General features: G+C 37.4%; 3 protein-coding genes across 3 annotated transcripts; 2 read left to right on the forward strand and 1 right to left on the reverse strand.

Annotated features, from left to right (window-relative positions):
• Positions 1 to 13,220: 13,220 nt before the first annotated feature.
• On the forward strand, positions 13,221 to 13,604 carry LOC107775831 (uncharacterized). Its single transcript, XM_016595616.1, has one exon. It carries the CDS (start codon positions 13,221 to 13,223, stop codon positions 13,602 to 13,604), a length of 384 nt encoding a protein of 127 aa, XP_016451102.1.
• An 8,746-nt stretch (positions 13,605 to 22,350) lies between these two features.
• LOC107775830 (putative protein phosphatase 2C 23) lies at positions 22,351 to 25,358 on the reverse strand. Its single transcript, XM_016595615.2, has 4 exons — positions 23,817 to 25,358; positions 23,453 to 23,566; positions 23,098 to 23,362; positions 22,351 to 22,999 (listed from the first exon to the last, which is right to left on the reverse strand). Exons 1-4 carry the CDS (start codon positions 25,185 to 25,187, stop codon positions 22,884 to 22,886), a joined length of 1,866 nt encoding a protein of 621 aa, XP_016451101.1. The 5' UTR covers positions 25,188 to 25,358; the 3' UTR covers positions 22,351 to 22,883.
• Positions 25,359 to 68,438: 43,080 nt separating this feature from the next.
• On the forward strand, positions 68,439 to 69,337 carry LOC107775832 (steroid 5-alpha-reductase DET2-like). The gene has a single exon (XM_075252705.1). It carries the CDS (start codon positions 68,498 to 68,500, stop codon positions 69,263 to 69,265), a length of 768 nt encoding a protein of 255 aa, XP_075108806.1. The 5' UTR covers positions 68,439 to 68,497; the 3' UTR covers positions 69,266 to 69,337.
• The last annotated feature ends 2,752 nt before the right edge of the window (positions 69,338 to 72,089 follow it).

A 72,089-nucleotide genomic window follows, 5' to 3' on the forward strand; every position in this document is an offset into this window, starting at 1 on the left:
GCTCACCACCTGCTGATAAGAAATATCCATCTCCAACTCCCTAGCCATGCTAGACCTGATGTTGGGAATGAGCCCCTCAATAAACCGGCGAACTCTCTCACGAACTGTAGCAACCAAGGTTGGTGCATGCCTAGCCAAGTCAGTAAAACAGACAACATACTCCGAAACAGTCATAGTGCCCTGGCGCAAATGCTCAAACTTTGCGTGCCATGCGTCCCTGAGGCTCTAAGGGACAAACTCTCTTAGAAACATATCTAAAAACTGAGTCCAAGTAAAGGATGATGCCTCAGCTGGACTGTCCAACTTAAAAGTACGCCACCACTGGTAAGCTGCTCCTCGAAGCTGGAAGGCAGGGAAAGAAATCTCACTCGATCCTGATATACCCATAATGTGGAGGATACGGTAACATTCCTCCAGAAATCCCAGGGCATCATCTGATGCTAAACCACTGAATACAGGAGGCTTGTACTTCTTGAACCTCTCAAGGCTCCACTGCTCGTCCTTTGAAGTCACTGCCCTGTCCTCGTGCTGAACTGGGGCCACATGCAGTACTGGTATAAACTCTAGGATCTGATCAACTTGGACCCGCTGCTCAGGAGTGTAGGCGGGGGGAGTCTGTGCTCCTCCCCCGGCCTGGGATGTGGCTGTAGCAAGGGGAATAAACCCTGCCTGAGGTAGAGTGGTGTACATGCTCACGAACTGTGCAAGGGTATCTTGAAGAGATGTAATAGTAGTAGCAGTAGGCGTATCAGGTGCGTGGACTCCGGCTGGGGCTGCTGGTGGCTCCTCTGTGGCAGCTCACGCGGGTGCTCTAGCTGCACCACGGACACGTCCTCGGCCCCGACCTTTGGCGGCTCTAGTAGGGGGCACGGGTGCCTGGTCATCTCCAATAGCATGTTTCCTCACCATCTGTGAGAGACTAGAAGACAAAAGTTTAGAATTTCGATATCAAAAATCTCGCACAACAAGGGGATCAAATGAAGTGGAAATTTTCCTAAGAGTTACATAGCCTTTCGTAGATATGTACAGACGTCTCTGTACCGATCTGCGAGACTCTAATAAATTGGCTTGTGATTCATGACTCCTATGAACCTAGAGCTATGATACCAACTTGTCACGACCCAAGTTCTCCCTCCGTGAACTGTTGTGATGGCACCTAGTCTCTACGATTAGGTAAGCCTAAAAATTTGCGGAAAGAGGAAATAAAGATACAAAACTAGCAATTTATGGGAAATATAACAAAAAAGGTTTAAAATGCCGCTCGGCATTTACCATAATAACACTCTCGACCAATAACAACACTCCCAAAACCCGAAATCTCATAAAATCGCAAGTTGTAGAATAACTACAAAGTGTTCTAACTCCAGAATGTCTAAACAAAAGTAAATACAGGAGAGCTAAAGCTAGAGGGGAGAATAGAGAGGGACTCCTCGGTCTGTGGATGTGGCAGATATACCTCGAAGTCTCTAAAGGTCACCTCGCCTCATTGATTATATGGCTGGGCCGAAGAGCCTGGATATGCACACAAAAAAAATGTGTAGGAAAGGGCATGAGTGCACCACGACGGTATCCAGTAAGTGCCAAACCTAACCTCGGTCGAGTAGTGATGAGGATGGTCAGGGCCCTACTGGTTATATACATAAAACGAGGCAAGACAGTATAAAAAGTAATAGTATAATTAAGGCACTAACATTTGATAGAGAATAAAATCACATGAAGAATGTAACTCAGTACACAGAATTAGCAACGGGGGATCTCCCTGGATATCGTCCCGTAGTCCCAATCGTAATTATGCAGGGATCTCCCGGAATACCAACCTGTATTCCCAAAGTAAATATCCAGTACAGGGGAATCTCCCGGGTGGCGTCTCGTAGTCCCAAATGTAAACGTGCAGGGGGATCTCCCGGAATACTAATCCGTAGTCCCAAAGTAAACATGTAGGGGGATCTCCCGGGATATCGTCCTGTAGTCCCAAAGTAAACAAACAATAGTAGCAAGAAGGGAATCTACAATCCTTTTCGTAAATAAATAGGAATTCTACTCTAAACATGCTGCACAGGATACAAGTAAGCAGTTAAAATAGGTAAAAGAATTAGAACACATAGACATGCTTTTCCTAAGCTAAACAAGAAGCTTCAAATACAAGAAATGCTCAATTACAAGAAAAACACAGATATTTACTTAATAAAATGGGGTTTTTCAACAATTAGCACGTGTACACACTCATCACCTCGCGTACACGCCACTCATATAACAAACAACAACAAAATCCTAAGAGGAGTTCCCCTACACAAGGTTAGACAAGCCACCTACCTGGAATCAGCTCAAAATCAATCTGAAATCACGCTCTTGCCATAAGTATCCAACTACGGGTATCCCAAATCTAATCAACTTAATATCATAACGTAAATACAACTAAAAACAACTAATTTATCTAATGAAATCGAAGCTAAGGCAAAAAAATAGAAAAACGCCCAAAAATCCTCCCCGGGCCCATGCCTCGAAATCGGGTAAAAGTTACGGATTATGAACCCTCATTCACTCACGAGTCTAACCATACCAAAATTACTCCAATACAATACCAAAATCTTGATCAAAACCCCAAAATTAGGCCTAAGAACTTTTCCAAAGTTTTCCTCAATTTCTCACCCCAAATCCGAAATTAAATAATAAATTCATGTTTAGATTAATGGGTTATAAGCAAAAAGGAGTTAAGAATCATTACCCACAAACTCCATTCGAAAATCCTTCCAAAATCCGTCTCCTACCGAACTCCCAATTCAATTTTTTTATATGAACCCAAAACCCTCGATTTTGAACTTTATGTTCTGCCCAGAGCAACCTTAATCGCGATCGCGAAAGCTCCCACGCAATTGCGAAGATAACTTCGCTGGCTCCCAGATTTACCCTACGCGAACGCGATACTCTTCATGTGAATGCGATGCTTGCACTGCTCAGGTCTACGCGATCGCGGTTGACCTCACGCGATCACGAAGAGAAACTCCAACTCCACAGTTGCCTCATTTCTTCCTTTTCGCGAACGCGGCATAGCCCACGCGTTCGCAATTTAACTTCCACCAATACTACGCGTTTGCATTACTTTTCCTGCAATCACGTAGAACAAAATTCCCTCTACCTCATCTAAGCCTTCACGATCACGAGCCTCCTCACGCGATCGCGATGAAAGAAAATCTGCAACAGAAAAACCAGAAAAATTTGATCCTTCTCCAAGTCCAAAAATGGTCCGTTGAGCATCCGAAACACACCCGAGGCCCCCGTGACCTCAACCAAATATACCAACCAATCCTAAAATATCATACGAACTTAGTCCAACCCCCAAATCACATCAAACAATGCTAAAACCACTAATCACCCTCCAATCCAAACCTAAAGAACTTGAAATTTCAAGAATCCTACAACCGATGCCGAAACCAACAAAACCAAGTCTGATTAACCCTAAATTTTGCACACAAGTCACATTTAACACTATGGAGCTATTCCAACTTTCGGAATCGGATTCCGACCCCGATATCAAAATTTCACTATTGATCCGGAAACTTCAAAAATTCAAGTTTCGGCATTTCAAGCCTAAATAATCTACAGACCTCCAAAACACAATCCGAACACGCCCCTAAGCCCAAAATCACCCAACAGAGCTAACGGAATTCCATTCCGAGGCCATGTTCACACTGCTCTGACTACGGTCCAAATTCTAAAGCTTAAGCTCTCATTGAGGGACTAAGTGTCCCAAAATACTCCGAAACTCATAACGAATCATCACCGCAAATCAAAATAGTAGAAATAAACATGGGGAAAGCAGTTAATAGGGGATTAGGATGTTAATTCTTAAAACAACTGGCCGAGTCGTTATATCGGGGATCTAAATGAGACAGTGATAATGCATTTCAATCTATCTCCTTTTTCAACTGCTTATTTTCTCCCCCTAATGTTGGGTATACTGATTCATTAAAATGGCAATCAGAAAATCTTGCCTTAAATAAATCTCCAATCATCGGCTCTAGATATTTTATAATAGAAGGAGATTCATATCCAACATATATCCTCAACATTCTTTGAGGACCCATCTTTGTACGTTGTGATGGAGCAATTGGAACATATATCGCACAATCAAAGATTCTAAGATGGGAAATATTTGGCTCATGACCAAAAGTCAAATGTAATGGGTAGACTTTATGATAACTTGTGGACCTTATCTGCACAAGTGCTACTGTATGCAAAATAGCATGACCCTATACTGAAATGGGAAGTTTTGTTCTCATAAACATTGGTCTAGCAATTAATTGGAAGTGTTTGATCAATGATTCAGCTAAACCATTTTATGTATAAACACGAGCAGTCGGATGCTCAATTGTTATCCCAATTGATATACAATAATCATTAAAGGCTTGGGATGTGAACTCACTAGCATTATCAAGACGAATTGTCTTAATTGCTTAATCTGGAAATTGTGCTCTTAGCTTTATTATTTGAGCCAACAATCTCGCAAATACCATATTGTGAGTTGATAGTAAGCACGTATGTGACCATCTTGTAGATACATCTACCAAAAACATATAATATCTTAATGATCCATATGGAGGGTGAATGGGCCCATATATATCACCTTGTATACGTTCCAGAACTGTAGGGGATTCCATCCTAACTTTAATAGTTGATGGTCTAATAATTAATTTGTCTTGAGAACATGCAGCACAAGAGAATTCCTTAAATTGCAGAATCTTTTGGTTCTTCATTGAATGTCCATGTGAATTCTCAATTAGTTTACGCATCATAATAGAACCAGGATGGCCCAACCGGTCATGCCAAATAATAAAATTATCTTGATTAGTAAACTTCTCGTTTACTATGGCATGTGTTTCCATCCTGCTAAGCCGGAGGAAAGAGCGGGTAATATTTCAAGCACATATTTCTTATCAAACATTATTGTAGTAATATAAAGATATTCAATCTTTTCTTCATTTGTAGTCTCAATATGGTAGCCATTTTGACGAATATCTTTGAAACTTAATAAGTTTCTTTGAAATTTACTACAATATAGTGCTTTATTAATAGCCAAATTTGTTCCCCCTGGTTGTAATAAATTGGCTCTTCCAGAACCTTCAATTAATCTTGTACTACCGGATATTGTATTAACATTGGCTTCTTTCATTACCAGGTAAGAGAAGTATCTCTTATCTCTTAAAATAGTGTGTGTTGTAGCACTTTTTAGAATACATATATCATCTTTATTAATCTTGAGTCCAACTGAAGACTGGAGAATTTTCATATTCTTCATAAAAAATCAAAAAGTACATCATAAGAAATATGAAAGACAAACAGTTAAGAACACTAAGAATTACATTAGAAATGTAGAAACTAGTAACACATGATGCATTAGGAAAATACACTCAAGAAAAATAAACTAATTACAAACATAAAAAATGACAACTTTTATTATAGCTTCATTCCCCAGTAAAATGATTAGTTCTTCAGCCAATATCCTCAAAGAAGTTTCCAACTTCTAAATGAGTAATATTTGCTAGGCCTCCAAAATCATCATCTTTATATGCAAGATGTGCCTCAGAATCATATTTGTTTGAGGGACCTGCTCCATCATCATTATTTTAAAAGGCCAAGTGTGTCTCCACATTATTTTCTTTCTTTCTAAGGGAGGCTTGATAAAGTTTGACAAAATGATTTGGCGTACGACTAATGCGTGCCCAATGACCTTTCATACCACATTGGTGACACATACTAATTTTACCTTTTAAAGGATTAATTTGAGAACCATTATTGTTCTCCTGTTTATTTTCACCATAATGACGATAATTGTTTCATCCCCTGCCACGTCCACGTCTGCGACCATGTCCACAACCACTGTAATTATTTTATTTTCTTTCAAACTTATCATATGCTGCTAAAGCATTCACTTCCGGGAATGGAGCTGACCCAGTGGGACGGGCTTCATAATTTTTCATTAATAGAGTATTATTCTGCTCTGCCACAAGTAGGCATATGATTAACTCAGAATATTTCTTAAAACCTTTTTCACAATATTGTTGTTGTAGCACTACATTTGAAGCGTGAAAAGTAGAAAATGTTTTTTTCAATAAGTCCTCATCTGTGATAGTGTCTACACATAATTTTAATAGAGAACTTACTTTAAAGATAGCAGAATTATACTCACTTACGGTTTTAAAATCTTGCAACCTTAAATGTATCCACTCATACCGAGCTTTCGGTAATACCGTAAGTTTTAGGTGGTCATATCGATCCTTCAAATTAATCCATATTCAAGTGGATCTTTTACGGTTAAATATTCAGTTTTTAACCCTTCATGTAGATGATGACGAAGGAAAATCATGGCCTTCGCTTTATCCTGATTTGATGCTTCATGTCCTTGTATAATAGTATTTCCAACACCTTTAGCGTTAAGGTGAATTTCAGCATCAAGGACCCATGATAAATAGTTCTTCCCGATGATGTCAAGTACCACAAATTTAAGTTTTGATAAATTTGACATAGTGAAAACTATCATAAAAGATAAATAAGTTAGAGAAATAATTATATTAATAAACAATAAATGAAACAAAACGAGTAAGAAAAAAGAGACGGAAATAGAGCTATATCATGTAAACAACCTACTATTTCATTTTATTTTGCCATAAATTAGAAACAACATACTGTTTCATTTCACTTTATATTATTGATATATATATGTGTTAATAGAATTTAACGTGACTAACATTATTTATATCTTCCAATCCAATAAATATAAATTAATTAAACTAATGTGAGATTATTACTTATCAATTCATTTCTCACAGTTCTTCAAAATGCCTTAAAGATATATTTTAATCCAGGAAGTCCATGAATATTTTAAGTATGTCATTAGTGGGTAGCTAGTTTGATGACTTTGAAGTCATCTAAGTGTTGAGCACCGAAGGAAATAGTTATTTTATTACTGGAATGTACTTAAACTATTTAAGATGCCCAAGAGAACAAGTAATCCGCAAACAGTAAGCATATGATATGTACTACCATAAATAAAATGAATATAGTGATACATACCTTAATAAAATATGACTCAACTTAGCGGAGGTTAAGAATAAAATTAGAGTTTCGTGCCTATAACGTATTATAAAATAAAAGCAATTCAGTAAAATATAAATAAGAAGAGACAGAAAGAAGGAAGAACTCTTTTGTTCTTTCACTTTGGTGTGTCTTTACCCATCAGATACAAGACTATTTATAAGCCTAAAAAGTACACTTTCTACTCATAAATAGTAAGAGGAATGGAAATACTCAACATCAAACAGTAAGGGCAATGGGTGTCCATAGCAGCATGGGCATCCACTCTTAAAACTATTCACAATAGAAACCTTTTTTTCTCTTCATTTTCTATTCTTTTTCTTGGACATTCAAAACTACCCCGCGGAATAGTAAACCAGCGTGCCTGCCTAATGCTCCATATGCATATTTGATAAATGGGTAGTAAAATAAAATTCTTGTATACGGTTAAAACTGGTCCTACCCGATTTTACTGATTAACCGAGACCAAGGGGATTGATCGAGGATCGACCCCGTAGCATATCAGACCAAGACACGAGGATAAAGTACCGAGTTCGAGATTCGAGGTATCTGTCGAGATCGAAACCAATAATGATCGAGGTTGAACGGGATAGACATCGAGCAAGACCGAAGATAGCACAATAACGAAAATGCGAGATATTTGTGACTGGTCGAGTCATGGCAGAAATCTCGAAATAGATCATATCAAGGGCGGTTGTTTAGCTAATCATGGGATTTCCTTCTGTAATTAGAATTATACTATAAATAGGATTATTCTACTATATAAAGAGGGTCTTAACCATTTGTAAGGACCTTACACTCACATATAACATAGCAATACATCATATTTTTATCTCTTGCAAGCTTTGTTGTCAAATTCATTCTTTCAATAGTTTGTTCAGTTGGTTCGAGGGTAATTAGCTCGAGGGACATAATTGCTCATCATATTGGTTTGCTTTGTTTTACTTTTAATTCCTAGCACTAATTCTTATATTTACCGTTTTGTGCCAAGTGAAATTACATATCCTTAAAACCACTTATAAGTTTAATTGTTATCCAATTTTAAGGGTAAACAGTTTGGAGCCCACTATGGGGCTAAGGATATTAGTGATTGCCTGGTAAAATTTTCGTAATACACACTACTTTACACTTGTTATTTGAAGTATCTTTGATTCCAGGATCAACATGTCAAACTCTCAAGTAACACCTACACACACATGCAATGGTCTCAGTCTTCATGGCGAGAAAGATAACATAGCCGCTCCAACCATGGACCCAGTCAACCCCGACAGTGCTCCGGCCATGGACCCAATCGACGTTAGCTCCCATATTACCATTAATGGGAATTTAGGCATCGACCCTAAAAACAACGTTAGCAGAGCTGCTCGAACGACAAATCAGAACGCCTAGGACAGTGAAGATGGTGGTATTAGCTTTCGAATGGTATTCGAAATGTTACAGACCCAACAAGTTGTAATAGCACAGTTCCAAAATCAGAATCGTGCACCAAGCAGGATTGAGATCGAGTCATCACAAGAAATTGTTCATAGTGCCGAGTTGGTGCCAAAAAGGTCGAATGGAGGAGAATCGGAGACCAATCCTGCTATCGTGAAGATGCTCAAGGAACTGATTAAGTGGATCGAGAATGGGGAAAAGAAGATCAAGGAAAACGATAAGAAAGCGGAAACTTATAATTCCAGGGTTGACCAAATCCCGAGAGCACCACCGGTATTGAAAGGACTTGATTCAAAAAAGTTTGTCCAAAAACCTTTTCCCCCGAGTGCGGCTCTGAAGCCAATCCCAAAGAAGTTCAGTATGCCCGGGATTCCGAAGTATAACGGGATGATGTATCCAAATGAATATGTCACCTCTTATACATGCGTCATCAAGGGAAATGATTTGGAAGATGACGAGATTGAATCCGTGTTGCTGAAGAAATTCGGGGAGACTCTATCGAAGGGTGCTATGATATGGTACCAAAACTTACCACCTAACTTTATTGATTCATTTGCTATTCTTGCATATGCTTTCGTCAAGGCACATGCCAGAGCCATTAAGGTCACTACCAGAAAATCGAACCTCTTTAAGGTAAGGCAGAAAGATAACGAGATGCTCAGTGAATTTGTATCTCGGTTCCAAGCGGAGAGAATGGATTTGCCTCCGGTCACCGAATGGTCTGTTCAAGCTTTCATTCAAAGTCTCAACACTCGGAGTTCCATAGCTTCACAGCAGTTGAAGCAAAATTTTATGGAGCACCCAGCTGTCACTTGGGTCAACGTACATAATCGATATCAGTCGAAGATCTGGGTTGAGAATGATCAACTAGGGACTCTTTTTGGGTCCATTTATCCTAACAAGCCCATGGATAGAATCAAGAGGGATATCGATCAAGAGCCAAGGTCGAATATAGATCGATATTAACCATACAACAAAGACCGTAAAGGCAGCGGGTCTGGGCGAAGTTTCACACAAAATAAGAGGAGAAATGATCGAGGTGAAAGTTCACAGGGACATGGTACTGAGGAAGGTCACATTAAACATCCAAAATCCTAATGAAGGTACGAACCCATTTCAATTCTTTCCATTTTTCGACTAACACTTGCAGGTTATCGGTAAAGAGCGACACGAAGCTTTGGATCATAAAGCACGCGTTGAACTCTTTTTCCCTTGAACCGTTTTATCCCAATTGGGTTTTTTGGCAAGGTTTTTAATGAGGCAACAACGGATCGTGCTAACTTAGAATTGAAGGCCGACCACGAATCGGTGTCAAAGACAACATTTAACAGTATTCAAGGTTGCCCAATAAAGCTTGAATACTGGGGGCATTGCCTTTAGATGTCGACTATATTGCGAGGGAATTACTTCATAATGACGGGGTCTCGATAGGGCCAAACGATCGAGCGAACCGTGCCTACATAGGTTTTTCGAGCCCTGGCTCAAAACATCGTTTTCTCAAGAATAGAGAAGTATTTTTTTTCCTTGCAATTATCTCATGTCTTAGAAAAGGTTTTTCTACTTTACAATTCCATGCTTTCAATCTATTATGGGAACGAGCTTAAGGGCCGATCTTAACCAGAGTTCGGATATCCACCCCTACACTCGAGGACTACCGTCCGAAAAATAAAACTCGAACATATCGAACTATTTAGCGTTAAGGGCTCAAAACCTTTTAGGAAACCCTCGAATTTTTTTAAAAATAAAATCGCGGCCATTCCCACTCGGGGACTGTTATCCTATGCATGCCTGGATAACTCGGGGAAGCAAGCTTATTGGGATACACCCGAACCAACGGCTACGGCCAATTTAACATGGCTCGGAGGTGTCCAAAACCCATAACAAAATGGCCTCGAGAAAAACACAAAGGAAAGCAAAAATACGAAGGCCTAAGAGCTATTTTTACTTCGAGCTCGAGAAATCATTCTCACTCGACTACAAAGACCAAGGGATATCTTAACCTGAGTTCGAGTAAATTCTCACTCAGGGACTACCTATCGAGCCCAAGGGCCACCTTATCTCGAGTTCGAGCAAGTCCTCACTCGATCATAAAATCCTATAGGCTACTTTTATTTCAAGTTCGAGCAAATCCTCACTCGAATATAAAACCTAAGGCCTACTTTTACTTCGAGTTCGAGCAAGTCTTCACTCGATCATAAAAGCCCAAGGGCTATCTTAACCCGACTTCGAAATCATAAGACCTTAAAGGCAACCCTCGATTTTTATAGGCCACGGCCACCTCACTCGAGAACTAAAACTTCAAACAAGTTCGAAGTATAACGGGAAAACAAGCCCAAGAGGAAAATACCAAACTAAGAAGGCTACGGCCAAATTAACACGATTCGGAGACGTCCAAATTTCGTAATAAAACATGCCTTCAAATATTTTCAAAAACCGGTTAAAAGGGCTACCCTCAAAAAAAATAAAAAGGGCTCTGATAATATCAAGCCTTAAAAACTCTAGTGAGTACAATATTATTCGAACTCTCGAACAATCCCTTATTTCATGCCAAGGCATTACAGATTTTGCAAATGCAAATGATAAAAACTTTTCAAGCCAAAAAAGGGGAAAAAAGCCATAAACATTCTTTATACAAAAGCCATGTCGGCCTAATACAAAAGCCTAAGGGATATCATTTGCTTTGAGTTCGAAAGATCGTCCTCGTTCAAATAAAACTTAAGGGTTACCTTATTTCTAGTCTGAGCAAGCACTCACTCGATAAAAACTATGCTAGTTCGGTTTCGGTCGAATTGCCTAAACCTCGAACCTATGAATAGCAATTTCATAAGGCATAAATGAGGCACAAATTTCATAAGGCATAAATGAAATGAAATTTCACAAGACAAGACAGAAAGAGAAAGATCTTCATATATGTCAAAAGTTATTTACAAGGGCAACGTGGCCCGATCAGAATTCTATGCAAAAACTCCACAAAAAATGATCCTAAATACTTAATATTCTCCAGGAGCAATATCTTCACCCTCAGGGTCCCGGATCATCATCATCAGAAGAAAGCAACGCTTTGGCTTCGGCTTTAAGCTTTTTGCATTTTTGATCTCGATAGTGAGATCGAAGCCACGAGCATGGAGCTCCTCGAGAGTCTCCCTTCAAGACTAGCACTTGGCATGCTCGGCAACCCAGTATGCTCGAGTATGAGCAGTATCGACAACTTCCTTCGCTCGAGCTTGAGCGACTTTGACGCCGGACTAGTAGACGACCATGATTGCCTCAACATCAGCCTTAGATTTGGTCGCTGCAAGTTTTGTGACCAACCGAGCTTGGAGCTCCTCAATTTTCTTGGCTTATGCCAAGTTCTTCTCTTTTATGATTTGAAGCTGACTTTCAGCCGAGGATAACTGAGCTTGAGAAGTCTCTTTCTTTGAGACAAGGTGGTCCATATTTTGCTTCCACGTTATGGTTTCTGCCTTCACCGCATCTACCTCTCCATGGAGCTGCTCGATCATCTCGTGCAGCTGCTGGACCTATGAGATTGAATTATTATCCATCACTCCCGAACAAATGCCATGAGCTTCTAAGACTTTTATTACCTACTCGGTCAGTTCGCTCTGTTCTTTCTGAGTCGTGGCCAGCTCTACTCGGAGGCCCTTGATTTCTTCTTTTTTTGCCCACCGAGAAGCTTGAGGGTGCTTCTCTCCTCAATAAGCCCTTGAATTTCGGCCTCATATCGGCTCAGTTCTCCTCGAGACCTAAAGAAAGCTTCATGATGAAGAAATGAGGCCTACACAAATAGAAGAAAAAGAATTAGGCAAGAAGAGAAAAACATAAGTAAGGAAACTGGTATTGACAAGAAAAGTTAGGGCTTACCCGATTCAAAGCCTGCTGGGACTCATTGAAGAGACACGGTGTTCCTACCTGGTTCATCAGAGCTTGGTGTTCTTCCGTGACCATACTCTGAAGGTAACTAGCCACCCCTACGGGGGCGGTAAAAACTCGTGCATCCTCCAAGATCAAAATGATGATTGTTTGTTTGCACTCGGGATTGACTCTAGGGGACGAAAACTGGCTGGTCAATTTGAAACTCGAGAAAGATTCGCCCAAGATCTTCCTCGGTACCTTCAAGTCACTCAAGCCAGCTGCATCATCGACCCCAGCGAAATGACCACGGAAAAGGTCCTCCCCTCCGAAGGCGACTTCTACATGAGAAGTATTCATGGCCCAAGCCTCTCGAACATCCTCTTCGGAGAATGAAGGAAGCAACGGGGAATCTTCGATTTGTATTACCCCAAGTGGATCTCTTGGGGCGTTCTCCCCATTTCGAGGAACCTCGGGACCGGCATCCACCGTCGTTTCTGATGCCTTGTCACTCCGAGGTGAAGTACCTTTGGCTCCAGTTGGCTCAGGAACTCTAACTGACCCTATAATCAGTTTGGATTCATGTTGGGGCGTTCGACTACGGAAGCGATTCTTCTGGTAAGGAGATTAGTGGAGCAGTACAGGGAGAGGAAGAAAGATTTGCATGTGGTATTTATTAACCAAGAGAAAGCATGCGATAAAGTCCTGAAGGAGGTCCTGTGGAGGTGTTTGGAGGTTAGTGGCGTTCCGGTAGCGTACATTAGGGGGATTAAGGATATATATGATGATGCTAAGACTCGGGTGAGAACTGTGGGGGTAACTCGGAGCATTTCCCTGTGGTAATGGGGTTGCACCAGGGATCGGCTCTTTGCCTATTTTTATTTGCCTTGGCAATGGATGTATTGTCGCGACACATCCAAGGGGAGATGCCTTGGTGCATTCTATTTGCCGATGATATAGTGTTGATTGACGAGACGCATAGCGGAGTTAATGCGAGGATGGAGGTTTTGAGACAGACCTTGAAGTCTAGAGGTTTCAAACTGAGTAGAACCAAGACAGAATACTTGGAGTGCAAATTTAGTGACGGGACCCATGATGCAGATGTAGAGGTTAAGCTTGATGCTCAAGTTATCCCCAAGATAACGAGTTTTAAGTATCTCGGGTCTATTATCCAGGGTAACAGGGATATTGACAAAGATGTCGCACATCGCATCGGAGCAGGATAGATGAAGTGGAGGATCGCTTCCGGTGTTTTGTGCGATAGGAATGTGCCGCTAAGACTTAAGGGTAATCTTTATCGAGTGGTGGTTCGACCGACTATGCTGTATGGGGTTGAGTGTTGGCCAATCAAAAACTCCCACCTGCAGAAGATGAGAGTAGCAGAGATGAGGATGTTGAGATGGATGTGTGGGGTGTACCAGGAGAGATAGGATTAATAATGAAGCTATCCGGGACAGAGTGGGAGTAGCCTCGGTGGAGGACAAGATGCGGGAGTCTAGGCTGAGATGGTTCAGACATGTTAAGAGAAGAAGCATTGATTCTCCTATCAGGAGGTGTGAGAGGTTGGCCATGGAGAGTTTGAGAAGAGGTCGAGGTAGGCATAAGAAGTACTGGGGAGAGGTGATTAGACACGATATGGCGCTGCTTTAGCTCACTGAGGACATGACCCTTGATAGGAGGGTGTGGAGGTCGAGGATCAAGGTAGAATGTTAGTAGGTAGTTTATAGGTGTTCACCGATAGTCTTAGGAGCATGCATGTCCCTTCATATTCTTAGATTTCTATTATGTTATGTGGTTGTGTTCGCCTCAGGTATTGTATTCCCTGCTGCTATTATTTGGTACTACTTATCCCCCCTTTTTTCTTTTCTCTTCCTTCTTTCTTCCTTCCTTGATTTCCTTTTCTTCTTGTCCTTTCTGAGCCGAGGGTCTATTGGAAACAACCTCTCTACCTACATTAGGTAGGGGTAAGGTCTGCGTACAGACTACCCTCCCTAGACCCCACCTGTTGGGATCAAACTGGGTTTGTTGTTGTTGTTGTTGTTGTTGATTGATCTGGTGCCCTTTTGACCCTCGGTATTAGCTCGTGCTCGAGCCACCAGACCGGAATCATCCTCATTTTCTTCTTCTTCTTCTTCTTCTTCTTCTTCTTCTTCTTCTTCTTCTTCTTTATCTCTTAGGAGTTTAACTGACTCCATAGACAGGGAAATCACATCCTTCTTGGACTTTTGAGCCGCTTTATTCTTAGGCTATGGCCCCTTGGAGGTCGAAGCCCTTTTCATCTTGCTTTCCTTTGCCGGCTTCGAGGCAGGAAGTGAGTTTTCTTCTTTACCAAATGGGGGCCTCAGCATTACCTCCTTCCCAAGACCTACAAAAAAAGAGAAACAAGTAAGCTCGGAGAAATACCTTAATAGCGGTCAAATAATTAAGTTGAGGGAAGGAACTTACCATGGCTACAGGCCTCCCATCGGCCCTTTGATAAGTCGCGCCAATCACGCTTGGCGTGTGTCGACTGTGTTACCAGGCTCTGAACCCAGCCCTCGATATGGGGAACCTTTCCTGGCATCCAGGCAGCGACTACACCAAGTAAAACATTAATAAGGAAACGAAGGCAACTAACAGGAAATTAATAACAAAATTATACATATGTTTCATATTCCACTTCTCGGGAAAGGGCATACTGTCGGGCGGTATTAAGTCTGAGGTCTTCGCTCGAACAAACTGGCCCATCCAACCCCGATCTATGTCCTCAACTATGCTCGAGAAAGGTATCTTGTTGGACCGACGCTGAAGCTTTATTAATCCTCCCCGATAAAGTCGGGGGCTATACAGGCGAACAAGATGGTCGAAGGTGAAGGGAAGCCCCTCGACTTTGCTCACAAAAAATCGAAGCAGTATCACTATCCTCCAAATAAAAGGATGAATTTGATATAGGGTGACCTTGTACTCGTACTTCTTGTAGAAGTCTAGATAATTGGATCTATAGGACCCAGTTTGAAGGAGTAGGTATAAACACTTAAGAACCTCTCTACATGAGTGGTAATCGATTCTTCAGGAGTGGGCACCACCATATGTTTATTGCCCCACTTGCATTCCTTCTTAACTTGGGAAAGGAGTTTATCAGAGATCGATCATATGTACCTTGATACCAGCTCGCATCGGCCTGGCACCGAGGAGGTCTTTTCAATCTTAAACTCAGAATCAATGACGCACGACGGAGGAAAGAATTTTTTAGGGCCTGACTCCGCCGCGGCTTCCTCGCCGACGGGCCTTGATGAGTAAGTTTTTTCCTTTTGAGGAACAATTTTCGAAGTTTTAGCCATGTAATGGATGAAGAAAAGCGGAAGACAAAGAGAAATACTTAGTATTTTGCAATGGAACGAGTAAAGAAATCCCAGGAATTGGAAACTCAAAGATCTGAGGAAGGTGAAGAACTGAGAAAGTTGGAATGAGAAAGAGTTGAAGGTAACGTTTGAAAGATGAAGGAGTGTACATTTATAGGCTGAAGGCGACGGCTCAGTACCAGTGGTGCCCGACCGTCAACTGACAAACATTTAAAGCCTAGAGAACTATATTGATGGGAGGTTTCAGTCACCTTTGTCGCTTACGTCATGGTAATGACATCATGACAAATCGGGTTAAAGATCGAGGACTCAATTCGTTTCTTGTCATTATACTCCAAAAAACAAGAGGACTATCTGTATAGTTTAAAATCGGGCCCATCCGATTTTACTGATTAATCGAGACCAGGGGGATGGATCGAGGATTGGCCCCGTAGCATATCAGACCGAGACACGAGGATAAAGTACCGAGTTCGAGATTCGAGGTACTTGTCGAGATCGAGACCAGTAATGATCGAGGTTGAATGGGATAGACATCGAGCAAGACCGAAGATAGCACAATAACGGAAAGGTGAGATATCCGTGATTGGTCGAGTCATGGCGGAAATTTTGGAACATATCAAATCAAGAACTGTTGTTTAGCTAATCATGGAATTTCCTTTGTAATTAGAATTATACCGTAAATAGGATTCTTCTACTGTATAAAGAGGGTCTTAACCATTTGTAAGGACCTTACACTCACATGTAACAAAGCAATACATCATATTTTTATCTTTTGCAAGCTCTGTTGTCCAACTCATACTTTCAATAGTTTGTTCAGTTGGTTCGAGGGTAATTAGTTCGAGGGCCATCATTGTTCATCACATTGGTTTGCTTTGTTTTACTGTTAATTCCTAGCACTAATTCTTATATTTATCATTTTGTGCTAAGTAAAATCACATATATCTTTAAAACCACTTATAAATTTAATTGTTATCCGATTTTAAGGGTAAACAATTCTATTCAGATATTACTTGTTATAATTAACTATACCTATTTCTTTTGTCTTTTGTTTTGTTGAACGACGTCGAACTGTTTATAAGGTGATTTAAATTGATGACGTGAAGGGTGCTTATTTAATAATTGTATCCTATGTGGCAAGTTATTTGTAGTTTCTGACTCTAAATTGATGAATTTCCAAAGAACATGAGGAAAATTGATGTATTTTTTGTTACATAATTTAATTATGATTTTCTTCTTGAGCCGAGGCTCTTTTGAAAACAGCTTCTCTATCCCTCCGGGATATGAGTAAGATTTGCATACATTCTACTCTCCCCAGACCCCACTTATAAAAATTTACTGGGTTATTGTTGTTGTATACGTCCAAAACAACTAACTTATTTATGTTTGTAGCAAAAAATTAATTTTAAAAAATTAAAACCTTATAAATCGAGTTGGTCTAGATAAAGAACCTAAAACGCTATACTTTCTTGTTTTCCTAGCGGGGCATTTGATCTATACCCGCTTTTTGTGTCACGTTTTAACTTGTGCCCGTTTTGCAAAACAAATTGCAAGCATACCCGCTTTTTCACATAACTTCAGCATATGGGGCTGAAGTAGCAAAGACAATCACGCAAAACTTCAGCATTCTAGTAGCCGGGCCTGAAGTTCAGCTCTAGAGCTGAAGTTTTTGTTTTGTAACTGTCGAACTTCAGCTCTAGAGCTGAAGTTTTTGTTTGTAAGCTTCAGCTCTAGAGCTGAAGTTTTTGTTTGTAAGCTTCAGCTCTAGAGCTGAAGTTTTTGTTTGTAACTGGCTTTTTGTTTGTAAGCTTCAGTTGTAGAGCTGAAGTTTTTATTTTGTAGATGTCAAACTTCAGCTCTAGAGCTGAAGATTTTGTTTGTATCTGGCTTTTTGTTTGTAAGATTCAGCTCTAGAGCTGAAGTTTTTGTTTTGTAACTGTCAAACTTCAGCTAAGTTTTTGTTTGTAACTGGCTTTTTGTTTGTAAGCTTCAGCTCTAGAGCTGAAGTTTTTGTTTTGTAACTGTCGAACTTCAGCTCTAGAGCTGAAGTTATTGTTTTTATTAATATTTTACTTGGCTCTCCTCTTCTGGAGTCGGAATTTTTTTAATCACTTGACTGCTTTTTCTGTACTTAGCAACGACAGCTATAATCACTGGTGATTTCATATGGATAACTCTTTGTACTTTTTGTAGTCAAGATGAGAGTAGTTAATCTGTCATTTATCCTTAATTATCGTGGTTCTTTATTTAGGCGAAAAGTTGCTACAAATTACTTGGCCTACTTGTCATAGTTGTGTTTGTGTATGTATATCTTCCCTTCAAATATGTTACTCCATTCTACTTCATCACAGGTTGCCATTTTTAGCTAAATAGATGACTCGTTCCACTTCATGAAAAATCTGAACAAACTGTTAAGTTAAATCCATAACTATGCTTACGTAAAAGAATATTAATTGAGACAAAACGGAGAAGAAATAATCTGCACCAACAGCAGCAGAAGAAAGAAGAAGAAAATGAAGGAGGAGGAGGAGGAGAACGGGGGCTGAAATTATTTAAAAAGTAGGTACAAGTTAAAAGTTTTAAAAAAAATGGGTGTATGTTAAATGGGGGCAACTAAATAGGGCGCCCGTACAATTTTACTTTCCTAGCTTATCCACTTTATGAACAATCCCATTTAATATTGGATGATGTTTACATGAAAAGTTATCAATTTTATTAAACTAGATAGAGTATAAATGCTAAGGCAGCAAGTGCTAATTTTTTAGAGTTGGTATGATATTCTATAAAGTGGATGCCAGATTTGGTTCTTCCAACCTTTAAATTAAACCAATTAGGAGTTTCCTTAACATAAAATAGCTGTGTATATCTACGATTAATGTTTGTCTGACTTTGCAATTTGAATCGAACAAATCCAAAATAATCTTTGATTTGATTCACTAATTAATGTGTATACAAACCAAAATCCATCTTGGATAGGAGAAGATTAAATCGTTTTCATTTTGTAGAATCTCAACGAGAGAATATAACTTTGTAGTTTCATAATACAAAATGTACCTTTACGTTTTAACAATTGTTCTAGATTTAGTTGACAATCACTTGATGGTGGTGAGCATTTTTTACAATGGATTTTGATTTTATTTATCTTATATGCACAAGTTGTAATTTAAACTTTAAAGTTTGAAGTTTGATCTGTGATCGATTAAACATGCTCTATATCTCATTTATTGTTTGATGTAATTCGTTTATTAATAGTGGTAGACTTTGTACTTCATCACTTTTTTTGAAAATTATGAAACTAAAAAAAAAAAAATTGTAATAATTTCTTTGATCGATATTTTTAAAGGTCTGATTCCCTTCATAGGAATTATCCTTTTCTCTTGACCTTCAAATCTAGTCCAAGATTTCAGAATTTTCATTTTTTTCAATCCTCGACCAAAAAATTTGGGATCAGTTGTAGCCTTATAGGTAACACTTGGAAATACTTTAGAAAGCATATAATTTGTTAGATTTCTATAAAAAAAAATCTTCTTTTGACTGTTTTTAGGTGAAACCATCACCATCTCTATGATGGTTCGTGTGTGTGATAGTGATAGTCCAAAAATCAAAACCAACTCCTTTGTACTTTGAACATTTATTATTTTGAGTTTTTTCAACTTTATTAATTTTAAAACTTTATAATATTTATAAATAAGTTCACGAGATTTTCGAGATGCAAAAACTACAAGCAACTGTCCAATAATCTTTAGCTTTCACGTAGCTGAATTTTAATTTACCCCTCCATGTTCATGCATGCTATTGCTACGTTTTTATACTTGTATGGCATGAAAAACCTAACCAGCTCCACTTTTTCCTTTCTTTTATATTTCTTCCCTTTATTTTTTTACTTATTTATTTATTTTGCTTTAGGTATTCAATATTCGAAACTCATTAGTCTCGTTAATATATCCAAATTCATGTCAAGTAAGCCAGCTAAAAGCACAAGAACACTCTACCAAAAGATTTTGCATTCCAATTATTTGAACTCGATACATCTGATTAATTAGGGGTAGATGCACGTTCAACGACGCGGTATTACACGATACCGCTTCATCGTAAAAAATTATCAAATATATGTATTAATACTGGGAGGAATTAAATAAGTAGAAAAAAATGATACCACTTGATATAAATTGTCTTTTGGCACTTGGTTATGTGTGTAACTTTACTCTAAGACGTCACATGTCCGAACCTTAACTAGCACGTATTTTTGGCAAATATTTGAACTCATAACCTTTTCTAACTTAAAACTCAACAAAATCAATGGACTAAAGCTATTTTTTATGTAAATATATCTTAGTTAAAGTTATTTATTATTCGCTTTTCTCTATAAATTTTGACATCGCTTACAAAAAATTCTACGTACGCTCCGTGATCGAAGATGGAGGAATTTCAATTATGCCATCACAACTTTTGGATGTTTTTTCCCTTCATATATTATAAGCTGATGAAACCATCCCAATAATTTTTTGAAAAGCAACCTTGGCTTATAATGTAAGCTTTTTTGTCTGTTAGCTTAGAGTCAACCACTTCCATGTTATTTGTTTCTTTCTTAATTTTGTATTAACTAGTCATGATGCTCCATACAGCATAATAATAGTAGTAATTTACAAACAGGTCAGGTGCTACTGTTTTTTCTAACTAGACCAATACGCAACTCCTTTCTCAATATTTCTTAATTAGGTCACAACTATGACTTATATGGCTCTCTCAATTAGTGGATTGGATTAACAAGAAAACGATTAGGTTTACTGCAAATCATGAGCTTAATTGACTATGTACTTATTGAAAATCATGATCAGCTTAATTGACTATCTCCATTTATGGCCAACTACTTTCCATTTAGGGAGCAACAGAGGATTAAGTTCTGAAAGTCTTCTTGATCAACCGGAAAATTCCAATGGATCTTGAAAATTGGTTCTTGTCCATTTCATACACTATAAATCCGACGAGATGCTTCGAGGATCTTTTCAAACGCAAGAAGTTGAATTTCATGAGCATTTACTCTACTGATCTTTCGATAATAAACAAATTAGTGAACTGTGGTATCACATTGTCTTTTCGCATTTATTTCAATTGAAAGTTCCACACAAACTAACCAGACGGGCGGTAGAAAACGAACAATACAAAAACGGATAAAATATGTAATCTAATTCATATTTAATACGGATAGAAAATGGTTTAACCTGCGAATAACATGAATATCCATATTACTCATGGCTTCTTTATATGATCACTTTTATAAGAATACCTAGTTTCCCAAAATTGAGAAATTCTCAATTTTTTCGCAAATGTAAAAGTTAAACCTATTGGTTATACATTTTAGGTGCATAATATGGTTTTTATCCATATTTGACCCATTTTTAAAAAGTTAATTTTAGTGGATAATATGGATGGATTACTATTATTTTTTTTTAAATCATTTTAATGACCAATATTTTTTGTCCAAACCAGTTTACACACACCTCGACTATTTCACTGCATATTTTCTATCACCCGCCAAGAATATATACCACATAATTCAGTCCACCAAAATCTAGTCTAACAGAAAGAAATCACCAAAGCGTTTGCCTCTCTCTGTTGGTTTGGAACTAGGATATCGTTGGATTATAATCCCGATAGGTACCAAGATTCTGGTAATTTATCCCATTATTAACTAAATTTCACAATCAAATATGAAATAAATATAATCTCAAATTTTATACCGTAATTAATATCCTTATCCTGATAACCAAATCACTTAGTGTTCGTTTGGTATGATGGATAAGTAAATAATCCTTGGATAAAAATTTAGTACCGATATATTCCTTGTTTGGTTATTAATTCTGAGTATAAGTTATTCCAGGATTAAAAATATTACTGGGATAACTTATACCTGCCAGAGGATAAAATAATAATCCCAGAATAAGTTATCACAAAATAAAGCAGTAAAATTGACAATCACATGATTAATACAGCATGCCAAATAGTCAATAAAAAATAATATCAGTCAATTAATTCCAGTATAATTAATGTCTAACATAACTTGTCTTAAAAACAACCGCTTCCTGTTAGTTTTCACCTGCCTCATGATCACTGGTGATTAACTAATACGGGGCAGTTTTAGTTAGATGACTTGGTCTACTAGGATCATTCATGATTAAACAAATCAGTAGTGTACTTCAAATTTACACCAACAATTAATTGTTTATTTTGAAATTTAAGTACCCTAACAAAATATGGATAATGGAGAGGAAAATTGTTCCACCAGCACTTCTAATTCCAACCATTCCCTCTTTGTCATTTCATTTGCTTTTTGCATTATGCCATCCATTATTCTAATATCCTTATTCCTTTAGCAAATTCTTCTTGGATAAGTTATATTGATCGTAAAGGCGGAGTCAGAATTTAAACCTGATTGATTTGGAATTCTAACCCGTTTAAGTTATTGGATTTTAATTTCATAAGACAAATATAAGATTTGGACCAAAGTTACTGAGTTCGGTCAAATCAGCAAGTCCTATGCTAGCTCCGCCCCGGATATTATGCCTTGGTTTTGCACTTAAACTGCTGAAAAATAAGTACGAGATTTGAGTAATCTGAAACTAGAACAAAAGTATGAAACAAACAAATAAATTTTGACCAATTGGTCGAGTCTATTGAGGTAGCAGTGTAATGGACACCTAGAACTAGGAATATATGTACAAAGAGCACAATCTGTTACAAATTATCCTATTATATTTGGAAATGAAATAGGGGCAATTTCATTGGCACCTTTACAATCCCCTTAACAAGAAACAACAACCTCTGACCAGAGGCGGACGATGGACCTAGGTTGATGGTAGAGGGGTCACCAGAACCCATTAGCCTCGATAAAAACTCTATATATACACACCAAGGACCCCTTATATATTTTAATTGTCCCCTCAAACACGAAAGCTGGTTGGTTGAGCTGGTTTAGCATTGAGCATACTCACCTAAGATCGAGACCCAACAATAGCAACATCGCTCTTGTGGTTAAATCTTGGGTCCGCCTCTAAGCCTCTCTATCTTGTATAGCAGCCTAAGCTGTGTACTATAGACACTTCCACCAAAATGGAGTAATAAAAGTTAATAAGCAAAATTAGTTTGAGTATATTCTTTTCTGCTGATTTACACAGATGATCTCCATATCCTTCCTTCGAACGATATGATGATAATCGAGACATCATCGTGGTACTTCCTACGATCACCTTGTGGTATATCAAGTAACTCATGGAAATCCATACCTAGAATATCAGAAAACAAAGTTTTCTAGATTTAGATTTGTATGAGAAATTAGTACTTAGAAATCTCACAAGTACAGATTGAGTATATTAGTATTTACCAGCTTTCTTTGCAGCTCTAAATAACACTTCTTCAACAAGATGTTGCGCGGGATCTCCCTCGGGGAATATAGACATAAATGTCTCAACTTCAGCAACTGCTTCTTCATTGTTGAAGTATTGGTAAAGTCCATCAGATGATAAGATCAGAAATCTATCTCTTGGGCTAAGTCTGTGGTGGTAAACTGATGGTAAACAGTTGATATAAGGCGAATTTCCAACGTAGTCTATTCTGAAAACCTTTAGAAGTGCATTGTTCCATTTGGGCTGTAGAATCAACACAAGTAAATGAAGTTAAATCCAAGACTAATTCTAGTTAAATTTCAAGAAATGATATTTCTCAAAGGTTATATATACCTGTTTGAGATAGCCTGCTCCGAAAGCTCGAGTAACGTTTAAAGAACCTTTTACTCTATTCTTTTTTATAGCAGACGCATCGTCAGGATGCTCACTTATAATCCTAATAACTTCCTGCATCAGACAAACATAAGAATTAGTCTATGAAACAATAAAAAGGCAGCCCGATACACTAAGCTCCCGCTATGCACAGGGTTCAGGAAGGGCCGGACCATAAGGAACTATTGTACGCAGCCTGACTCTGCATTTCTACAAGAGGCTATTTCCATGGCTCGAACCCATGACCTCCTGGTCACATGGCTGCAAATTTACCAGTTATGCTGAAGCGTACATCGACTTAAGTAGAATGGACTAGAATTAGTACCTCTTTAACTGATGTGCTATGATCCATAGTGAGTTGACAAGAAGTAAGATTGTGTTTTCGGTCTGAATCAACTCTATATAGTGAATCAATGCTATTTAAGCTCTCCTCATTTATCCGATCCAAATTACAAATGGAACGATCGGATTCAGGATTTTGAGCTAAAACAGCTCTACTATCTCCAACATTCATCAAGTAAACATCCTTTCCTTTCATCAACATAACTAAGACACAAGATCCCATTAAGGCTAACTCAGGGTTCTCGTTCACCATCATATCTGTGATCTCCAAATATGATGCCTCGGTTCTCCTCAGCGCCTCTGATAACGCTTTCAAAACATCCAAATGGTTAATACTAGCAACTGTATCAGATCCTGAATTGCTCAATTGATCTAATTCTTGATTCTGAACGATAACTGTCTCGTTACACATGAATTTTTCGGAGGTTTCTAACTTGTCATTCCAAAGCAATCCCTTGAGTTCCTTGAACACATTTGAATAAAGATTTTTCAGTAGAAAATCAGTGGCATCAGGTCCATTAAATCCATCATAAATTCCAACAAAAACCCAACCATGTTCCTCAGAAATCACTACATGTACTCTGTCTTCCCCTGCTTTCCCCTGAGCCCACTGCACATTTTGACTTCTAAATAATTTATTTTCCTCATCTTCATCAGCCAAACTGTTTTCACTACTCAAATTGTTACCAACTTGACCATTAATGTCGTTTTTTTCCTCTGCTAAATTCATTTCTTGGAACCCCAAAAGTGAGCTTGATAAAACTTTCTTTAAATTCCTAACCAAATGCCACTTACTAGACTCAGGTTTGTACCTTTGGAGCTGATCGTACTGATTGTCCAATGGACCGGAATTGAAGCTCCGCTCCATTGGACCGGAGAGAAATCCCCTCTCGATTGGGCCTGAGCCCGAGGTAGAAAGTCGGGGAATCGGGCCCGAACAAACAGAGGGGATTGATCTCCGGAGAATTGGCTGAAGAGGGAAAGAAGAAAACCACTGAGAGCTTTCAAAAGCTGAAGACTTCTCAACGTAAGTATTGGAAGGACAAAAGTCGACGAGGGCAGTGGAGAGGGGCGTGGAGGTGTTGGCGGAGATAGAGGCGCCAGAGATGGTACGAAACGCCGTCGTTTGGCTGCTGCTGCTGGCACTGGAGATAGTGGTAGTGGTAGAAGAAGAGGAGTCTTCTGAAAAAGGGTGATTTTTGGATGATGAATCATGCAAGATGTAGCAAAAAGAATGGCCTAATCCTTTGTCAAGTGTATCAGAGAGGTCTACACCAATATCATGGCGTCGTTTGGAGATTTCTCCAACATCTCCTGCAAAACACTGCTTCAACTTTCCAATTCCGTTTCCCATCCTTTATTTGATAAGTTTAAAATATCAAACAGTTTTGATGAATATTCAACTACGAAGCATTTCTAATTGGTGTTCGACTTAGGATTGTGGAGAGAATAAAGCTGTAAGTCTATGAGAAAAGAAGAAAAAATATCAAGACTGAAATTTGAAAGTTTATAGCAGGTGGTTATTGATGAACCTTTAGCATTTAAATTCATAAATATGAAGAGGAAAAGGGGGAGAGAGAGAGATAGAGAACCAAAAAGTATGGGGGAGTTGACTTTGGATACATGAAAAGTAAGAATATTACTAGTTATTGTACTTATTCGATGCTCCTTTGGGTGGCACTTCACTATTTTCTTTTTTATTATTATTTTATTTTATAAATGTTTAATTTGTCTGGTGATCAAGCATAGGCAAATACAACGTTTTATTTTTGGTTCATCTGAAACAAGTACTTTTAATATGAAATATAAATTTAAATATAAGAATTTATTAAAATTATAAATAATAAATTATAAATCTAAAATTATAATTTAAAAAATATAAATACAGAATTTTAAAGGTTAAACTCATAAAATTTAAATGATAACTCATTTCGAGGGAGGTGGGGATAGGGGCGTTGACATTGAACTTTTTATCATGTCTTAATTTGTGGGAGTTTATTTAGCTTAAGGCTAAGGTAAGCTAAACCGTGTGGGTGTTTGAATAAAATAGTACTTACGAGTTAAAGTCAAAAGGGCCAACTTGAGAAAAATATATATATATTATGGGGCCAAATGGAAACAAAAAAAATGATTATATAGAGGAGAAAGCAGCATGCCAACTGGGAAATAATATTGGGTGCCACGTTTACAGGAGAAATATTGCCAGCTGGCTAAATTTCTTGGCTTGGTCTATCATAGTTATAGACTTATAGCTGACATATTTGCTCTCTTTATTCTCAAGCTAATAATGGTGTCTTTATTTCTTTTGTTACAAGCTTTCTGTTTCGTTTTATCACAATAATATTTAAACATAATTAAGAAAATTATGAAAGGTCTAACTATGAGTTTTTTTGTTATTAAGTGATCTTAGGAACAACCATAAGACACTTGAATCTATTAATTAGATATAGGTTTTTCATTATCAGCTTGTAAACATGTAAACCACTCAACAGCAAAACTTGATTTATCTATGTTTTTCATAGAATAAACTTGTTTGGTTATTAACTTTGAGGTTGATGAGTTTATAAATTTTCTTCCAATTATATAAAAGACAACCAAATTCACAAAATATCTTGTATTCATGCAGGGTCTAAGGAAAACCGCATTCCAAAAAATGTGACGGAAACCTAAACCTTAAACTATTCCAATTAGATAATAGTAAAAATAGTGAATACATTGTGCTGTGAACCAATAGAGTCTCTCATTGATTGAAAAAGAGTGCTTAATTCTAATGGGTTTATAGGCCGACTGGGTTCATCCACTTAATAAGAAGAGTACTTGTTGAGTTGTGAACCAACGAGTTTTCGTTGGTCCTCAAAGTGGGTGCAATTGTTATTAACCAATTGAGCCCCTCATTGATTAAAAGCAGTACAATTAAATATCTTTATAACAATTTCATTTGTTTCGGATATTTTTAGCTCCTACGATGAAATATTGTTATTGAAAAAATATTTATAACGTAACATAACATAAAATATTAATTCCAAAAATAACTTGATTGTTATAGTGAAATATTTTTATAGAGGAAGACTATTATAAAAGAGTTTGATTATACTTGCGAAGGGATTATAGGCTAAATGGACTCTCCGCCTAATAGACTACTCCCTCCGGTCCACAATAAGTGATCAATTTGCTTTGGGCACACCCATTAAAGAAATACTAAATTTTAGACGAAAATAGTTAGTGTAATTAAACTACCCTTCATTAAGTGTTGCATGATAATTATAATATCACTTACATTTCTTCTCAAATGTGAGGAGTAAATGACTTTTTAGGGATACGTACATGATGTGTGGCTATAATTCATGGTGTAACGCATTATGTGTCTTGCATTTTACATGCTTTACTGATAAATTACACTTTATTTGCGCGTAATGGAATCTATTTTATGTGTAGGTGAATTGGAGATGAAAGTAGAGTAAAAGAGATACTTAAACATTGAAAGTGTGCTTGAGAACAGTGAAAAGGAGAGGCCGGGCAAAGGCCAGCTCAACCAGGCGTTAGCCTGGCGAGGCCAACCAAAGGCTAGGCTGAACCAGGCTTTAGCCTGGCGAGGCCAGCCAAAGGCCAGGGTGAACTAGGCTTTAGCCTAGCCAAAGGCTAGGCTGAGGCTAGCGACACCAAGCCTCGGGCGAGATCCAGTCTAAGTTTTGAAGGCTTATTTCATCTCCTAGTTTGACTAGGACTTGGTATACACGTTTAGGTCTTTTCCTGCACATATAAATAGACCTAAAAATGCTGCTTTTGAGGGGAGATCGAGTTTGGACACACTTTAGACCTAGGGAGAGCACGGAGCCGCCGTGGAGACCGGGGATTCGACCTAAGGAGGCAAGAACATACTAGGAGCAAGGCGGAGAATTCTTTTACGAGTTTTTCACTTCCTTCGTCCTATTTTCATTATTGGTTATGAATTCTAGTATTGTAGTTATGCATACTATTATGAATAACTAGCTTGTTATCTAGAGTTTTGATAAACCTTTTGTAAGATAAATTCTTGTTATGTTTTTATATAATTGAGTCGTGACTTTTCTCTATTTGTTCAACTACGTTATTATTGTAGTTAGTTGAAGTGCTCTCAATAGACTATACCAATTTAGTATGTATTACTCGAGAAAGAGTGCATATTTAGGTAGTTGTTGAACAACATTACTCCTAACATATATGAGGGATCAATACGGAGGGTTTAAAGGTGGGATTAGGCATAACAAAACCTTGGTGCGATCCGAGTGAGCCGTACTTAATGCCAGCTAGCGTAATTCAGATATGTCTAGTAAATTTTGGTAGTTACTCGGGAGAGAATTAGAACACTCAGAGCGCTTATGATCAGTAGAGAATACTTAGGCAAAATTATAGAAGACGTAGCAGGAAGGATTCCGACAATTGGGGAAATCATAACTCTAGACCTCCTTAATCTTGTCTTTAACCCTTAGTATCTTTAGTTGTTAATTTACTATTTTAATTTGTTAATTAATTTGTTAAACACAAGAATCTTAATATCTATAAGTTAGGAATTGTTCAAGCTTGTCTTCTTGGTGATAGTGAACAATTATAGTTAAACCTTAGTTCTCTGTGGGATTCGACTCCGGACTTTTAGACCGGATTATACTTGCAGCGATCACTTAGTCCTTTTTATAAGGCATAGTTGGGCGTGATTAAATTTTGGCGTCATTGTCGAGGAACTAACGGTATATCTGTAGGTGTATATATTGCTAGGTTTCAAGTTTGAACTTTTATTTTATTTTTGTATTTGATTTTTTTTAATTTTGTTTGTTTTACTTGTGGACTTGAGAGACATGGCATCTTGGAATTATAAGATTTTTGATTTCGTTAATTCTACTTTTGATCCTCCTTATGAATATAGTGGAGGAAACCACCCATTGAAAAATTATCAAAATATTTTCGAGAGCGAGTTATGTTCACCAACTCAATCTTATGTGTGGAATGTGTGTGATATGTGTGTTGGTCAAAATATTCACTTTCATGGTTGTGATTATATATGTTATCCTCCCCCCAACCCCTTATTATGATGGTTCTATTTTTTCTTGTGAGGATAATAGGAACAAAGAACCCTGGGAAGCTGATCTGAAGGAGATCAAAGATATATTAAAGTGTTTCACATAACTATATGATAAGAAATCATTGCAAATACAAATGCAAGAGGCAACTATTCACCACTTGGAGGCTCAAGCGTATAAACTAATTGAACCTTGTAAAGCCCAACTAGCTTACATTGTGGAGAGTAGCCAAGAAGAGCATGAATTGGCTGCAAAAATTGCCATTATAATTAAAGATTTACAAAAATACGAGGAGATGCTAGTGGAGGAGGTCAGAGTAGAACACCAACAATCTATCCAACTAAAAGTTGAGGGTGCCGATGTTGAAGATTTAATACTAGAATTAACCAGGGATGTTGAAGAAACAAATTTAGTTGACTCTAGTGTGACTGGTATGAAGGAGGTTAAAAATCTTGAAGTTCATGTATTGGAGCGCATTAGGCCTCATTCCAAACACTTCTCTACATTATGTTAAGATGTTGAAATGGAAATTGATTTGCATGAGCCAATGCAAGAGTTAAAGTAAGAGGTAGATAAGCCATATATTCTGAAATTTTCAAGGCCGTCTAGGCAAAACGACACTCCTCGGTTGAAAGCCAAAAAGTTCAGAAAGTATCATTTAATTTTTGGCTCGCAACAATTTGTATGGCCCCAGGAGCATGATCATAGAGCAGAATCAAAACTTAGGGTCCAATTCATAAGTTCAAAGTGGAGGCAAAAAGTGATTCACGCCATGTCGCGACGTTAAATCAAGCGCTTGTTGGGAGGCAACTCAGCTTTACTGTTTTCTTTTAATTTTATTTTTATTTTTTTATTATTTTTTTTAATTATATTATTTTTATAGTGTCGATTCTTGATTTTCTAGGAGCATGGAAAGAAAAGCAATTGGAAGGATGCAACAACAAACCAGATGGTTGGAACGAAGTGTGAGGTACCCGCACGAAGGACCAAGCCTGGGAAAAGTCTGAGTACCCCATGAGCTACTAGTTCTTCGGCCTTTAGCCTACCAGGGAGTTTCTTTTATCCTCTTATTAGTTATGGTGTGCATTGGGGACAATGCACATTTTTAAGTGTGGGATGAGGAGATTGTCTGGGTGACTTTCTATGCTACTTTAGCTGTGTTAGTTTAATTGAATAATATTTATTTTTTTAAAAATGGACTTTTCCAGACGATGGATCTATTAGATAATTTTCTTGAGGAATTTAAGTCTAAAGAAAAAAGGGACAAAAATATTTTCTTTGTAGGTAGTGCAATAATTCCCACTTGGTTTTTCTTTGTGTCGCGGTTCTTTTCTAAGGGTTTTATTTTAATCGGGCGTAGTTAGTTTTATTTTTTTAGGAGTAGGAGCTAGTGTGAGATGAATTGAATTGAAGCGATATTTGTTAACTTTGTTATGCATTGAGAATAGTTAGTACTTTGGTTGTGGCGCTTAGGCTCAATTTTTGACTCTAGAATAAATACCTTAAATCATGGATTCTTAAATTTGCTTAACTGCTTTGACTGGAGTGTCGTGATAAAAATAAATCCTGAATGAGTTATGTGACATGTCTGTATGAGGTTTGTATGTATTCTGTGCAGTGAATTTGATGTCTAGAACTTGCCCCGTGTGTGTGCAAAGTGAAATAGTAGTCTTGTTCAGTCTGAGAAGTGATACATGCAGTTCTTTATTAAGCCATATATATATATATATATATATATATACAGAGTACCCACCTAAATGTTATGTATCGTAGTTAACCCCCGCTGAGCCTATAATCCTGTTTCTTTGGTAACCACATTACAAGTCGTACCCCTTTGTTTGAATCGACCATATATTTGAACAGTGTCACCTATCATGAGCACTTGAATTGTAATGAATTATGGAAAAGCTAAAGTGTGGGATGGTGGATTGGCTTTTGAGTGGAACAAGTGAAATAAGGAGAAAGGTGCGCCGTTTGAAAAAAGAAAAAAATGTGTCAATAAAAGACATTTGGAAAGAGAAAGAAAAAAAATAGTTATATTGGCTGTAGTGTATGAAAAATAATTCCTGATGGTTGTGGCTATTGATGTACTGGTGCTTAAAGAAGTAGGGGTAAAATATAGTGAATTTAAGGTGAAGTTTTGGTTTGACATAAGTATGGGCTTGAATGTTAAAGTGTTTGTATTAAAGTGCTTAAGGGAGGTGTAGTCACTTAAATCCAATTGTATCCTACCTGGCCCACAACCTACGTTACAACCAGTAAAAGTCCTATTTAATTTTAGACTGAATGAACTCGATTAGTGGAGTATTACACTACGGGTACAATTGGGATTTTTTTTTGGAAATTGGAAGCAGTTACTAATTCATGATGGCATGTACAGAATGAAAACTTCATTCTCGATTCTACGAGAATTTTTATGAAAGCCTTTCATTTGCTTCTCTTCGATGGAAGTTTGAAAACAAGCTTATGGTGCGTCATTTGGGGAATATAAATGTTATTTCTGAGAGCGAGTGAATTTTTCTTATCTTGAGTTCCTACGCTATTAAAATTCATTGTGTGTGGAACTAAGCTCTTTGATTGGGTGAGGGCACATGATTCATAAAAGAAAGGTAATGTTGTTGACTTTCATGTTAGAGTAAGTAAGTGAATTGTGAATAAGGTATGGTATTTGTTAGTCGATTCGTGAGGCGAGGATGTCACACCTTTGCGCTTAAACTATTTTAAAAATTCTTGGTATAATGAGTTAAGGGAATTGCTTAATAGGTTGTTCCCATGAGTGTAGTTTGATTGCTCGAGGATGAGCAATGTTTAAGGGTAGGGTATTGATATGTGGCTATAATTCATAGCTTAGCGCATTATGTGCCTTGCATTTTACATGCTTTAATGATAAATTACACTTTATTTGCGCGTAATAGAGTCTATTTTATGTGTAGGTAGAGTAAAAGAGATACTAAACGTTGAAAGTGTGCTCAAGAACAGTGAAAAGGAGAGGCTAGGCAAAGGCCAGCTCAACCAGGCTTTAGCCTGGCGAGGCCAGCCAAAGGCCGGGCTGAACCAGGATTTAGCCTGGCGAGGCCAGCCAAAGGCCAGGCTGAGGCTGAGGCTGGTGTTAGGCTGGCGGCGCAGGCCTGGGGCAAGATTCAGTTCGAGTTTTGAAGGCTTATTTCGTCTCCTGGTTTGACTAGGACTTGGCCTACACGTTTAGATCTTTTCCTGCGCATATAAACAGACCTAAAAATGCCACTTTTGAGGGGAGATCGAGTTTGGACACACTTTAGACCTAGGGAGATCACGGAGTTGCCGTGGAGATCGGGGATTCGACCTAAGGAGGCAAGAATACACTAGGAGCAAGGCGGAGAATTCTTCTACGAGTTTTTCACTTCCTTCGTCCTATTTCAATTATTGGTTATGATTCTAGTATTGTAATTATGCATACTATTATGAATAGATAACTTGTTATCTAGAGTTTTGATTGAACCTTTTGTAGGATAAATTCTTGTTATGCTTTTATATAATTGAGCCATAGTTTTTCTCTATTTGTTCAACTATATTATTATTGTGGTTGATTGAAGAGCTCTCAATCGACTGTGCCTATTTAATGTGTATTACTCAGGAGAGAGTGCATATATAGATAGTTGTTGAACAACATCAATCCTGATGTGTATGAGGGATCAATATTGAGGGTTTAAAGGAGGGATTAGGGATAATGAAACCTTGGCGCGATCCGAGTGAGCCATACTTAATGTCAGCTAGCGTAATTCGGGAGAATATGTCTAGTAAATTGTGGTAGTTACTTGGGAGAGAATTACAACACTCAGAGTGCTCATGATTGGTAGAGAATACTTAGGCGAAATTATAGAAACATAGCGGGAAGGATTCCGACAATTGGGGAAATCCTAACTCTAGACCTCCTTAATCTTGTCTCTAACCCTTAGTACCTTTAGTTGTTAATTTACTATTTTAATTTGTTAGTAAATTAGTTAAACACAAGAATCTTAATATCTATAAGTTAGGAATTGTTCAAGCTTGTCTTCTCGGTGATAGTGAACATTTGTAGCTAAACTTTAGTTCTCTGTGGGATTCAACTCTGTACTTTTAGACCGGATTATATTTGCAGCTACTGCTTAGTCCTTTTTATAAGGCATAGTTGGGCGTGATCAGTACATAAGGTTAATTTTGGAAGAACAAATTAAATTTTTTCTTGATTATATAAATGGACACTTATTATAAAAAAATAAATTGATCACTTATTGTGGACCGGAGGGAGTAGTAATTTTGATTGAGTTCTTATGTTCAGTTTTAACACATAATATAATCACAAGTCACAACCCGATAAAATCTCAATAAGAAAGACCTAATAACATCTCTTTTCTTGGGATATATAGTCTTCCTCAAATTTCTCCATGTACCAATTATAACCAAATTGGCTCAAGTGCATAAGAAAGAAGCAAACCCAACAAAGACCATGTAAGAAAGCCTAGCACAACTATTCCATTGGTGCACAAATAGCCGCTTTAGGTCTAAGTCTAAACTGTCAAAACCAAACCTCAGAAGTTTGTTTTGGTAGTTTAAAACTTCAAACTCAAAAGTCTGAAGAAGAAAGAGGAAGAGGAGAAGTTTGAAGTTTGTCAAATCTAGCTAAATTCTAAACAAGTTTAAAAAACTTAAAATACTTTCAATGGTGCCCTTCAAATCAGCTACTTGGGGCCATTTCTACATTATCTTCCCCAAATAATTCGGCAACACACATATTTCTGGGTAAGTGCGCAGATAGCCATTCTTAAAAATACTATTTAGAGATTAATCAGTACTTATTTTATCCCGAATTTTTAAACTAAAAATCTTAACTTCAACTTTAGGCCTCTAGAGTGGCCATCTGTGTCATTTCTACCACATATTCAAATAGCCCACATCTTGGAGTCTTCAGGCCCACCAACATTTCATCAGCCTACACATTCACCATCAATGCAACTGCAAAATCGTAATCAAAAACCACTTGTAATCATCATCACTAACAGAACGACACCCATGTTCGATCGTCACTAGCGTAACACCATGTTCCTCGTGTAAAAATATTTACACAATATAACTCGAAATTAAACATAATATTAGGACATAATATAATTTAGATTAGCAAAGCAGGATGATGGTGTACCTATTTGAGCCATACCGTGAATTGATAAAAGATTAGGTCTTCCTCTTTATTACCCTTACTCTGATATGGCGATGTCAATGAAACAATTGATGGATTATAATAAGCAGCGAAAGCAATCCCAGTATCAAAATCATATGTAATCTAGACAACTAGTATAAATGAGATTTCACAGGTTACCTCTTGAAGCGTGAACAAAGCTCCTTTATCACGTGGGCTTTCAATTCCACAACAACTCAATGAATTCTCCACCACCCGCATGATCACGGTCTTCGAACGTTCCACGGTCTTCTACTGTGTTACCCAAATAATATCCAGAAATAGTAATTTCGTGTGGGCAAAATTTTTCTAGGAAAAAGGCTGAAAATTTCAGCCCCATTTGTCTCATACTTCTAGATGGAAAACCTTATATATTTATAGTACAAGTTTTAAGGGTTAAAACCATTTTCCAAAACATGTTGGGTTTTCTTTTCCACCAGAAAAAAGGATTCATTTATTTCATATTATTTAGACACGGCAGGGACCACATAATTTAGTTAACAAGGCTTCCAATTATGGAATTAATTTTTAATTTTCGAAATTAATATCCACCATAATTAATTACGAATTATTCCACTAAAAATTCATAATTGCACTCCTTATTCAATTTCGAAATTCATCCATTAAATTTTATTTAACTCCCTATGTTAAGATTCAGATACTAATCAATTAAATTAAATTACTGGCGATTTAATTTATTGATTATTTTCTTTAGACTTTCGCTTAACTTATTTCATGTGTCGGATACAAAATCCACCGGCCAGGTTTATACATGAAAACTTATAAGCTTTCATAAAGGTGTATCATCAATCTCTAAACCGAGACATGGATTCCATCAACTAACTATTACTTCGCCAATGTACATTATTATTATCCAATTTACCAGGCATATTGACCCCCGAAAGAACCTCGCCTTTTAATAAATCAAAATAATAATAATGTAACAACTAATAATAATTATATCATGATTAAGAGTATAAGTACATTTAATGGCTAGAAAGGTTTTTCTATTAAGTCAGTATAAAATACTTATCTCTACTTGGTTCGTTCAATACATACAAAATGTATTAGCACAAGAAGTTGGAATTAAATCATTCTCATAATCAAGATAAATTATATTTAATCTTTTGCTACAATCATTCCTGATGATTTATCCAATTCCATCATTAGATTGTGAACTCAAACTTTATACTTATAAGAACCGATGATTTAATCTTCCGTGTATAAGCTAAACTCTATACACTAAATCATCTACTATATAAGCAAAGGACACAGACTAATATATGATCTATTTAAAATTTTATTAAAACTGAATAAACAATTGTTTCATAATAAATATTATATCTAAACCAAACTCATGGTTAATAAGATATATATATCCCAATAATCTCCCATTTAGAAAAATACATTTGTTTTAACAATTGCCTTATTTTCTATAGGACAATAAAATAAAAATTCATTTGTTTTCTTGGATATTCAATAAACATGCACTTATCCATTCTTAGTTCCAACTTACATATCCGCTTTCCCTTTCAACACATATGCGGGACAATCCTATATCTGAACATGCCACAGACTGAGCTTACATTCAGTCCACTGTTCTATAGATGTCTCAGGTACTAACTTAGAAGGAACTAAATTCAGAATGTAATTTGTAGTTTCCAGGAAATATTCCAAAAACAAATAACGCAAATCTGAATAACACGTCATTAATATATCCATGTCCAAAAGAGACTTATTTCTTCTTTCCTATAGTCAATTGAGATGTAATCCCTTATTCTGATAAGTAACAAAAGAACTCTTTAGAGAGGTGCTCGCCACTACAATCAAATTGCAGTAACTTAATATATTTTCTTGGTGCTTCTCCATTTCAAGTTTTAAAAAACTTGAATTGCTTAAATTATTAAGACTTATGGTGCAAACAATAAATATATTAATATTTTGAGTAATCATTTATGAACATCACAAAATACTCAAAATTATCTCTTACGAGTATGTTCATTTAACCATACAAATCAGAAGGGATTTATTTTAGCTTATCACTAGCTTTATTTCCTTTTGAAAGGAAACAACCTTTAGTCAAATTTCCTTCCAAACAGGATCAACAAGTTGGTAATTCTTCTACTTTCAATGCACCTTAAGGTCCATCCTTGACCAACTTGAAATCTTATCCAGATTAATATGACTTAAACAAAAGTGCACATATAAGTTTTACTCAATTTTGAAGAATACATTCTCTTATGAGGTAGACTAATATTGTTCTGTTCAGGAGAGACATTAATATAAAATAACAAGGTCGTGCATTCATGTACCATAAGAGATAAAATGTTTATCAAGCTCAATAACTCAAAGTTATTCAAAAAATAAACAAATATCCATCTCTTATTTTGCCCAGAAATCGGAATTAAATTCCTTCTAACAAAAATACATATATTGCATCCTTTTAATTAATGTCTTATCACTAAAAGAAAATTTTAACAAGTAATACTACAAATTGCATAAAGTCATTGTGGAGTTGAGATAAAAATATTAAATTGTCACGACCAGAATTTTCCACCCTTGGGAGTCGCGATGGCGCCTACTAATGTGAGCTAGACAAGCCGACTATAGAACAAATTACCTTTTTACCCATTTTATATTCTTTAACAATTATGAAGCAATAACATTTAAATAGCGAAATTTACCATAAGCGGAAGAAAAGCAATCAACTATCTGAATATGAATTCAATACAATTGTTTGAACCTCTACTACCCAGAACTGGGGTCACAGTTTCACAGATGATCTAAGAATGCTACATATAAAGTCTGAAAATAAACAATACACTGTTTCTGAATTAAGGAAGCGAAACAGGAATAAAGGGATAGAGGGAGACGCCAGGGCTTGCGGACGCCTGCAGGTCAACCTTGGATCTCCGTGTGGACTGAAGGCAGCCATCCAATCTACGGTCCAAATGTTGATGTTCCGGGATCTACACATAGTGTAGAGTGTAGTATCAGCACAACCGACCCCATGTTCTGGTAACTGCCTAGCCTAACCTCGGCGAAGTAGTGACGAGGCTAGGACCAGACTACCAAATAAATCTGTGCAATTCTACTATATACAGTGGAAAAGAAGAACAGTAATATACAGTCAAGTATGGAAGGGGGTAATATGCTATAGGGACATTGAATAATAACAGAAGAACACCCAATAAATATGAGGATCACCACAGTTCAATTGAAAATAGGAAGGGGAGATCATGTTGCGGGGTACAACAAGTATCAAAGGAAACCAGCAATTAAATGTAGAGAAACTGTAACTCAGTTATCAATAAAATTAGGAAAATAAAGACAAGTGCATGGCATCACCCTTCGTGCTTTAACACTATCTCACGAAAACAATACACGGCATCACCCTTCGTGCTTTAACACTCTCTCACCAAAACAATACACGGCATCACCCTTCGTGCTTTACACTCTTCCTCACCTAAGCAACAAATACAAGGCAAATAGGGTAAGAGAATCTATAACATCGAAATAAAATCAAGTAACAACATAAAATCAGTAAATAAACATAAAGGACAACATAACTCAAAGTGCACGGCATCACCGTTCGTGCTTTTACTCTCGTCCTCACCATAAGAATCAATATAAATTGCACGGCACTCCCCTTCGTGTTTTTACTCTCATCCTTACCATAAAATCAATATAATAGGCATGGAATAGTATATCTTGCAGCGGGAATCACCCTTCGTGTTTACACTCTTTCCTCACAAATCATACACGGCATCACCCTTCGTGCTTTAACACTCTTCCTCACCCAAACAACAATCACAAGAAATAAGGGCAAGGAAATAAATGAATCAAAATAAAATTCTGGCAAGGGAACAATAGTACAACAATCAAATCCCGGCAAGGGAGACAATATCAAAACAATAACATCCCGGCAAGGAAGACAATATTAAAACAATAACATCCCGGCAAGGGAGAAAATATCATGATTCTCTCTCTCCTTTCTTCTTCACAACTTGAGCCAATGCTCTATAATGTTCTACAGTTCTATTCTTAACTTGAGCCAATGCTCTACAATGTTCAACAATTCAATTCTCAACTTGATCCAATGCTCTACAATGTTCAACAATTCAGTTCTCAACTTGAGCCAACGCTCTACCATGTTCAATTAACAATAATACTTTCACAAGTCATATTCCTCAATAGAAATTATCATATAGAGCATGAATAATACGAAACGGAGTCACATTAATCATAGTATAAGACTCACGGGCATGCTTGACACCAACGTATAGATACTCGTCACCATGCCTATATGTCGTACTCAACAAATAACACATAGCAAATAGGACACAACTCCTAATCCCTCAAGCTAAGGTTAGACCAAACACTTGCCTCGATACCACGAACACAATCCAAACCTCTAATATTGCTTTACCTCTTGATTCTACCACCAATTCGCTCGTATCTAGCCACAAGTCACTTAATTATATCAATAAATGCTAAATACATCAATTCTAATGCATGAAAATGAGTTTTCTAAAGTTTTACCCAAAAAGTCAAAATTCGCCCTCGGGCCCACATGGTCAAACCCGAGGTTCGAACCAAAACCCGATTACCCATTCCCCCACGAACCCAAATATATAATTTGTTTTGAAATCGGACCTCAAATCGAGGTCCAAATCACCAATTTTTGTAAAACCTAGGTTCTACCCAAAACACCCAATTTTCCCCATGAAAATCATTGATTTTGAGTTGAAATCATGTGAAAAAGATGTTAATGATTGAAGAAAACAAGTTAAAATTGACTTACAATCGATTTGGAAGAAGAGTTGTCTTTGAAAAATTTCCCAAGAGTGTTTTGGTTTTGAAAGAGTGTGAAAAATGGGAGATTTTCGGGTAAGTTATAAAATTGCAGGTTGCAGATATGGGAATTGCGAACCTCGACCTCTACTATATTCGCATTTGCGAAGGGTTTCTCGCATTTGCGAGTTGGGAAATGCAAACAAAGGATCGCATTTGCGATAACAGGCCCAAAAGGGGCATATCGCATTCGCGGAGGAAATCTCGCATTTGCGAGGAAGAGCTGGCCTGGGCCGTTTCACATTTGCGACTCAGCCTTCGCATTTGCGAGCCAGGCTTCTCCTGCAGGCCTGATCACACCATCTAAAAACCTGCAACTCACCACGTCCAAAATCCTTCCCTTGGCCTATCCAAAACTCACCCGAGCCCTCGGGGCTCCAAACCAAACATGCACACAAACCTAAAAACATCATACGGACTCGCTCGTGTGTTTAAATCACTAAAATAATATCAACAACTATGAATTTAGCATCAAAATCATGAAATTTTCTTAAGAACTTCAAATTTTCAATTTTCTCAAAAACGATCTGATTCACGTCGTTTCAAGTGCGTTTCTTACCAAATTTCACAAACTTACCTTAAATCACACATAAGACCTGTACTGGGTACCGGAACCAAAATACGGGCCCGATACCATCAAGTTTTAATCACAATTCATTTCCAAAACTCATAAACAATTTCAGAAAACAATTTTCTTTAAAAATTTATTTCTCAGGCTTGGGACCTCGGAATTCGATTCCGGACATACGCCCAAGTCCCATATTTTCCTACGGACCCTCCGGGACTATCAAATCATGGGTCCGTATTCGTTTACCCAAAATATTGACCAAAGTCAAATTAATTCATTTTAAAGTCAAAATTTATCATTTTTCATAGATTTTCACAAAATGGCTTTCCAGCTATGTGCCCGGACAGTGCACGCAAATCGAGGTGATGCCGAAAGAGGTTTTTAAGGCCTCGAAATGTAGAATTCACTTTTAAAACAAGTGATGACCCAATCATCACATCCTTCACCTCTAAAACAATTGTTCGTCCTCGAATGGACATAAGAAGGAAGTACCTGAGTCGGGGAAAAGATGGGGATAACGACTCTGCATATCGGACTCAGACTCCCAGGTCGATGCCTCAGCAGGCTGACCGCTCCACTACACACAAACAGAAGGAAAACTCTTTGATCTCAACTGACAAACCTGCCGGTCTAGAATAGCTACCGGCTCCTCCTCATAAGACAAGTCCTTGTCCAACTGGACAGTGCTAAAATCTAACATGTGGCATGGATCGCCGTGATATTTCCGAAGCATGGACACATGAAACACTAGATCCACGACTGATAAGCTCGACAGCAATGCAAGTCTGTAAGCCACCTCTCCCACTCGATCAAAAATCTCAAACGGGCCAATGAACCTAGGGCTAAGCTTGCCCTTCTTCCTAAATCTCATCACGCCCTTCATAGGCGAAGCTCAAAGCAATACTTGCTTACCGACCATGAATGCCAAATCTTAAACCTTACGGTCAGCATAACTTTTTTGCTTGGACTGAGCTGTACGAAGCCTATCCTGAATAATCCTGACCCTGTCCAAGGCATCCTGTACTAGATCCGTACCTAACAATCGAGCCTCTCCCGGCTCAAACCATCCAATCGGTGACCGATACCGCCTACCATACAAAGCCTCGTAAGGAGCTATCTGGATACTCGACTGGTAGTTGTTGTTGTAGGCGAACTCTACTAAAGGCAAGAACTGATCCCACGAGCCTCGAAAGTCAATGACACAAGCTCAGAGCATATCCTCCAAAATCTGAATAGTCCGCTCGGACTGCCCGTCCGTCTGAGGATGAAACAATGTTCTCAACTCAACCCGTGTGCCCAACTCTCGCTAAACTGCTCTCCAGAAATGGGAGGTAAAATGCGTACCTTGATCAGAAATGATAGACTCGGGCACACCATTAAGATGAACAATTTCCTAGATATAGATCTCAGCTAACCTCTCGGAAGAGTAGGAGACTGCCACATGAATGAAATGTGCTAACTTGGTCAGCCTATCAACAATAACCCATACTGCATCGAACTTCCTCTGAGTTTGTGGGAGTCCAACAACGAAGTCCATAGTGATACGCTCCCACTTCCACTTAGGAATCTCAATCTTCTGGAACAAACCACCAGGTCTCTGATGCTTGTACTTAACCTGCTAACAATTCAAACACCAAACCACATATGCAATGATGTCCTTATTCATTCTTCTCCACCAATAATGCTGTCGCAAATCCTGATACATCTTCGCGGCGCCTGGATGAATAGAGTATCAGGAACTATGGGCCTCCTCTAAAATCAAATTTCGAAGCCCATCCATATTAGGCACACAAATTAGACCCTGCAATCTCAAAACTCCATCATCACCTAAAGTAACCTGCTTGGCACCTCTGTGTTGCACCGTGTCTATAAGGACACACAAATAGGGATCATCATACTGTCGATCATAGATATACTCCAATAAAGAGGAACGAGCGACCGTGCAAGCTAACACACGACTAGGCTCAGAAACATCCAACCTCACGAACTGATTGGCCAAAGCCTGAACATCCAAAGCAAGCGGTCTCTTACAGACCGGAATATAAGCAAGACTGCCCATACTAGCTGACTTCCTACTCAAAGCATCGGCCACCACATTGACCTTTCCCGGATGATATAAGATGGTGATATCGTAGTTCTTTAATAGCTCCAACAACCTTCTTTGCCTCAAATTTAGCTCCTTCTGCTTGAACAAATACTGTAGACTCTTGTGATCCGTGAACACCTCATATGCCACGCCATACAGATAATGCCTCCAAATCTTCAACACGTGAACGATGGCTGCTAACTCCAAATCATGAACCGGATAGTTCTTTTCATGGATCTTCAACTACCGCAAAGCATAGGCAATGACCTTGTCATCTTGCATCAACACCGCACCAAGTCCAATACGAGATGCATCACAATAAATTGTATAAGACCCTGAACCTATGGGAAAAACTAACACCGGTGTGTAGTCAGAGTTGTCTTGAGCTTCTGAAAGCTCGCCTCACACTCGTCCGACCATCTGAACTGGGCACTCTTCTGGGTCAATCTGATCATCGGGGCTGCGATAGATGAAAACCCCTCCACAAACCGATGATAGTAGCCTGCCAATCCCAAGAAACTCCGGATCTCTGTAGCTGATGCTGGTCTAAGCCAGTTCTTGACTACCTCAATCTTTTTCGGATCAACCTGAATACCTTCTGCCGATACAATATGACCCAAGAATGCAACTGAACTCAATCAGAACTCACACTTCGAAAACTTAGCATACAATTGATATCCCTCAAAGTCTAAAGAACCACTCTAAGATGTTGCTCGTGCTCCTCCCGGCTACGGGAATAGATCAAAATATCATCAATGAAGACTATCACGAGCGAATCCAAGTCAGGACTGAACACTCGGTTCATCAAATCCATAAAAGTTGTTGGGGGCATTTGTCAACCCGAATGACATCACCAGAACTCATAATGCCTGTACCGAGTGCGAAAAGCTGTCTTAGGGACATCAAATGCCCTAATCCTCAACTAATGGTAGCCAAATCTCAAGTCAATCTTTGAAAATACCTTGGCACCCTGAAGCTGATCAAACAAATCATCAATCCTTGACAATGGACACTTATTCTTGATTGTAACCTTGTTCAACTGCTGGTAATCAATACACATTCTCATCGATCCGTCCTTCTTCTTAACGAACAACACTGGCGCACTCCAAGGCGAAACACTAGGTCTAATGAAACCCTTTTCAAGCAAGTCTTGCAACTGTTCCTTCAACTCTTTCAACTCAGGCGGGGCCATACGATACGACGGGATAGAAATGGGGTGGGTGTCCTGAGCCAAATCAATGCAAAAGTCAATATCTCTGTCAGGTGGCATACCCGACAGGTCTGAAGGGAATACCTCAAGAAACTCACGAACAACGGGCACAGAATCAATAGAAGGAACCTCAACACTAGAATCACGAACATAGGCCAAATAGGCCAAACACACCTTCTTGACCATACGCCGAACCTTCATATATAAGATAACACTGCGAGTAAAATGACCAGGAGTCCTTCTCCACTCTAAATGAGGTAAACCCGGCAAGACTAAGGTCACCGTCTTGGCATGACAGTCCAAGATAGTGTGATAAGGTGATAACCAATCCATACCTAATATGACATCGAAATCAACCATGTCCAAAAGAAACAAATCTACACGAGTCTCAAGACCCTCAATCTCAACTACACATGAACAATGGACTCGATCTACGATAATAGAATCACCCACCAGTGTAGACACATAAATAGGAGCACTCAAAGAATCACTAGGCATGACTAGATACGGTGCAAAATAAGATGACACATAGGAGTACGTAGATCCTGGATCAAATAAAACTAAAGCATCTTTGCTACAAGCCAGAACAGTACCTGTACCTCCACCTCTAATACCTCTACCTCCACCTCTAGCATCTCTACCTCTACCTCTACCTCTAACTGACTGAGCGGGCTGAACGAGTCCCTCAAGGAACCTCCTCACTCTCTCTCTCAGTGGGAAGTATAAGAAGAGCATGACGGGTCAAATCATTATACCTGGTCTCGTACTGAGTAACAGTCATAGAACTCTACTAGAAATGCATAAACTACCTCGGGTAGATCTCTCTCTGAGTGATGAGGAGAAATTTCTCTAGAAATAGCTGAGTAAACTGCTCCCAAGTCAAAGCTAGTGATCCGACTGATTTAGCCAAACAATAATCTCTCCACCAAGTCTTGGCGGACCCAAACAAGCGAAAAGTAGCAAAATCGACCCCATTGGTCTCCACTATCCCCATGTTCCTGAGAACCTCATGACAATTGTCTAGATAATCCTGGGAATCCTCAAAAGATGCGCCGCTGAAAGTAGTAGTGAAGAGCTTGGTGAACCTGTCCAACCTCCACAAAGCATCGGCAGACATAGTTGCTCCATCACCGGTCTGAGCTACCACACCCGGCTGAACTACTCCAACTGGATGAACTGCTAGAGTCTGGAACTGGGGAGCTACCTGTTCTGGAGAGTGAGTAGCGAGAGTCTGAGCTCCTCCTCCAACCCGAGAGACGGTTGGGGCTACAGAAAGCAAGCCTGCCAGGGTGACACTCTCCATAAGTCCCACTAGATGGACCAGAGCATCCTGGAGTATTGGGGTAGCAATAAACCCCTCTAGGACCTGAGCTGGGCCTACCAGAACTGCCAGAGCTAGAACCTCATCATCAAAGTCAATCTGAGGCTCCGACGCTGGTGCCGCTGCTCTCGGCTGAGCTCAGCCCCTACCTCGGCCTCTAGCACAGCCTCGGCCTCGGCCTCTACCCCTCGTGGGAGCTTCTGCTGGGGGCTCAGGCTGTTGGTCAGTGGAGGAGAAAGCGCTTGTTCTCGCCATCTCAGAAAAACAAAGTAGAAATTCAATTAGCATTGAGAAACCAAACCGCATGACAAGAAGGAATAAATGTGAAGTTTTTCCTAACTCTTTAGCCTCTGGGATAAATACAGACGTCTCCGTACCGATCCCTCAGACTCTACTAAGCTTGTTTGTGAACTGTGAGACCCATGTAACCTAGATCTCTAAAACCAACTTGTCACGACCCGAATTTTCCACCCTCGGGAGTCATGATGGCACCTACTAATGTGAGCTAGGCAAGCCGACTATTGAACAAATTATCTTTTTACCCATTTTATATTCTTTAACAATTATGAAGCAATAACATTTAAATAGCGGAATTTACCATAAGCGGAAGAAAAGCAATAAACTATCTGAACATGAATCCAATACAATTGTTTGAAACTCTACCACCTAGAACGGGTGTCACAGTTTCACAGACGATCTAAGAATGCTACATACAAGGTCTAAAAATAAACAATGCATTTTTGTTGAATTAAGGAAGTGAAACAGGTATAAAAGGATAGAGAGAGATGTCAGGGCCTGTGGACGTCTGCAGGTCTACCTTGGATCTTTGCGTGGAGTGAAGGCAGCCACCCAATCTACGGTCCAAATGCTGTTGCTCCGGGATCTACACATAGTGTAGAGTGTAGTATCAGCACAACCGACCCCATGTGCTGGTAACTGTCTAGCCTAACCTCAGCGAAGTAGTGACGAGGCTAGGACCAGACTACCAAATAAACCTGTGCAATTCAACTATATACAACGGAATAGAAGAACAGTAATATACAGTCAAGTATGGGAGGAGGTAACATGCTGCGGGGACATTGAATAATAACAGAAGAACAACAAATAAATATGAGGATCACCGTAGTTCAATTGAAAATAGGAAAGGGAGATCATGTTGCGGGGTACAACAAGTATCAACAGGAAACCAACAATTAAATGTAGAGAAACTGTAACTCAGTTATCAATAAAAATCAGGAAAACAAAGACAAGTGCACGGCATCACACTTCGTGCTTTAACACTATCTCACCAAAATAATACACAGCATCACCTTTCGTGCTTTAACACTCTCTCACCAAAACAATACACGGCATCACCCTTCGTGCTTTACACTCTTCCTCACCCAAGAAACAAACACAAGCCAAATAGGGTAAGGGAATCTATAACATCGAAATAAAATCAAGTAACAACAGAAAATCAGTAAATAAACGTAAAGGACAACATAACTCAATTATCAGCAAGAGTCAGAAAAATCAAGGACAAGTGCACGGCATCACTCTTCGTGCTTTTACTCTCGTCTTCACCATAAGAATTAATATAAACTGCACGGCACCACCCTTCATGTGTATACTCTCATCCTCACCATAAAATCAATATAATAGGCACAGAATGGTACATTGTGCGGCACGGTATCACCCTTCATGCTTTACACTCTTTCCTCACAAATCATACACGGCATCACCCTTCATGCTTTAACACTCTTCCTCACCCAAACAATAATCACAAGAAATAAGGGCAACGAAATAAATGAAATCACAATAAAATCCCGGCAAGGGAACAATAGTACAACAATCAAATCCCGGCAAGGGAGACAATATCAAAACAATAACATCCCGGCAAGGGAGACAATATCAAAACAATAACATCCCAGCAAGGGAGACAATATCATGATTCTCTCTCTCCTTTCTTCTTCACAACTTAATTCACAACTTGAGCCAATGCTCTATAATGTTCAACAATTCTATTCTTAGCTTGAGCCAATGCTCTACAATTTTCAACAATTCAATTCTCAACTTGAGCCAATGCTCTAAAATGTTCAACAATTCAGTTCTCAACTTGAGCCAACGCTCTACCATGTTCAATTAACAATAATACTTCCACAAGTCATATTCTTCATTAGAAATTATCATATAGAGCATGAACAATACGAAACAGAGTCACATTAATCATAGTATAAGACACACGAGCATGCTTGACACCAACGTATAGATACTTGTCACCATGCCTATACGTCGTACTCAACAAATAACACATAGCAAATAGGACACAACTCCTAATCTGTAACGACCCGACCAGTCGTTTTGAGCTTTTGCACTACGCTCGCCAGTTCTCGGGCATGAATTGGCCCATGTAGTATATTATGACTTATATAAATTGTTGGTGTTGGGTTTCAGATTAATCAGAATGAATTTGGAAAAACAGTCTCGGTTGAAAGCTTAAAATTTGAAAGGTTTGACCAAGATTTGACTTTTTGTATTTGATCTCGGATTGGAATTTCTATGGTTTGGTTAGCTCCGTTAAGTGATTTCGTACTTAGGAGCGTGAACGGAATGCATATTGGAAGGCCGTGGAAGATTTAGGCTTGAATTGGCGAAATTGGGATTTCGGCGTTTTCCGGTTGATAGGTGAGATTTTGATATTGTGGTCGGAATGGAATTCCAGAAATGGGAGTAGGTCTGCTGTGTCATTTTTGATATGTGTGCAAAATTTTAGGTCATTCGGACGAGGTTTGATAGACATTTTGATCGAATTCGGAATTCGAAAGTTTTGTAATTCTTAGGCTTGAATCCGAGCATGATTTGATGTTTTGATATTATTTTGAGCAATCCGAAGGTTGGAACAAGTTTGAATTATGTTATGGGGTGTGTTGGCATGTTTGGTCGGGGTCCCATGAGGCTCGAATATGTTTTGGAAGAGTTTTTGGAAGATTTTGGCGTTTTGAGCATAAGCATGTAATGATCTAAAGGTCCATTTTTAGTTCTAGAAATCGAAATTTTATTTTGACACTTCCGGAATTTTGATAATGAATTATAAGAGTGATCTGGAAAGTTTGGTCTAATTTCACCAAGTCGCGATTGGATTTTTGACGCGAATCATGGTTAATTGTTTAACGAGCAAAAATGGATATCGCACTGAGCAAACGAGATCCGAATTGAGTTTCGATTGAAGGACTATGTTCGTATCATTATTTGTGACTCATAGGAACAAGAATCATCGAATTCCGAGTTCGTATGATGGAGTTAGAGCCTTTTTAGTGAAATTAAAGATTGCTGGTGCATCAGATCTGGTGTACACCTTTTAGCGACCAGATTGGACCTTTTAGCGACGGGAATTAAGCCTTTAGCAACCAGAATCGGATTTATTAAAGCTGTTACATTTTTTTAGCTCATTTTGACTTTTTTTGGTGAAAGAACCCCGCTTGGGGCGATTTTTGAGCAAGAAATCATGGGAAATATTGAGGTAAGTCACTTGTGATCATTTCTACTCCATAATATTGAATTACCATTGAATAATCCGACTACATTACAAGTTTTTGAGGTGTAAATTGGGGATTTGGACCTAGGGATTTGAAAATAAGATTTGAAGATTTGGAGGCCGAATTGTTATCGGAATTTAGTAATTTTGGTATGGTTGAACTCGTGGTTGAATGGGTTGTCGGATTTTGTGAGTTTCGTCGGATTCCGAAGCGTGGGCCCGAGGGGGCAGGTTTGAGCAATTTCGGGATTTTGATGTTAAATTGGATATTTTCGAGTGGGCTTCGCTCCCTTAGCATATTTTAATGATTATGTACTGATTGTGGCTAGATTTGGAGCATCTGGAGGTCGATTCGCGCGAGCGAGGCATCGCGGGCTAGAGTTCGGACCGGATCGAGGTGTAATGATTGTAAATAATGCTCTGAGGGTTTGAAACCCCGGATTGCACATCGTAGTGCTAGATTGAGGTGAGGCACATGTTTGATGACGAGCGTGGGGTCGTGTACTATTGGGGATTGTGACTTGGTCCATCCCGATTGATGATTTTACCGCATATTTGATTGACAACTATTTGCTACCATCATTATTTGGGCTGAATGTCATATTTGGGCCTAGTGCCAGCTATTTGAATCCTACGGGAATTTTTGTTGATATTTCCTCACCGTTTTGACTTTATACTTGAACTCAGTCATGTTATTTTCCACTATTTTCAAAACTCAGCTAAGTTTATTTTGCTTTAACACTTGAAATGATATTTCAAATAATATTTTGGGCTGAGCATCATGTTTTACTGTTACCCGAGTGGCTTATGTGATTTTTGACTGAGTAAGGCCGAGGGCCTGTATTGTGAGGATACTTTTGGGTTGGGCTGCACGCCGCAACAATGAGATACAGATTTGATTATGAGGCCGAGGGCCTGAGATATGTACGCCACGAGGTGGCTTGTTAATATTGATATGAGGCCGAGAGCCTGTTTATGATGCCACGAGGTGGCTTGATATTGCGCTTGGGCCGTAAGGGGCCCCTCCCGGAGTCTGTACATCCCCAGTGAGCGCGGGTACCCATTGTGATGTGAGATATAGCCCGAGGGGCTGATATTGTTCTATGTGATAGCCCGATGGGCTGGTATTGTTCTATGTGATTGCCCGAAGGGCTGGTACCGTTCTATGTGATTGCCCGAGGGGCTGGTATTGTTCTGAGATATTACCCGAGGGGCGGAGTTGTTGATATTGTGCCCTAGGGGCAAACCTTTATGTGTTTATCTTTCATATTTACCTGTCATTTACCTGTTAAACTATGGTATTTGTGCCCGAGGGGCGGATTTCTGTGCTTATCTGCACTAACTGCTTTGCATTCATTTGCGTAACTGTTGAAAAAGTCATTTTCAAAGAAGTTTAAACTGAGCTAAGATGTTTTAAAAGATTTTTACAGCTTCACTGCTTTTTTACTGGTTTTGAACTGCTTCTATATAGCATCTTGATATGCATTACGTGATTTCTTACCATTCAGGCTTTAGTTATGATTATTACTCACTGAGTTGGAGTACTCACTTTACTCCCTGCACCTTGTGTGCAAATCCAGGTATTTATACACCCGGTAGCGGGTTTTGGTTGATCGGAGGCAGAGTCAGCGGAGTTTAGCAAGGTAGTTGCCGGCGTTCGCAACACTGCTTCATTTCATTAGTTTGTATTTGTACACTTCAGACTTTTAGTTGTATTTATACCCTAGTAGATGCTCGTGACTTGTGACACCCCGGTTAGGGCTGTGTCGGATTGTATTTTTGCTACTTATTATTATTAAATCATGTTTAGACTGCTTTTATATTGTTTAACTGTTTTAAAAGGTGAATTGGGTTTAATTGGCTGGCCTTGTCTTCATGAGAGGCGCCATCACGACCGGGTTCGGGGTTAGGGTCGTGACATAATCCCTCAAGCTAAGGTTAGACCAAACACTTGCCTCGATGTCACGAACACAATCCAAGCCTCTACTATCGTTTTACCTCTTGATTCCACCACCAATTCGCTTGTATCTAGCCACAAGTCACTTAATTACATCAATAAATGCTAAATGAATCAATTCTGATTCATGAAAATGAGTTTTCTAAAGTTTTACCCAAAAAGTCAAAAATCGCCTCCGGGGCCACATGGTCAAAACCCGAGGTTCGAACCAAAACACGATTACTCATTCCCCCACGAACCCAAATATATAATTTGTTTTGAAATCGGACCTCAAATCGAGGTCAAAATCCCCAATTTTTGAAAAACCTAGGTTCTACCCAAAACACCCAATTTCCCCCAAGAAAATCATTGATTTTGAGTTGAAATCATGTGAAAAGATGTTAATAATTGAAGAAAATAAGTTAAAATTGACTTACAATCAATTTGGATGAAGAGTTATCTTTGAAAAATTGCCCAAGAGTGTTTTGGTTTTGAAAGAGTGTGAAAAATGGGAGATTTTCTGTTAAGTTATAAAATTGCAGGTTGCAGATATGGGAATTGCGACCATGGTTCGCAATTGTAAACCCCGACCTCTCCTATGTTCGCATTTGCGAAGGGATTCTCGCATTTGCAAGTTGGGAAATGCGAACAAAGGATCGCATTTGCGATAACAGGCCCAAAAGGGGGCGTATCGTATTTGCGGAGGAAATCTCGCATTTGCGAGGAAGAGCTGGCCTGGGATGTTTCATATTTGCGACTCAACCTTCGCATTTGCGAGCCAGGCTTCGCAAATGCGAAGCCTGCAGGCCTGGCAAATGCGAAGCCTGCAGGCCTGATCACACCAGCTAAAAACCTGCAACTCACCACGTCCAAAATCTACCCCGTGGCCTATCCAAAACTCACCCGAGCCCTCGGGGCTCCAAACCAAACATGCACACCAACTTAAAAACATCATACGGACTCACTTGTGTGTTCAAATCACTAAAATAACATCAACAACTATGAATTTAGCATCAAAATCATGATATTTTCTTAAGAACTTCAAATTTTCAATTTTCTCAAAAACGATCCGATTCACGTCGTTTCAAGTTCGTTTCTTACCAAATTTCACAGACTTACCTTAAATCACATATAAGACCTGTACCGGACGCCGGAACCAAAATATGGGTCCGATACCATCAAGTTTTAATCACAATTCAATTCTAAAACTCATAAACAATTTTAGAAAATAATTTTTTTTAAATTTATTTCTCGGGCTTGGGACCTCGGAATTCGATTTCGGGCATACGCTCAAGTTCCATATTTTCCTACGGAGTCTCCGGGACCGTCAAATCATGGGTCCGGGTCCGTTTACCCAAAATGTAGACCAAAGTCAAATTAATTCATTTTAAAGTCAAAATTTATCATTTTTCACAGATTTTCACATAATGGCTTTCCGGCTACGCGCTCGGACTGCACATGCAAATCGAGGTGATACCGAAAGAGATTTTTAAGGCCTCGGAATGCAGAATTCACTTTTAAAAGAAGTGATAACCTTTTGGGTCATCACATAAATAGATCATATTAAGTCAAAACACTGAATAGTAAAATTTAGACTGCATTCGATATTTATATACATACATGCATCTCGAATAATAAATTTAGATGGGAAAAGAATCATTCATGCAAAGTATACTATATAATGTAAGAATTATACAATCCAAAAAGAACCAACTCAGATGGAGAGCATACTATTATTTTCAGTCAATTGTATATAACCTTTTAGTACAAAAATTTTAAAGACACTGTCATATATGTCATGCATCTTGAATAGCAATTTCGAGGGAAAAAAGAACTACTCATGAAACAAAAATATGTAATGCCAGATTATTCACTCCAACAATTAAAAGAGACCCAACTCAGATGGAGAGTAACTATTAATTTAAGTCAAGTGAACATCATAATTAATAGCTCTAGTTTCATTGATCTAACATGTATACTCAGATGGAGAGTAAGTGCATGATATCAATTCCTAGTATTTCACCTAGTGAGCTTACAATAAATTTATCTGATATGGAGGAAGACCTAAAATCAACGCGTAAATTTATTACTCACTTGAAATTAATAGTGGAAGGCCATAGAAATATATTTCTATCACCATTTAATCATGATTGTATTTTAGTTACAAAATTGATTCAAGCTTTTAAACTCATATAGAGAGTTAATACAGGTTATCAACAACTAGTAATTATATCCAGTGGGTTCATAATAAATTTATCCGATATGGAGGAAGACCTAATGTCAACGCGTAAATTTATTATCTCACTAAATAAAAAATAGAGACCATAGGAGTTAATTCCTATCACCACTTTATCACAACCACGAACTTTTCTCTGAGGATTAAATTTCATAATTAAAAAAATGATCAATACCCATTTAAATAGTATTAATTGCTAAAATTAATGTTTTCACTACATAGCATTGAGTATTGTCCACTGGGCTATTTTTGATAAACTTACCAAATGTCAGATCAATCGGAGATCGTTAAAATCACAATCTCCAAAAATTGCGACCAAATTTGGAAAATCACCATTTTAAGCATTTTTTAAAAATTTAAAATATACCTACATTCTTATCATATACCAATTCATGTCAAATCAACATGTATTATCATGTTCCAGATTAGACATAAATAAAATGATAGAAAGAATAACTTTTCGTATGTAAATCATATTTTAATCCGCCAAACCTCCAAAAAACTCATCTAAACGATCCCGAATCATCAAAATACGATGTAATTTACTGCATAGCGGTGAGTTTTTCTTAACTGATCGTTTACGATGATCATACCGAATTTCAGGTCATTCGGAGATAGTAAAATTCACGATGGCCAAAAACTTGACCAAATTCGAATAAATTATTTTTTGGCGTATTTAGGATTAAATACATGTGATTTTCATTTTTGCTATATATCATATCAAGTTAAATCATCATGTTTCAGATTTAACACAAATATAGCCGATATATAAAGAATAATTGTTTATATTTATAACAAATTCAATTTAATAAACTACTTGAAAACCCATCTAAATGACCTCAAAATGCTGAAAAACAACATGATTCACTGCATAGCAATGATATTTTCTCACTAGATCATTTTTGATGAACTCACCAAGTTTCAGGTCAATCGGAATCCGTCAAATTCATGACCACCAGCCTGTAACCAAACTCGAAGAATAAACGTTTTAAGTAGTTTTATGAATTAAAATAAATATGATATTGATTTTCATTCTCCTTATAATTATACTATGAGCTCAAGGCATATATTATGTTATTCCTATTTCTAGGATATATAATATCTCATTTTGCAATAAATTATCCTTTTATTAAATACACAAGAACCTCAGATATTATATTTTCTCCCGTTTGGCGAAAACTCCAATATATCTTCTCATGAATGGAGTTGGTTTCACTAGTACCCAAAGATAAAACTATTTTTCTAGTTAAGAACCTCCACCATTAATGTAAATTTATCAAGGATAATTTTCACATGGTATATTAAGCAGATTTCAATGACTCAAATAAATAGACCATTTTGTGGATCCTACTTATTAATAATAATGCTCAATCCATGAATAAACATAATTTCACATGTACAAATTTATTAAGAATTTTTCATGAGTTCGAATAAAAAAACAACTTTAGTGGTAACTATTTATTACCCACAAAATTCTCAATTTACGAGTGAAGATACATGTAGCTCATAAAATTATTTCATGGCAGATTATGGACCACAACTTAAAAGTTATGCCATGAAATAATTTCTTGCAATTGTACACTCTTTTTATTTCTTCTTTTGATGCAATGACTATTTATTTCAACTGTGTATTTTTACTTTTTTAGGTAAAATCTGTATAAAAAAAATTAGAGCACCGTAATTTAGAGCTATATAAAAAATTATAGCCAAAATAATTAATTTCAAACTATGTATTTTTTATAACTTTTTAGATGCCTTGACTATTTATTTTAATTGTATAAATCTTTATTTTCATGTCAAATTCAACAAAAAAAAAAGATTAACTAAAACTTTATTATTTTTGGCCAAATAAAAATATTTAGCCTAAATAATGTAGTTCTATCTAAGTTTTATTATAAATTATATTCGAAAAAAAATATCTAAAAAGTAATATTCTTAGAAAGGTAAAAAAATATTTTATTTTTAAAAAAAATGCCACATAGACCGAAAAATCCACGTGGCAGGTGAGTGCACCCACACTTTTTGTCACATTAGCGTCTAGGGGGTAATGGCTCTCAAAAGGTCAAGTTGAGGGAGGTAATTAAGACCGGGCATAGTTCTGGGAGGATACTACTAATAATCTGAGCCAAGTTTAAGGGTGGTTTAAGATATTTTGCCTAAATACTATATCTAAATCAAACTCATGATTAATAGTATATATCCCAACAACAACTACCACATAGATATTACGTTGATTATGTATTTATATAACGGTTAAAGAGGGGACCTACCTGCAATTAATGAAAGTTGGACCCTCCCATTAGGGGTCTCATTGGGTTGAGCCTACACTCATCTGTACACTAGACCTACTAGAAACAATATGTGTATCGCCCAATAAATATGCAAAGGGCGGAGAAGCATGACGCTTAAAGAGAAAGGCGGATGTAGCTTTTGAGCTAAGCTTTCAGTAAATCTGAATATTTTTTACATGAAACTTAAATTTGTATGTAAAAAATTATAAAAAATTAATAAATATCTAATTTTGAATTTATAGTTTAGATACCCACCAAACACGGAACAACTTTTTTTAATCTACACTAGCTTAGGGAATTGAATTTGCACAAGTTTCCTAGTTTTGTCTTAATTAATGAAGTATATTTGGTCTTATCCCCTGCTTCTCTTTGTATCTTTCAGTTATATTATCGATGCGTTAATGTATTTAATAATCTAAGTTTGGAGCTAGGTGTTTGTTTTTAAAGGTTTGTTTGGAAAGTCATTTTAAAATTGGATTAGATATAATTATACAATTTTGATGCGTCTGGTTAGCGAAAAACTTGGTCAAAATAGAATTGAATGTAATTAAAGAAGAAGAATTATACTCTTTAATTGTCAAGAAACGAGAATTATTTTTTGACCATTGTGTCTCTCCAATAAATTTAAACCACTCCACTCACATGATGAAGAAGGTGAAGAGCCAAACCAATTGTTTAACACAGCCTTTCTGCCCTTTCCATCTTCTTCGATACAAACAAGGCAGCCTTCTCAAACAAATAAGACACGTTTCATAAACGTGTGTAAGCCTACTACACCTAATGAAAAAGAATTACTCTTAAGTCCTTCAGAATCTTCTAATAACTTATTAGGTAGGCCCCAAGTTGCAAAAAAACAACCCAATCAAAACCCTCAGAACTCCTCACCAACACACGCGGCTATGGCGGATGGACAAATGGCCATGCAAGTTGATACACTATTCCCTAATAAATAGTACTCCATGCAAGAATTAACCAATACATCCTCTAAAAAATCTCACGATAGAGATTCTCAATCATCACTCTCTTGTCCTTACCTATTGATGAGGCTCCATTAATACCCTCTCCAACATCTCAGCATGATAATTCCCCTCCTTCCTCTATTCCAACTCTCTACTACTTCAGGCCTCCAATGAATCCAATGGATAATTTTCCTCCCATGCCCCCTCACATAGCTCACCACCAACTAGTGTATGTAGCACATCTTCCCAACCCTGCCCAACAACCGCAGTCATGGATCGAGCAAGGGTTGCAGGGCCAAACAGTCTTCTTCACCATGACAATAGAAGGCAGAGAGGTACTGATAGTTCTTCAAAATTCAACCTTCCTGGCCCAAATGATATTGGAACGCATGAGACTGGCCCTAGACAACTATCTAAACCACATGTGGATGGCCAACATGCTAGATCTCCTAACCCCAGCCCTAGCACCTGCATTTTATCACAACATGCACCACCATTGGAACCTCCCTCCACACTTCAATCCCCCTCTCAACATGAATATTCCACAAAACTTTCCATTTTTCTCCCCACTGGAGATGACTATTGGCAACCCACTGATCTTTCCTTGGCAACCCCAGCAAGCCCAGGATCCCCCTCTCAATCAGAATCAATTGGATATCACACCCCTTCAAGAACAAGAAGAAATAGAGATAGTGGAAGAGACCATGGACCTTCCACTGCCCACAAACTCGTTCACCAAAATCTCAAACCTCAGAGAAGCAGCCCTTATGTTGTTCCCCGAGAGAGAGGACAAAAAGTTCATTTATAATTGCCCAGTGGCATTCATGAAGTGCTCGTTCGATCTGCGACCAGCAGTGAACAGAGCTGCCGCGAAATATGTGGTATTGTTAACCCCAACTCTGAGGGAAGCCAGTTCTCAATGCAGGAGAACCAAGTCTCAATGCATCCCCACAATCAAACGATCCCCATGAATAAAACTACTAGCTTTATTGTTTGGAACACAAGGGGGGCAAACAATGATACTTTTAGGAGGAATTTTAGGGACCGCATCTATACTCATACCCCATGCATGGTCGCCCTGTTAGAAATAAATATGGAAGATCATACAACCCTCAGAGATGATTTCCACTTTGATGACATGATGGAGGTCCCTGCTCAAGGTAGAGCAGGAGGAATTGTTCTCCTTTGGGTTACCAACATGGTGACTGTTACTCAATTCAGACAGTCTACTCAGGAACTACATACTATGATTCAGGTAAATCCAAATCATCCCCCTTGGTTATTTAGTACCATATATGCTAGTACAAAAGCTGTAAATCGTAGAGAACTTTAGGAAAATTTGAAAAATGTATCTACTAGTTATAATGTCCCTTGGCTAGTTGTGGGGGATTTTAATGATACCCTTAGACAAGAAGAAAAGTTTGGAGGCAGAAGGATCAATAGGTCACGTTCCACTAGATTTTGGTCGTGCGTTAATTTTTGTAAGTTAATTGATTTGGGTTTTAAAGGAGGTCGTTATACTTGGTCTAACCATCGTAGGAATAATAATGGTTTAATTCTTGAAAGATTGGACCGTTGTTTTGCTAATGAAGATTGGCTCGTCAACTATCTTAATGTATCCATCACTCATCTACCAAAAACCTATTCTGAACATAACCCCCTTCTTATTAAAACTAATAATATTTTTAGACAACCTCCTAATACTATTACAAAGCCTTTCCGTCTAGAAACATACTGGAGTTCTCATCCTGAATTTGAGAATATTGTGAAAGAGAGTTGGCAGCATAGGGAGTTTGCTGAGGCAACTGAATTCTTTACCCAGAAAGTTACCTCCCGGAATAGAGACACATTTGGAAACATCTTCTATAAAAAAAACAAAATATTGGCTAGATTAAATGGTATTCAACGTTCACAAGCTTACACCACTAGTACTTTTCTCCAGTCCCTTGAAAAAATCCTTACCATTGAATACAATAACATTCTTTGATTGGAAGAGGATTTTGGAAAATTCGGTCTAGAATTAATTGGTTAAATAATGGTGATGCTAACACTAGGTTCTATTATTTGTCTGTTGTCAATCAAAAAAGAAGGAATAAAGTATTTTTTTTAAGGATGAGCATGGTAATTGGATTACTGACCATGACACCCTAGTTAATTATACTAGCAATTACTTTAAAACAATCTACACTACTAGTCACTCAAGTGCTGAATGGAGAAGTATTAAAATAACTCCTTTGAGTTTTCATAATATCGACCTCTCCCCTTTGGATAACCCCTTACTAGACAATGAGGTCATCCAAGCCCTATTCTCCTTTAAACCTTTTAAAGCTCAGGGACCTGATAGTCTGCACCCTTTTTTATCCAGAAATACTGGAATATAGTTGGGAATTCCATAATAAATCTTTGTAGGCATGTCTTTAATACTTAGGAATTACCTGCCTCTATAAATAATATATATCTTTGTCTTATCCCTAAATTCCATAACGCAAATGACCTCAAGAATTTCCGACCCATTGGCTTTTGCAATACGGTCTATAAGATAATTACAAAAATCATTGCAAATCGCATCAAGTTATACTTGCCTGACCTTATTGGCCCTTGCCAAATTAGCTTCCTCAAAGGACGTAGGGCTTGCGATAATGTTATCCTCGTCCAGGAAGTCATGAACCATATTAATAAAACAAGTGGTACTGAGGGCAAGTTTATTACAAAAATAGACCTTGAAAAAGCTTTTGACCGTGTTGAGTGGTCTTTTGTCTACCGTACTCTTCAGTTTTTTTAAATTTCCCCCAAAAATCTCCAAGCTCATTCTAAACTGCATTACTACAAGCAACATTGCTATCCTTGTCAATGGTACCAAAACCAACTATTTTTCTCCCTCCTGGGGTATTCGTCAAGGAGATCCTATGTCCTCGTACATCTTTATCCTATACATGGAACTTCTATCCAGCGATATTAACCATCAAGTTGATCTTCAGCTCTGGAATCCCATCACCCTTAACAAAAATGGACCTCAACTTTCACATCTGTTCTTTGCAGATGATCTTACCCTTATGGCTAAAGCTAACCAGAAATCAATCCAATTAATCCATAAAAGCCTGAGTCTTTTTTGCACCTTATCAGGGCAAAAAATTAACCCTACCCAATGTAGGGTTATTTTTCAAAGGGATGCCAAGAAACTCCTCGTGAACTAATTCAAACTCTTTTAAAAATAAAAGCTACCAATACTTTTGGCAAATATCTTGGTTTTCCCATTCTGAATAATAAACCTAGACCCCATGATTTCCAATACATCATTGACAGTATGAAAAGCAAGCTCGCTAACTGGAAACTAAATTTCCTAACTCCAGCGGGTCGACTCACTCTCATCAAATCTACTCTCAACACCATCCCAACATATATCATGCAATACTTCTTTCTTCCTAAAAAAAACTTGTCACAATATTGATAAAATCCAGAGGAATTTCCTATGGGCCACTACCCCTCAAAAGAAGAAGATTCACTATATAAACTGGGACATTGTCACCCTACCAAAAGACCAAGGTGGTTTAGGCATTCAAAAAGCTCATGATAAAAACATGACTTTTCTAACAAGTCTAGCTTGGAGACTCTTCTCTCAATCTACCTCCCTTTGGGCACAAACCCTAGCTAAAGAATACTGTCCAAAAAGTAACCCATCCTCCCATTCTTTTATTTGGAGAAATAGTTTAAAGGGTGGTTCCATATGCTCTAAAGTTATAGTATGGGACCCACGGTCAGGAACTAATATCGACTTATGGAACTCTAGATGGATTCCTCATTCACCACCCCTCCGTTAAATTATTCAAGGTCCTTTGAACCAAAAGGACCAAAGACAGTTTACACAAAATTTGGGATGGCCTTCAGTGGGATTGGTCAAGAATCTCTATAGAAATCCCACAAGAGTTTCTCAATCAAACTACGGCAATCACTTTGAGCCAAGATAAGGTTGACACCCCTACTGGTCTTTAAATACAAATGACATTTTTTTCACAAAGTCAGTTAATAATCTAATTCATCCCACACCTGACTATGAGTATGATTTTAACTGGATATGGACTCTAAATACATTACCAAAGATCCAATACTTTCTATGGCTTTGTTCCCATAATAAGCTGCCAACTAATAACTACCTACATCATATAAGTGTTAATATAACCTTTAATTGTATTACTTGCAAGCATCCCTCAGAATCCGTCCACCATGTTTTTCTTGAGTGTCTTACTGCATGAAAATTCTGGTTGGACCTTGGGTTAAATATCAATGCCCTCCCCTACCACCACATTCACTCGCTTCATTTAATTAAGGACATAAATATTCCCATCCTTAACTACCCTCTATCTTGGGACTTCTTCTTCCCCTTCGCCCTGTGGCACATTTGGACAAACATGAACCATAATGTCTTTAATGGAACTAACATGTTTGTTGATATTAAAACTGTGTGTACACAGGCTATGGAATACATGTTCTGTACAGGGACTTCCACCACTCCCGTCCCTATGAAAAATATCCAAGTCAGGTAATTCCCCTCCACCTCCAGGATCCTTTAAGCTTAACACGGATGGCTCCTACTACGCTAAAGACAAGACTGATGGTATTGGAGGTGTTATAAGAAATGCAAATGGGGAGAGGGTCATATGATTCCCCAAAAAGATCTGTGCACTCAACCACACTCATGCCGAGCTAAGTGCCTTAGAGCACGGGTTACATCTAGTAATAGACCACCAACTAACTCCGGTGAAAATTGAGACAGACTCTATCGAGGTAATTGAACTATTAAATGAAAAAATCCCTATTTTTAATAATTTAATTAACTCTTGCAGGTCTCAGTTGAAGAGGTTGGGGAATCCAGTCATCCGGCATAGCCTCCAGGAGGGGAACAAAATAGCGCATGCTTTGGCGAATGAGGGTCTAAGAAGCAAGCAAGTGATAATATATATATTATAAATTATCCGCCTACGTCTGTATTTTCAACCTTACAATCAGACAAAGAAGGCGTGTTGTCAGCTAGAACAATCCTCATATCTATGTTTACTAAGTTTGCTAGTTTTAGAAACCTATGTGTACTATCTACTTGTCACGACCCCAACCCCGGTCATGATTGCGCCTAACACACTGCTAGGCAAGCCCGACCATTCAACAACATTATCCCAATTCTTATTCAGATTATAGATAAATATCACAGAGAATTTACTAAGTCATTACATTCAAGTGTATAATTAATAATAAAATTTGCGGAAGTTCAATTAAAATATCACACCATAGCCCAATAGAATCCGATGTCACGAATATGAGCCTCTAATACAGAATATCCACCTATTACAAGTCTGTCTAGGAAAAATACGGAATAAAAGATAGAGATAGAGGGGAGAGATCAAGGCTGCGAACGCCATGCAACTACCTCAATACTCCCGGATACTGCCTGCTCAGCTAAACAATTCCTCACTTAGCCTGTGGTGTACTTGGATCTGCACGCAAGGTACAGAGAGTAATGTGAGTACTCCGACCCAGTGAGTAATAAACATAAACAAAGGCTGAGAATAAGAAATCGTGGAAAAATACAAAGTAAACTACGACTAGCAGTTTAGAACAACAATTAGTGAAGCAACAAGTCAATTAAATCAGAGTACCAATTACTGAGACAGGTATAACAGATAAAAACAAATGCATGAGTGTAATGCAATGCATATGATGGTACACTTTATGCATGAGTGCAATGCAATGCATATGATGGTACTCTCTAGTACCCACTGCGGCGTGCAGCCCGAGCCATCCATTTTATTTATCGTCGACGGCGCTCATTGGGGGTGTGTGCAGACTCCGGAGGGGCTCCTACAGCCCAAGCGCAATATCACGCCATCTCGTGGCATCAAATCTAGGCCCTCGGCCTCATATCAATCTCAGTATAATCAACCAGGCTCTCGGCCTCAATATCAATGTACTCAACCAGGCTCTCAGCCTCAATATCAATGTAATACTGCTGCGGCGCGCAGCCCGATCCATGCTCAGTCCAGAAACCATCGTAATCCCCTTGGGCATTTGTAAAACAGTAGTTCTCAGCCCGAAATATCATTTAGAAATATCATTTAAGTTTTCAAATCTTAGAATGATGGCTGAGTTTGCAAAACAGTATTTAAAACCTTGAACTGAGATCAAATGATATGCATGTATGCGAAAACAGTGATGTCAATCCCTAAAGGATTCAAATAATTGGCAAGAAGCCCAAATGTAACAATTAAATCCAAGTAAGGATGATTCTCAATTTAGTTCAAATAGAAAACACGGTAAAAACATCTCTCGGGACGGACCAAGTCACAATGCCCAATGGTGCTCTACCCCACGCCCGTTATCCGGCGTGCAAGTCACCTCAATAAAGCGTTACGATGTGAAATTCCGGGGTTTCAAACCCTCAGGACATCATTTACATCAATTACTCACCTCAAACGGGCTATTTCTTTAATTCGCGACGCCTTTGCCCCTCGAATTGGCCTCCACGTGTGTCGAATCTGCCCAAAATCGTAACGAATATATCACATAATGCTAAAGAGACAATACCCAATCGAAAGCACTCGAAAAATATCAAAATTCACGAATTTGGCAAAACTCGAGCCCCGGGCCCACGTCTGGAAAATCAAAAAATTGACGTCACCTGATTCCTTATCTCGCCACGAGTCTATACACATCAAATTTACCAAAATCGGAGTCCAAATAACCCATCAAATCCAAATTTGAAATATTAAAACTCAAGCCCTAGTTCTTCCTCTTTCGCTAAATTTCCATGGATTCCAAGATCAATTTCACAATAAAAACGTGTTTTTAGTTCATAGGACTTACCTCCAATCACTTCCTGTCGAAACCCCCTTCAATCCCCGTCCAAAAGCTCTCAAGGTTGCTCAAAAATGGAGGAAATAGGACTTTGATCGCGGGTGAAATGTTTATTAAACTTACTGCCTAGAATTTTTCGGAAGTACTGTTCACCCGCGCGGTTACTGTTCACGCTGCTAAAAAAATACATCAGCAGCCAAAGAAATTGCAGCACTTTTCTTTTTACTAAAATGGCTCTAACTCCATCATACGAACTCAGAATTCGATGATTCTTGTTCTTATGAGTCACAAATAATGATACAAACATAGTCCTTCAATCAAAACTCAATTTAGAGCTCGTTTGCTCAGTGCGATATCTATTTCGCTCGTTAAACAATTAACTCATGTTACGTGTCAAAAACCCAATCGCGACTTGATGAATTAGACCAAACTTTTCAGATCACTCCTATAATTCATTATTTAAATTCTGGAAATCTCGAAATAAAATTTCGATCTCTAAAACTAAAAATGGACCTTTGGATCATTACATGCTTATGCTCAAACGGCAAAAATCTTCCAAAAACTCTTCCAAAACTTATCCGAGCCTCATGGGACCCCGACCAAACATGCCAACATAATTCATAACATTATTCAAACCTCTTCCAATCATCAAAACACCTCAAAAAATATCAAATTACCCAAAACTCATCGAATTCAAGCCTAATTTTCTAAAAACTTCCGAAATACACTTTCGATCAAAAACCCGACCAAACCACGTCCGAATGACCTGAAATTTTGCACACATATCCCAAATCACCTAACGAAGCTACAACAACTCTCGGAATTCCATTCCGACTCTCGGATCAAAATCTCACCTATCAACCGGAATTCGCCAAAATACTAACTTCGTCAATTCAAGCCTAATTCTACATCGGACCTCCAAAATTACTTCTGATCACACTCCTAAGTCACAAATCATCCCCCGAAGCTAACCGAATCATCGGAATTCACATCCGATCCCTCTAACTCATAAGTCAACATCGGTTTGACTTTTCCAACTTAAGTCTTCTTAAAAGAGACTAAGTGTCTCATTTCTTATCAAAACCACTCCAAACCAATTCGATCACATAAGATACGGATAATAAAGCATAAAGAAGCTGAGAATGGAAAAAACGGAGCAGTAACCTATGAGACGACGGGTCGAATCGTCACACTACTCAAAGCAGCTGTAATGGGACATCCAATGTCCTTGTAATGACTTAATATATATGAATATTTCCCTTTGTTACCAAAAAAAAAACCAGAATTGATGATAATTATATAGTGCAATAGCAATGTAATTTTCGAATTTTCAAACTTTCTTTCATTCATTATAAAATATATTATACTTTTTAAATTATTTCTCTTTCATTTCTTTCCTTCTCGCCTTCTTCAACAGATGTGGAATGCTAAAGCAATTAGATAGAATTGCTTAAAAATATTTATTATGAGAACTTTTTTACGAGAACACTTGCTAAAAATAATTTCATATTTTAGTAGTTGTATTTTTATTTAGCTTGGTTTGAGAGTTTGTGTAATTTATATAACTCGATCCTTGCTCATTTATAAGATTTCTATGCAGAGTTTTTTGGTCTTTAGACTGCCGTTTTCCTTGGTATTCATGTTGCGGCTGGCAATAAAAATGGAGGAACAAGGTAAAATGGAGGAACAAGGTAGGCTGCAGATTTTGAGTCTTACTATTTGATGTTTTCTTACTCGTATATTGTTATTGCATTGGATTAGTTCTCGTTGTATTCTCTAAATTCAGCAATAACTCTAAGAAAGTAACAAAATATTTTTAATGATCAAACTTATGTATATTTTTTCTCCCTATAGGTTACTACTTTGATTTTGAACAAAGATTTTATCAACAGTGAGCTTATTATATTTGTGAGTATCGTTTTTAAGAATATTACAGTTTATGGCTCAATGCGCTATTTAATTTTCGAGCCGCATAAATTGAAGTGATCGGACCGAACAAATCGAAATAGAAAATAGAAAAATCAAACGATATTAAATTTAATTAGGTATGGTATTTGTATCGCATTTTTATAAATTAAATATTAAAAATACCGAATCTGTTATAAAATAATAAAAGAAGAAGAAAAGTATTGCATAGAAAAGTAGGGAGAGAGAATTCTTATTGATTTGGGATCAATTACAATGCAATATAACCCTCTATTTATAGGGAGAGAGTGACTTAGCCACTAATAAACCCTAGAATCTCTCTAAATATAGACATTCACCATAAATAAAATTCTATTTATAACACTCCCTCTGAATGTCTATTCAACAGATAATGTGCCTCATTAAAACCTTAATTAAAATAAAATCCAGTGGGAAAAAAATTCTAGAAAAGGAAAAAGAGTACACATATTTAGAAATGCGCCTTTTGGTTGCCTCGTTAAAAACCCAGTAGGACAAAACCTTGTAAGGAAAAAAGAGTGAAACGCGTATTAACTCCCCCTGATAAGAGCATCAATTCATATCCTTGAGTCTTCGCATCCCAATCTTGTTCACTAGCTTCCTGAAGGTTGACGTCGGCAGAGATTTGGTAAATAAATCACTCATATTAACTCTGATGAAATGTTGCACCTTGAAAATTCTCGTTATCACATTATCATGCTTATAATTATAGCAAGATACGTATGTGCATAAATAGCACTTAGGATATGGTACTTCAGGACGAATAATTGTATATGCTTTAAGCAATTTAAATCCTTCGTGGATTGTCATATAAGTATAGTCATATAAGCCATTTAATAGACTTTAGATGCATATCAATTTTTCATGTCATGCTAGACATATAAGATAAATAAAAGTGATTGCACATACCATTGACTTTATACTTTCAAGTGTTTGAACTACAGGTCCAAAACTATATGTCTTTCGTATGGAATCAATTTCTATTCGAAATTGTTTCTCCAGACTTAATATCCTCATATATATTTAGCGCTATCATAGATGTCGACGACGAACATTTTATATCGGTTCCAATCTCCTTATTTTTCATAAAGACATAACATAGAGATCTCTTCATTCATATATTCAGGTACCTGAACCTCTCTTGAGATTTTATGAAGTGTTATGTCATGTGATCTTTTAGATCACTTGCCTCCTTATTATGATCATTTTGATCATTTGCTCGTCTTCTTTATTAAGAAGTTTATTTGAAACTGATTTGTCTATACGCCTTAAGCGTACCACAGACTTTGTCCTTCTAGGATATATTCTTGTAGGAGCATTTTCAGTGAGAATACAGCTACTTTCTTTGGGTCAGCAAATGCATCTGGCATGCTTTGCAATATATTGCACATGGATTATCTTTTTATGAACTTCAAATTCATATTATCTTATTCGAGGATCTAGATGTACACATGATAATTCATTCCACGTAACTTTTTCTCAATTGTTTGTCATATCTTCCCCTTATGTTAGAAAAACTAACTTGTTTTCTCAACTTTGAGAACTCATTTTTGTGCGTTATGGTATTAATCAAAATATATCCCGCACATCAATAATAATAATATGAATTATTTGGTTCCTGACCCTAAACCACTTGTAAGGGGAGAATGTAATATACTTTCATATATGACCTATATCAAACTGATATAGATAACTTTGTTCTCATAAACAATTATTTAGCTATTAAGTGGAGACACTCAATAAATTATTTTGCTAAACCAACTGTGATGTAAACCAACTTGTCAAAATGAACTATCTTGAATAAAAAATCTGGAAATTATGCTCTAAATCAAATTATTGAGCAGTTACCTCGCAAACAACAGGTTGCAGGTTAATAATAGTCACACATGTAACTATCTCATAGATGCATCTTATGTGGTGTAAACCAACAGTGATGTAAACCAACTTGTCAAAATAAATTATCTTGAATAAAAAAAATCTGGAAATTATGCTCTAAATCAAATTATTGAGCAGTTACCTCGCAAATAACAGGTTGCAGGTTAATAATAGTCGCACATGTAACTATCTCATAGATGCATCTTATGTGATATACATGGCAAGTGAATGAGCCCATATTCACCTTTGATATTTTCAGCATTCATGGGATTCAATCCCAATTTTATAAGTTGGTCAATTAATTAATGTGAACAAGCAATATAAGAGAATTTGTAAAGAACTTTCTAGTCATTTAATATCTACCCATGTAAATTCTCTTTTATTTTTGTACATCATACTTAAATTAATATGGCTAAACTAATTATGCCAACTGAATAAATTATCAATATTGATAAAATTCAGATTTACACCATGACATGTGCAATTATCAATAAACTCCAAGTTTATTATGATATGAGTTTTTATATCAATAAACATCCACTTTATTGTGGTATTCTTTTATTTGTGTAGTACAAACTGGAGAATAAAGTAGGTAGCTCTTCATATATATATATTACCCCGTTACAAGTTGTAGTAATAGAAAATATCAAATCTTTTCTTTATTTATAGTCTCAATATAACCAATCGCTTTCGCAAATAGTTTAGAAACTGAATAAATTTTTTTGAGACTTACTACAACACAACAAATTGACATGATGATCAATTGTATTCCTCCAAAATAGTAATAATTGGCTCTTCCAGAGCTCTCAATTAATTTGTACTATCACATATTCATCAACATCCATATGGTGAATATCTCTTTTAAAGAGAAAGTTATACCATTATGGTTATGGTCAAAATTATATGCAAGATATGTTTCTTGCATTAATGTTATTCTTTAATAATCACATTACCAAAATATTTTGGCGTGCAATAGGTACGTGACCAATGACCATTCATGACATAATAATGACATTATTTTCTTATATCATCTCAAACCTCCTTCTAGGATGAGTGTGGTATATTCACTACCACTAGTACGTTCATATTCTTTCAAGAATGAATATGTATTCATAAGTCAGATGTTGTCACATTCACATCATGAATGGATCATAATCATCTATATGTGCTTTACAAAATCTCATGTCAAATTGATGACAAATATTACTTTCACAAAATGAAGGATTATTTTGAGAATCCTTATTGTTCTCATTACCACAATGATGACGATTATAATTCGTCTATTGCCACGTCCACATCCATTGATACATTTATAGTAATAATTTTGTCTTCTTTCAGACTTATCACATACTGCTATCGCATTCTTTTAAGGGAATAAGAATGAAGCAAATTCAATGAGACGGGTTTTTAATTATTTGCCCACGACCATACATGAATTTGATCATGACAAGGCATAGAAATTTTAGCACTTTGGCTGGTTATAATTTCTTTCAAACTCTATTAGAGTTATAATCAAAGTTTATTGTCTTTGCTTGTATTTAAAATCAAATTATAGAATAAAAGAGAAAAATAGGGTAAAACACTTACTTTAAATCAAGAATTTAATCATGAAGGAAGTTCATGGAACAATTGACATTCATTATGCTCAAACTCAAAGCTTCTACTCAATTTATTAGAGTCTCGTGCTGATAACATGTTATAAAATAATAAAAGAAGAAGAAAAGTATTGCAGACAAAATTCTTATTGATTTGGGATCAATTACAACAGAATATAACCCTTTATTTACAGGGAGAGAGTGATTTAACCATCAAATAATAAACCCTAAAATATCTCTAAATATAGACATTCACCATAAATAAAATTCTATTTATAAAATATTGAAATATCATATCGCATTAACCGAGAAACACCCCTAAGTCAGGTAGATGCTTAGATACTTGTGATATTTTCTATGATTTCAAGTGTTGGTTTTCGAGAAATACTGAAAAAAAGGACAAACATCCCTTGCGAAACTCATAAAAAATTCCTTTTTAAGTTTGAGCATGACACGTAATTAGACGTGCAGTTAATTATTTTTAAATTGGAAATAGATAAGAAAAACGTGAGTTTTTTTAAAAAAAGAATCCTTCTTAATTATCACCCAAAATAGAGTCATAATTTGAAGTATATGTATTATGAATTTTTGATTAAATTTATAACTCATTTTATTTACTGGATCCATAATTAAATTGTTTTATATATATTTAATAATTTTTTAATAAAAATATAAAATTTTAATAAAAACTACTAAGGTCGTACGAAACTATAGATAATATTGTAGCTCCCCAGCAAAATAATGATATCTGCTTAACCAATCAGGATTGTGATAGAGTGGTAAATATTCCTTCATTCTTAATCAGGTTGTTCGACGTTTGAATATAAAATTATCTTTGTTAGGGAATTCTTTATCCCCAATCATGCATTGAAGGATGGTCAATCGAACATCCTTCATCGAAAAATTATACCATATATATAAAAACTTATATTATGTATCTAGGTCAAAAAAAATTCTTTTTTTATATGTAGATATTAAATTTTCAATATCCTTCGAGAAATTTTTAACTTCGTCATTGTCCCAATATGGTATTTTTCGGTACGAGTTATCGGATCCCAATACGACCCAACAAAAAAAAAGATAGGTGCGTGACTTACTTTAGCCTTTAAAACGGGCTTTATCCCATTTTAGACCGACAAAAACCACTTCAGCTGCGGCAACTCCAAAGTGAACAGTGGTGAGTAACAATGTTCTCAGATCAAAATCTGTTTCAATTCATCGTCTTCTTTATTCTCCTTATGTCAATACCCACTTTCATCTTAAGCCAATTCTTAACTTCTCCCTATGGCAAACATTACCGTTCAAATTCAGGAACCACAATTTCATCACCTTTTGCATGGTTTCTAATGGAAAGTCCAACACTTTGGCTTACAATTCTCCTCTTTCCTTTTGGTAAAAATCACACAAACCCTTTAGCCTATATTCTCATTTCTCCTTTCCTTTTACATTACGTTAATCGTACAATTATTTACCCAATTAAACTCTCCCAAAAAACCACTAATGGTAATTTTCCATTGCATATTGCTTTGACAGGTTTTGTTTATAATATTTTGAATGCTTATATACAAACTAGATGGGTGTCTCATTATGCTAATTATGATGTTGATAAGTGGTTTTGGTTTAGGTTTGTTGGTGGGATTGTTGTGTTTGCAATTGGTATGATGATGAATGTTTGGGCCGATGGAGTGTTAATGGGCCTGAAAAGTCAAGGTGGCGGATATAAGATTCCGAGAAATGGGCTTTTTGAATATGTGAGCAGCCCAAATTATTTGGGTGAAGTGATGGAGTGGTTGGGCTGGGCTTTGATGACATGGTCTTGGGCTGGGCTTGCTTTTTTCGTTTACACTTGCTCTAACTTGGTTCCGAGGGCTGTTTCGAATCATAAGTGGTATTTGGAGAAATTTGGGGAAGATTATCCTAAGAATAGAAAAGCTGTTTTTCCATTTTTGTACTAAGATATTTTATGTATATCTTGTTGCGTCTTTGTGATTATGCAATGCAAAAACTATTCCTGCTTTTAATATTTCTCAAGCATAATGTGTTTTTATCTTCTGCTACATTTCTTTCTCTATGCTATTGTGATCATGCATGTTTGTTTTGAGCCGATGGTCTATCGGAAACAACTTCTTCACTTGAACAGGGTAGGGATGAACCTGCAGACTTAGTACCCTCTCAGACCCCCACTTATAGAATTGCACTAAGTATGTTGTTATTGTTAAACAACACCAACAATCCAACATACCTAGTGATTCCCACAAGTAGGGTCTGGGGAAGGTAGTGATTACCCTCACCTTAGTAGGATAGAGAGGCTATTTTTGGTAAATCCTTGGCTAAAAAAAATTAGAAACAAAGCAGTAACAACAACAAGATATTAGAAAAAATAAACTCAAAGATAACAATCAAACAGTAAATAGTAATATATAGCAATTTAAGAATTAAAGTATACCATACTAACACTAATATTACTGGTACGAGGATGGAAAAGAGAGTCGCTCAACTGAAAAACTTATGTTGTCATTGTTGTAATGTGTTTTTATCTTTGAAATAAATTTCATCCCTTGGCACCAGCTCAAACTTAGAAAGTAGTAAGAGAATAATTATTGCATGTATGTAGGAAATGATCCCATGGGTATAAGATTTTCGGCAGATTTTCCTAATTTGAAGTTTGAAGTATTAGCAAGTAGTAGAGAACCTACCATATTTAAAGTTTTAGCAAACGCAGCTCACAATTTGTATTTCATTATGATATTAAATGACAAAGTAAAGAAAGTTGCAGAGGACATACAGTTGTATAGAGAAGGAGGATCCAATACATTTGCAAACTCAATGGCATTGTAATAGTAATTTGGTGAATTTACTGCAAACATAAAGTGAAAACTAACTAGTAGATTTTGTCCCTATTATATGAATTCGATTACAATATGATACACAATTCGTTGAATGTTATTTCTAGTAGATTTTCTCTCTATTACTTGAATACGACTACAATATGATTGATAATTCAGCATGAACACAAACTAATTTATTAAGGGGTGTCAAAATATGATTCAATGATGAACACAAACTTTATTAAGGGGTGTCAAAATATGATTCAATGATGAATACAAACTTTATTAAGGGACGTCAAAAAATGATTCACAACTCAACGATGAAGACTGTCACACCTCCTTTTTCACACCTCCGAGAAGGGTATGAGGGAGTTTTTCCCAATTTAAGTGACAATCGAAACAGAATTATTTTTTTAAAGTTCAGAGACGCCACTTGGGATGATTTATGGTGTCCCAAGTCACCGGTTGAAATCCCGAATCGAGGAAGGTTTTGACTCTAATTATGATCTGCGAACACAGAAATCCAGGTAAGAAATTCTATTAACCCGAGAGAAGGTGTTAGGCATTCCCGGATTTCGTGATTTTAGCACGGTTGCTCAATTATTATTATTGACCTAATTATCTAATTTTAAAATATTTTTAAACCTATGTGCATTTTTAACTTTAAAACCGCTTTTATTTATTTAAGGAATTATTTCAAGGTTATTTAAAATACATCGCAAGCCACGCTACATGAAATGCACCCGTGATTCATGACACGTTCTATTTAACCTTGTTAGAAATTAGAACTGGGTCACATGAAATGTACACCCGGATTTAATAATAGCCATGATAATTATATAATTAACGCGCCTAAAGCAACCTACGAAGTTCATTTTTAATATCTAAATTATAACATTTGTGAGGGCCATGAGTGATTTAATTAGGATGGCATACCTCAATCCATTCTTTCTTTAAGAAATTATACTTAATTAAAGTCATCGAAAGATGTTTGGATTCTTATCTAAATTAAATCTATCTAACATGACTATAAGCAGCCTACGCAAAATACCATACTAGCCTAACGTTTAGGGGGAAGGGGCGAGTTCCAAACTTGCAGTAACAACAAACAACATTTTAAAGGGGAATTGGGCTCAAGGGAAAACCCAAAGCTGAAACTAAAGTGCCGGAAGTCTTAAGGGCTAAGCTGGGCCAGACACAAAGCCCAAATATGAGAATCACTGTGGCTATTCAAAGAAAATTTCAGTATATTATCAACTAATGATCGAAATAAGTACTAAACAAAGTGTAAGGGAAACAAATGACCAATATCAATCTGAAACACCTCAGCTGAAGACTAGGCCACTTAAATCTGGGCCCAATGCTATAATGTACTCAGTAATTATTTTGGGGAACAAACTGTGTGCTTTCGGAGGTTGGGCTCAAGGTAGAGCCCAAAAGAAAATTCATCAAAATTCCAAATGGCCCCATTTGGACCTAATTCAACTTCTCAAAAACGTGGCAGGAATGTGTTGAGAATTAAGGCCCTACTGAGGCCATAAACAATCACCATTCACACGAAAGAACATCATATACAATTCCCAAATATACAGCGACAACAATGATATTACAGACCTCGAATTGTTACTGCTACTAATGCTACAACATGAACTCGGACCATTTAAACTATTTATCAACTATACTAATACAAACACGATCTGTTCTATCAAGTTAAAGCCCAGAAAACATATACATGCTGAACATTGTATTTTAAACATATTAGAGCCAGATTTTACATACCCCACAGTGGTAAGCTTTCAGCCCCTTCTAAAGAGCATTTCCCATTAAACACATAACCCTTAAACACACCCTATGAAAAGTCATACTACTACAGTAGACTGAAGCTTCAAACAAATCTCCCAAAGCAACTTAAAGGCACAAATACCTCCCACACACCTTACAATACAGTTCA

This window comes from Nicotiana tabacum, chromosome 5 (assembly GCF_000715075.1).
Source record: "Nicotiana tabacum cultivar K326 chromosome 5, ASM71507v2, whole genome shotgun sequence".
Taxonomy (NCBI): domain Eukaryota; kingdom Viridiplantae; phylum Streptophyta; class Magnoliopsida; order Solanales; family Solanaceae; genus Nicotiana; species Nicotiana tabacum.

Excerpts from the sequence above, each read along its gene's own strand:
- LOC107775831 (XM_016595616.1), top strand. The coding sequence starts at position 13,221 with ATGGGGTTGCACCAGGGATCGGCTCTTTGCCTATTTTTATTTGCCTTG.
- LOC107775832 (XM_075252705.1), top strand. The coding sequence starts at position 68,498 with ATGTTCTCAGATCAAAATCTGTTTCAATTCATCGTCTTCTTTATTCTC.
- LOC107775830 (XM_016595615.2), bottom strand. The coding sequence starts at position 25,187 with ATGGGAAACGGAATTGGAAAGTTGAAGCAGTGTTTTGCAGGAGATGTT. Across the intron at positions 23,567-23,816 it reads ATAGCACATCAGTTAAAGAG|GAAGTTATTAGGATTATAAG; the intron begins GTACTAATTCTA and ends TGTCTGATGCAG. Across the intron at positions 23,363-23,452 it reads GAGCAGGCTATCTCAAACAG|CCCAAATGGAACAATGCACT; the intron begins GTATATATAACC and ends TTGATTCTACAG.